Genomic DNA, 72,089 nt, shown 5'->3' on the forward strand with positions numbered 1-72,089 from the left:
TTAGAAAACATTCACATATCCCATTCAGATTCGGTATTTGGAAGGGATGCCCTAAACATGCACCTTCCAAATACCGAATTGCAAACTAATTGCTGAATCACAATTTGTGTTTCATTCATATGTAAAAGCACTTCAACAGTCAGAAATGGCACAATCGCTGTTTCTGACTGCAAAAATGCTTAATACATGTGGCCCAATATCTCTTGAGTTATTTTATTCAGAATTCAATTTTACAGTCTTCTCCTAATATTAGAGAACTGACAAGATTTTGACTATCAAAGCAGTTTCTAGGGCTTCGTGCACATGGGGGCTATTTAGATTTGCAGAATAATGGAGAGTAATCGAATTGCAAATGATACATCCTCCATGGAAGAATTCTGTGTTGGGGAACAATTTCCTAGCAGAGTTTTCTCTTTAACAGCTTTCCTTAAAGCAGTGATAATCTTCCAATCACATTCTTCAAAAGGGAAGAATTCTCCATTAGAGGTTTCTAGCACTTTCTCTCCAATCAGACAATTATTCTTTGCAATCCAACTCTAAATCATGCCCCTACTAGCAAACAACTGAAGGAAGTGTGCAAATTGGATAGAAATTACCCAAACGCTGAAAACCTTTCTCCACTATGGAAAATATGTTCCAGTCGGAGAGAAAAAGAAACACAAGTTACATGTTCAAATTTACTTGTTCAAAATACTCAGAGTACTCCTTCCTGCAAGCTATCCTCTGAGGGCAGGGGCGGCTCCTCTGCAATGGCTCCGCCATCAGCTGAAAAATAAAACTATATCGAGGAAGGGCAGGGCAATGGGAGGGGGGTGGAGTGATGTGCACGACGAACTGTGAGAGAGCGCAAACTGACCTAAATGTATGAGTGCATCACACTTATCTGTAGTAAGCACAAATCATGAGGAGAAATGCCATGAGTGCTAGTAGTATCTGCAATTATATTCTGAATGTATAGCTAATGTAGAGATTTAAGTAGAAGTGGAACTAATACAGAAATGTGTGACACTATATGATTTTATTAGATGTGATTATTCCTGAATTCATGTCGTGTAGCTGCTAAAATGTAAGATGGCATGTGGTTAAACGCAGAATGTGGTAGGCCTCAGGGCCAGAGCTAGAAGGGAAGGGGAAGGTGTTTCTTTTCACGACATAGATTGAAATAATGTTTTGGCTATTGCATTAATGGGCCATGATTTATAGATGTGTTTACTGAATAATAGAATAAGAGTATTAACATGCTTTAATTAATGAAGAAGTTGAATGCTATAATCATTATGAGAAATGCTGTAGGCCTGAAATGTTTTAACATTGATTTACACGTACATGTCTGGGCCGAGAAATGTTGCGAAACCTTTTTGGAAGTCTATGAGAGTTGGGTTCTTGGCTGCAGATGTCTGTCTGCAAGAGAAAGGGAGGATCCGATTATAAATAATATGAATAGAGGTCTGTTCAGTAGACGGCCCAGACATGGAGGAGGGTTCTGGAATGTTTAAGGGGTATCAGCGGGCCGGAGAAGAGTCTGAGAAGCAAGGTCAACTCCAACGTATGAGGCCCAATACAAAGCAGCATGGAAAAAGCCAGAAGCTACACCACGTGAGAGGCGTCTCATGAGGGGCGTCTCAAATGTTGTTGACTGTTTTGTATTAGGGACAGCACCCCTGGGTGGAGTTAGAGCAGATACCTGAGGACCCTTTAGAGAGCGGATGGGTAGGCAGAGAGGGGTCATGACTGGAGAACTATAGGTTTTCACCAAGAGACTTAGAGTGAGTGACTTCCCTTGGGGGTCATTCACTGCTGACACCTTTGTTAGGTTGGGATTTGGTTAAGTAGGGATACCATCTAGAGCAGGGTAGGGACAGCCTAACCTGTGTGTTTTCCTCCAACTTAAATGAAGGAGAGATATGCGTCAATGCTGATAGCTTTATTATTCTTAGAACTTGTGTTAGTAATTTCCGTTGCTCGTCTGAGGGCTTTCAGAGAGCACATGTATGTAGTTGGACCTGTGTATCTCGTGAATCTCATTCTGAGATGCCTGTATTTGCAGCTTATCATATCTTTACAATAAACTTTTGAAAGCTAGAAGTTGTTTGTGATCTTTTGGAGCGGGGTCCTTTATTGGGTGAACTAACTTGGGGAGAGAGGCACTTTCTTCCTCAAAGACAGGCAACAAAGGTTCAGTCGACCAGATCGGGGTTTAGATCAATAGTGATAAGGTATCGATCAAAATCTCGCCCTTCCAGTTGGTAGCAGAGGAGGGTTGCCTTCTTGAGGACGGTGACCTAGGCCAGGTTAGCTTACCCCAAGGCCCCTAGAAATCGATGATCGGAAGAACCGCCCGCTGAAGAAGATCCGGATGACGTGAGACAGAAAAAGCAGCAGTATCGGTCGAGAGTGAGTATAAAGGGTCATGCGTGTTAGATTGCGGTGTTTTTGTATTGTATCTATGTTGTAATGTCTGGCGGAGTTGAATGTCTGTAGAGTGACTGTGGAACAGGTTGTGAGCGCGCGCAACCGGTGGAAATCTTAAGTTCAAGGAGAGCTTAAGTGGTTCGGGTGTATCGGACACCCAGAGTAATTGTCAAATAGTGTGAAGGGGGTCATGAGGTACCATTGATCACCCGAAAGACCGAGATAGGGGGAACGTAAGAGTGAGTGCGTGAGTAACGGACGCTGGTCGGAGGTTACTGTGTGTGTAAGCAACCTATCAGAGAGACGATAGACATTTCGTCAGTTGTGTTGACAATTACATATAGATTGTGGACGTACAGTCGAGGGAAGTGACCGCTTGGTCGGAAGTAGTCATTTTTCGGTGTATGAATGGGACGCATGCATGACCGGGAGACGAGTTGAGAAAGGAGGGGTGCTGCTGCGAAGCGAAGAAAAGTGACGTCAGGAAGTGTCGCGACGTGATTGGCCGACAGGAGAAAGACCGCGCTGTGATAGGCCAGCTAGCAAAGACGTCAGAAAGTGTCGCGACGTGATTGGCCGACCGGAGAAAGACCGCGCTGCGATAGGCCAAGTTAGCAAAGCCGCGACAGGATTGGTGGATTGTCATCAGGAAGTAAACAGAGTAGCGAGGCTGGATATTGTGCGCATAATTATGAAGTGTTTTAAATGGCTGAGAGCGGTGTTTAAAAAAGAGAAGCGGGGATCGTATGAAGGGGAAGAAGCCCCGCCGGAGGGTACGCCAGCTCGTTACATGGCAGTGAATGTTGGGTTGCATACGATCCTTTGGATATCAGAGTGGAGTAAGATCACGGAAGGAAATGAGGAACTGACGTTCCCGAAGTACGGGACGTTCAGATTAGAGGTGTTACATCGATTAAAATCAGTCATGACCTCAATGAGACCCTTGCCTAGACCGACACAGTTTGAAGCCCTTGATGCATGGATTAGGGCAGCGCATGAAAAGAATATGAACAGACGACAAGAAAGGGTGAAACGATCGGTAAGGGCAGTGCAGGATGCCAGGTGGGATGCGGATGCTAAAAGATGGAGAGTGCATAACATGGAAGTAAATAAACTATACCCGGTGTTAGAGGTGCCCGTAAATAAAAGCCCCCTAGAAGAAGATGATGAGAGCGAAACAGAGGACAGCCTGATAAACAGATTATTGACAGACAGGCCACCCCCGTATAATAGAGCAGGGGGAGAGGTCGAGCATAGTGAAGGAGAAAAGGGGGGCAATGCAGGAGAGCATAGACCGCTTCCCAGTTCAGAGTGGGATCCTGAGGCAAAGAAAGAGCTGTCCCAGCCTAGTCAGGTGCAACAGGTAGTCGGGAGGTTTGTGGTACAAAGAGCGCCGGAAACGGAGTGCGCCACATCCTACGGATTACCAGATGCACTACAGGTACCTGTTACCATAGGTCCTATAATATCGATATATGACCAAGAGAAGCAAGAGGGGAAGAACGGGTACGGAAGGACAGAGAAAGAGCAGGGACGGCAAGGAGGAACGATACGATCAATTCCCCAAGTCAGATGCCGATACCAAGAGAGTGGAGCACCCCGATGCACACAGCAGGGGATCCAGGAGGGGACCCTGGGGGCCCTAGATGGCCAGTGGATCTGAGGGGATCTGGACGAAAATCCTTTCAAGAGCTAAATGAGTACATGAAGAAGTGGGATGAGGCAGTGGAGGCTCACAAGAGCATCATAGCTGCAGAAGCTGAAAGGGAAAGTCAGGACAGCCGAGCTCGGACTCACTGCGGGGCTGGGGAGAGCAGCCCGGAGTGGGACTGTAGAGAGAGAGATAGTAGGGGAGTCACCCATTGGGCCCGGAGTGGAGATAGAACAGACCTGGAAAACGGGGGCCCCGGGAGTGGAGGGGTGGCGCGCCCAATACTCAGTGAAGGGGAGAGGAGAGCGCAAGAGTACAGAAACAGCTTTAAGTGTCCACACTGTGTGCCCGGCACCAGAGAACAGAATGGGAGTTGTGAGAGGTCGCACCATAGTCCCTGTGATGACGGGAATGAGCGCAGCCCAGGGAATATGGGGAACCAGGAAGGATCGTATCGGATACTGAGCGATACTAGGCAAAGGGAGAGTAGCGACCAGAGGGAAAATAACAGAGAGGCGTACGGTGAAAGGAGAGAAGAAGAAGAGAGTGGGCAGAGAAAGAGTGGGGGTAACAGGCCCGTGTTCCATCACCTTCCAAGATCGGATGGCCGAGCATGGGACCTGGAGAGATGGGAGCAAGGGAGAGCACTCATTAACTCTCCCGAGCCCAAGCGTAGAGCTCGGAGTTGGGATGGTAGGGAGACCAGTGAGCCCCCTTCGAAAGACATATTGCGAGCTGAGATAAAAGCTAAGAGACTCGATGTCGCCAGCTTAAGGTCAGACCTGGATGACATGATAGATGGTACCCTGCCTTTAGAAAGAATAGAAATGTATGAGCAGGATGAAATATTGTATATGGCAAAGGACATCACTCGAAAAGCGAGAGCAATCCATGAGAAGTTAGTCGAACTAGCAGGCAAATATATGGTGGACCTGTCAAGAACCAAAGCATTACAGGGTAACCACAGGCTACATTACACAGATCGAGACCTAGATGAGAGGAGAACGATTGGGCTGAAAACACACATAAGGGAACTGATCACTGGAATAAGGACATGGAGGGCACTAGATAAGTGGGAAGAGAGGTGGTCCAAGAAAGGGACCGTCAGGAGAAGCACGCTTGGTACGACACCAGGAAGGCTGCAGGGAATAGAAGCATACCCTTTGCGTGAAGTCGCCAATGGGAACTATGTGCATGTCCCTTGGAGTAGGGGAGATTTAGCTGCTTTTACCACCTCCTTCCCCAAATTGCGGGAAAACCCAGTGGAGTGGTACAAGCAAGTCGAGAGATTTGTAAAAATCTCAAAGGTCCTATGGATAGATCTGAACACGCTGTTCGACATTGTAGTACCAGGAGATCTGTGGACAGCATGCAAGGTTAGCGCTGAGTGGCCCACAACGGAGCCGGAGAGAGATGCTAAGACTAATGGGCCGTCCGAGATTGTGATGGCAAAATTCGAGAGAGTGATGACTTGGCTGAAAGAGAAAGTGCCAATGCAAGACATAGATTGGGTCAGAATAGACCGAACCAGACAGGAACCCAAAGAGACCGTCCACGAATATTACGAGAGATTGCTGAAGGCGTTTAAACAGTATAGCGGTCTGGATGTAATGGATCCAAAAGACATAGGGCAATTTGTGTCCAAGTTCGTCCTGGGACTGAGACCGGATATTAGTTTAATGATTCAGCAACACTCGATTTGTTGGCAAAGTAAACCCCTAGACGAAATACTGAGGTATGCCAGGTACTGCTGTGATGAGATAGACTCCAAGGCTAAGAAACTAAAAGAAAAGTTGATGGTGGTACAGATGCAGGCAGCAGGAAAGGGGGGACAGCAGCAACAGCAGCAAGGAACAGGTACAGGAGGAAAGAAGCAGTACAGTCAGAACAAGGGCAATGAGGAGAGTTCCACCTTTAGACCCAGATTAGACATAGCTGCCTTGAAGAAAACGACTAGGTGCCACCAGTGTAACGAGGTGGGGCATTGGAAACGCGAGTGTCCCTACAATGTAGAGATAGGAGAACAAGAGATAGAGGAGGAAGAGGTCCAGAGCGCGCCTACAAGAGGGGTGACGCCATACCAGGGAAAGGTGCTCAAAGGGGGGGGGGCTCCTCCCCGAGCCCAGTTCCCGCAACCTCCTCGAGTAGGGACTATGGGTAAGACCTATAGACAGATGCCCCTGTTTGTAGAAGGAGAAGAGTGCTATTATGTGGACCCATTAACCGGACAGAGAGTGGAAAGAGAAGACTGCACCCTCGGGGCAGCCTTGGAGGTGGACCAGAGGGGACCCTATGTCGAAGCAGAAGTAGCAGGGTGCCCCACGACATTTCTGGTGGACACAGGAGCCACTAGATCCACGATCAGATCAGCTGCAGTTCCAGACCTGCCCATGTCTGGAGAGACCATACAAGTGGTGGGGGTCGCAAACAGGAGAATAACCAGCCAATTGACAGAACCAGTACAGGTGAAAATAGGGAAGTACAGCGATGAGCACCAGTTTGTGGTTTGCGATTCAAGTCCTGTGTGTCTGCTAGGCAGAGACCTGTTGTGTAAATTGAATTGTACAATATACTGTACACCTCAGGGAGTGGAGGTATTGACCAATGATGATGACGCAGATTTCAAAGTTGCAAACTCAAGAATATGCGTGGAGCTGTACCCTACTTTGACAGTAGATGAGCTCCCCTGGGACTTGAGAGAGACAGTGGCACCAGAAGTATGGGACTTCACTGGGGAAGAGATTGGATTGGTCAAAGGGGTGGACCCAGTGAAAATTGTAGTGAAACCGCATGCTGAGTTCCCAAGAACACCCCAATATAAATTGACTCCAGAAACGATTGCAGGCATAAAACCCGTGATCGAGTCCATGATTAAACAGGGAATACTGAAAGAAATCGTGGGTAGTCCATGCAACTCCCCGATTATGGGTCTGCAGAAACCAAATGGGAAATTTCGGATAGTACAGGACCTTCGAAAAATTAATAACATAGTCGTTTCGTGTTGTCCAGTGGTACCGAATCCATCAGTGATACTGTTTCAGATTCCATTCCAAGCTGAGTGGTTCACTGTGATTGATCTTTGTCAGGCTTTCTTTTCGATCCCTTTGGACGAAGAAAGCCATTTTCTTTTCGCATTTAAGCTGGAAAATCGCGTCCTAACATGGTGTCGTATTCCTCAGGGGTATACAGAGAGCCCATCGATCTTTAACCAGCTTTTGAAAAAAAATCTTGAAAGTCTAGTGCTGCCCCAGAAGTCAGTTCTGGTCCAGTACATAGACGACCTCCTCGTGGCGTCAGAAACAGAAGAAGCTTGCAGGGAGGACTCCATTGCTTTGTTAAATCACCTAGCTGCCAATGGGCACAAGGTGTCCCCGGGAAAGTTGCAGTACTGCCTGACAGAAGTGCAGTACTTGGGACACAGAATAGAGAAAGGCAAACGAAAGGTTTCACCAGACAGGATAGAGGCGATCATGAAAATGAATGCGCCTAAGACACAGAGAGAGGTCAGGATGTTCCTAGGGATGGTGGGTTATTGCCGACAGTGGATCGCGAACTTTTCACTGAAAGCAAAGCCCTTGCAAAAACTGACGCACAAGGAGGTGAGCGATCCGGTACCATGGGATAAAGACTGTTTGATGGCATTCTTACAGCTGCGAGAGGACCTGTGTCGTGCTCCGGCATTGGGAATGCCTGATTACAATAAACCATTTTTTCTTTACTGTTGTGAGAGAGAAGGTTGCGCGTTGTCTGTGTTAGTCCAAATCCATGGGAATGCCCGTAGACCAGTTGCTTATTTCTCGGCTACTTTAGACCCAGTAGCCGCAGCGTTGCCCGGATGTCTCAAATCCGTTGCTGCAACGGGTGTCAGCATTGAGAGATGTGAAAATATCGTCATGGGGCACCCGTTAGAGGTGTGCGTGCCCCATTCTGTTGAACTGTTGATGACCAGGACCAAAACACAGCATCTGACCAACAGCAGGCTCACACGCTATGAGCAAGTTATTCTTGCTGCAGAGAATGTGACCCTCAAGAGATGCTCTGTTTTGAACCCTGCCACCTTGATGCCACTCCCAAATGATATTGAGGATGATGATGAATGTACAGACCATGACTGCCTCGATGTGACTGAACTATGCACCAAACCCAGACCCGACATCGTAGATGAGCCACTGACCGACCCAGACGAAATTTTCTTTGTCGATGGCTCATGTGTAAGAGACGAAGTTGGGCAGTTAAGAGCAGCTTATGCTGTTTGTACAATTGCTGGAGTTGTAGAAGCTGGGTGCCTGGAAGGAGTACACTCCGCTCAGGTAGCCGAGATTATTGCCTTGACACGTGCTTGCTTGGCAAGCAATCAAATTCGAGTCACCATATACACCGACAGCCAATATGGTTATGGGGTGGTTCATGATTACGGGCAGTTATGGTCTCAAAGAGGGTTCATGACCTCTTCAGGCTCTCCCATTCGCAATGGAGAGTTTGTGCGCCTGTTGTTAGAGGCGTTGCAATGTCCAGCAGGTATCGCAGTTGTAAAGTGCACCGCACATACCAGAAATGAGGACTTCGTTTCGAAAGGCAATAGATATGCTGATGAAGTCGCGCGGTATTGCGCAGAACAAGGGTACTCTTTCACAGAGGTGGAAGTGGGTGGAATAAATGTAAGGACTGAATTAGCCATGATATGGGAAACTGTTGATACTTGGGATGAACTGGCAAACATGCAAGAAAATGCTCCTGATTTTGAAAAAGAAACATGGGAAAAGGCAGGATGTGTAGTGGGTGAGTCCCATTTTTGGGTCTCAGCAGATGGCAGAGCAGTGTTGCCAAATGAGATGGTGAGCCCAATGGCCAGACACATACATGGTCCCGTACACCTAGGGAGAGACGCTATGCTGAGAGTGTTTAGACAGACTTGGTACAATCCTAAGTTTAGAATAGCAGCAGAAGCAGTGTGCCAGCGTTGTGTGACCTGTCAGCAGCTGAACGTAGGGAAAAGAACACCAGTTGCACTGAGTCACATAGGAAGGTCTGGAGGTCCATTCAATCGAATGCAGATAGATTTCATCGAAATGCCGAGATGCAACCGCCTCCGCTATGTCCTGGTGGTTGTTTGTGTGTTCTCCAGATGGGTTGAGGCATACCCTACACGTAGGTGCGACACCCTCACAGTGGCCAAGTTACTGCTTAGGGAACTCATTCCGCGCTTCGGGGTGCCGGCCTCTTTGGAATCAGATAGGGGAACGCATTTCAATAGCGAGCTTGTGAAGATGATTTGTGCAGCTCTAAATATCGATCAAAAGTTGCATTGTAGTTACCGACCAGAAGCCTCAGGAATTGTGGAGCAGATCAATGGCACGATCAAAGCCCGAATTGCCAAAGTGTGCTCCTCAACGACCCTGAGTTGGCCTGACGCCCTGCCATTGGTCCTCATGAGCCTTCGTAGTACCCCAGACAGAAGAACGGGGTTGTCACCACATGAGGTGTTAATGGGGAGAGCAATGAGGCTGCCATCTGTCCCAACTACTGCACTGTTAAATATCACAGATGATATGATCCTGGACTATTGTAAGGGGCTGTCTGACGCCATTCGTTCTGTGTCCCTTCAGGTGCAGGCTGCCGAGGTTCCATCGTGCCAGGGCCCGTGCCATGACCTGTATCCTGGGGACTGGGTCCTGGTGAAAAAACATGTGAGAAGAAGCTGCTTGGATGTTCGTTGGCGTGGGCCCTTCCAGATCATCTTGATTGCGAATACGGCTGTGAAGGTGGGAGGCCTGCCCAATTGGATCCACGCGTCACATACGCGAAGGGTTCCAGCACCTCGGGAAGAAACAGCTCCTCTCTCGGATAGACGTCCAGCAGAGGACCGAGAAGCCATAGAGGGGGCTAGCCAAGCTGAAGAGGTGCCAGCGGAAGCAGGGAACGAGTCTGACCAAGCTGAGGACGGTCAGTACAACAGCGAAACAGACGACGCTACAGAAGGAGAAAGTAGCTGGGAGTACGAGTCAGACACTGACAGGTCTGACAGAGAGCGAGAACAGACAAGAAGGAGAAGGAGTAGAAGGGCACGTGGAGAAGCTAATTAGCCGCAAAGAAGGAGCTCTAGCCTGAGGTCAACTCCAGAGGTAACCCTTCCTCCGATATCAGAAGATTCAGACCCGGAAGAAGGTGCTCAGGGCGCTGAAGCACCGGACCGAAGAAGGTCAAGAAGAGTGCGTGTGCCTAACAGAAGATACTCCACCCCTGAGTGGACATATCTGGCGACAAATGTCTTTGAAACAGGAGACAGGGAGGATTCGAGCGGTGGTGGTGTCCAGTTCTGAGCCCATCGTCACCGTGGAAATACGACTGTTGGTACCCGGAGTTGAACAAGAAGGGTCACTAACATTCATGCTCCCCAGACCTCCCCGCCTCAGCAAGTTAAAACATATGTTTCTTTCAGAATTGCAATTCCCCGACTTTGGTACAACGATAACAGCCCATGAAGAGCACAATCTTCGTTTGGAAATACTGAACTTTGCTATCGAAGCTGCAGGTACAAACTTGATAGTAGATGCTTAAAGGACTTTGTAAATAAAGCGAGCAGAAAAAGAAGATTACCTAGCGCCCAGGAAGCAGAGAATATTAGGGAACTTCCCTTGAGTTGATGGAGAAGGGCTAGGGTTGTCTTTATTGAACTGTTAAAGGACTTTTGCGAAGAAGGTTGTCAGCTTCCAGTTGTGTGATTCTAAAGACAGAAGGAGTAAAAAGAGACTGTAAAGGAACGAGAAGAAAAGAACTTTTTGCTAAGATAAGAGAGAGCCATATTGTCTGACGAAATGGAAGCCGGCACCCAGAACCGCAGAGCTAAATGTATAATAGGTACACTAATAGTAGGAGTGATAATATTAATAGCTTTAGTGGTAACAATTTCTTATGTAAAGGGACATGAGGAAGAGGCGAAGGTAACTGATGTGAAATCTGTAGAAACGCTTACACCCACTGTTGCTGGGGAGAAAAGGGAAAACACTCAAGAGAAAGCGTTATTAGCTGCAGAAGCCCGCAGGTTACACGTAGATGAGTCCCAAGGAGACTTTAGGTCAAATGCTTATGCTAAACTCTTATATGAATACGTGGATGCCATGGAGGTTAAGGACTGTTACGTCTGCATGCAGTTGCCGGCGTCTGTAGATGAAGGCATTAGATATCATCACCTCCCGCTGACATATGGCATTACATGTAGCTTATTGCTTAGTATATTTTATGAGAGAGATAGTTTTGAATACTATTTCTCCAACTATGATTCAGTGTTGCCAGAAGTCCCAAATTATAAGCAGATGAACAAATGGGACTACTGGAAGAGTGAAGACAGATTGGCCAAGTTCTTCATTCCTTGGATTACCTTAGATACTTCACATGCCGGTAGAAATAACCTGACATGCAAGGTGTCAGAAGTCGAGAAGAAGTTCATAGGGCAGGTGGATGATCGTTACAGGAGACAAAAGATTTTGAAAAAATCAGGACAATGGAAAACAGATTGGACCGAGGAAGAGAAGGCACACAAGAGAAAGGGTAGTAGTGGTCCAATAGCTTTAGATAAGACGCAGAGAGGAAAGCTATGTCTTCACCGAGCCAAAACGTATTATGAAAATGTATACGTGGGAGAAGTCAGCTGTGAACATGCTTTCAATATAGAGTACTATACTAAGGATTTCCTGAAGGGAATGCAAGTGATTCCAAATGTGTATTTTGTATGTGGAAGAAATGCCTACGTGAGACTACCTGACAACTGGTATGGATCATGTTACCTAGCAATTGTCTTCCCCAAAATATATCATGCACAAGACTTAGTGATCATCGAGGGCAAGACATCATCGAGGGGAAGGAGAGATATAGGAGATGCAGAAATGGTTGGAGATGTCTTTGGAGCTATGTTCCCTCTTTTGGGAGTAATCCTTAATGATGTTAAAATTAGACGACTGGCAACAGTCGTCGACAGGTTGTCTGCCAGCACTGCTCAGTCCTTAATGCTGGTAGAGGGAGAGATGCAATCGATAAGGGCTATGGTTCTTCAGAACCGTCTTGCGTTAGATGTCCTACTAGCAAAAGAGGGCGGAGTCTGTAAGGCTTTGAAGGTCCAGGAATGTTGTACTTACATTCCAGACAATTCGAAGCCCCTTGAGAAAGTTATTAGGAACATAACTGATATTCACAAGGAGATCGAAGACTTGAGTAGAGAAAATGTCTGGGAAAAGGTGGGCCACGGAATGAGTGAAGTTGGAGGGTGGATCTCCACCTTAGGCAAAAGCTTTGTGTGGTATATACTAAAACCTATCATCATAATATTGATCTGTGGGATCATATTGTGGGGATTGGTGAGGGTATTCAAATGGTACAGAGCAAGAAGGTCAGAAAGGGCCCAAAGAGAGCAGCTGCAGAGATTGGCTGCCATACAAGATAATCAGTACAGGAGTCTGAGGGCTCTGGAAGCGCAGAGACAAGTTATGCCAGCAATAACTGCAGTTTAAATGTTAGTGATGACCCCGAGAGGTCATCAAAGGGGGGAACTGAGAGAGCGCAAACTGACCTAAATGTATGAGTGCATCACACTTATCTGTAGTAAGCACAAATCATGAGGAGAAATGCCATGAGTGCTAGTAGTATCTGCAATTATATTCTGAATGTATAGCTAATGTAGAGATTTAAGTAGAAGTGGAACTAATACAGAAATGTGTGACACTATATGATTTTATTAGATGTGATTATTCCTGAATTCATGTCGTGTAGCTGCTAAAATGTAAGATGGCATGTGGTTAAACGCAGAATGTGGTAGGCCTCAGGGCCAGAGCTAGAAGGGAAGGGGAAGGTGTTTCTTTTCACGACATAGATTGAAATAATGTTTTGGCTATTGCATTAATGGGCCATGATTTATAGATGTGTTTACTGAATAATAGAATAAGAGTATTAACATGCTTTAATTAATGAAGAAGTTGAATGCTATAATCATTATGAGAAATGCTGTAGGCCTGAAATGTTTTAACATTGATTTACACGTACATGTCTGGGCCGAGAAATGTTGCGAAACCTTTTTGGAAGTCTATGAGAGTTGGGTTCTTGGCTGCAGATGTCTGTCTGCAAGAGAAAGGGAGGATCCGATTATAAATAATATGAATAGAGGTCTGTTCAGTAGACGGCCCAGACATGGAGGAGGGTTCTGGAATGTTTAAGGGGTATCAGCGGGCCGGAGAAGAGTCTGAGAAGCAAGGTCAACTCCAACGTATGAGGCCCAATACAAAGCAGCATGGAAAAAGCCAGAAGCTACACCACGTGAGAGGCGTCTCATGAGGGGCGTCTCAAATGTTGTTGACTGTTTTGTATTAGGGACAGCACCCCTGGGTGGAGTTAGAGCAGATACCTGAGGACCCTTTAGAGAGCGGATGGGTAGGCAGAGAGGGGTCATGACTGGAGAACTATAGGTTTTCACCAAGAGACTTAGAGTGAGTGACTTCCCTTGGGGGTCATTCACTGCTGACACCTTTGTTAGGTTGGGATTTGGTTAAGTAGGGATACCATCTAGAGCAGGGTAGGGACAGCCTAACCTGTGTGTTTTCCTCCAACTTAAATGAAGGAGAGATATGCGTCAATGCTGATAGCTTTATTATTCTTAGAACTTGTGTTAGTAATTTCCGTTGCTCGTCTGAGGGCTTTCAGAGAGCACATGTATGTAGTTGGACCTGTGTATCTCGTGAATCTCATTCTGAGATGCCTGTATTTGCAGCTTATCATATCTTTACAATAAACTTTTGAAAGCTAGAAGTTGTTTGTGATCTTTTGGAGCGGGGTCCTTTATTGGGTGAACTAACTTGGGGAGAGAGGCACTTTCTTCCTCAAAGACAGGCAACAAAGGTTCAGTCGACCAGATCGGGGTTTAGATCAATAGTGATAAGGTATCGATCAAAATCTCGCCCTTCCAACTGTGCATGTCTGTATGGCCGGCTGGTTAAGGCTGCCAAACAGACATGCCCAGTTAGGTTTCTCCAACCTGTCTGTCTTGTACAGCCAGGTTGGAGAAACTGCACAGACTCCCTGACCTGAACATCAAAGCAGCCCACTCAGGCCAATCCCCGCACTGCTCTCATGCAGCATGTGAGCAGCGCAGGGATTGGATGAGCAGTCTGCTGCTGTTCCAGTGTCTTCTGGGACCAAAAAGCAGAGGAGCTCTGAGGCGCAAGACAGCAGAAGCAGCATGAAGTTTTATTTTCTTTTTTCTCCCTCTGTGCTCCTCCTTCCCCCGGCTCCCCCCTCCCACCCGCTCCCCCCTGCCCCTCAACTATCAGTATGTGTCAGCTGCCATTGTCTGAGGACAATTTGCAAGAATAAATATAGGACACTGAGATGATTGTACTACAAATAATTGACCCCCAGAATATTGTGGTAGAAAATTATCGAGGGACAAAACACCGAAAGATAAGTAGATATAGGAAAGTATTGATTACCAATTCTAAACTCCACATCTTTGTACCTTAAAGATATATATACTACAAACGATTATACAGGTAGTAAAGTATAGAAAATCTAGACTTATCTGTCAATATTTGTTTTATGTTTTGTCCTCGATCTTATGTCATATCAATATTCTAGGTAAGCCTGGGCAAAGCACTACGCTACGCTTGCGTAGTTTGCGAAGTTTGCGGTACTTCTCACTACGTGAATTGCACGTAGCACAGTGCAAACACGCGTAGCGTAGTGCAGCGGTAATTTTTTGCTTGCTCGAGGTCCTCAACGTCAAGTTGGCGACCATTAGCGAGCAAAATGACATCCCGGCAAGACTTTTTGCTCGTTCGCGATCAGCAACATCAAGTTACCGATCGCGAGCGTGGAAAATAAACCTTCCGCGAGCTTCTCAACGTGGGGAGGTCAGGTTTCTCATTGCAAGTGGTCGCGTATGCTCACGACCGCTCGCGATGAGAAACTACGAGTCCGCGTTAAGAAAGCTGCCGCTCGAGTAAAAATCTACTCGAATGGCAGTATAAGACAGTTCGCACTGTGCAAGATGCCGTTTTCAATGATTGCACAGTGCGGACAAGCATCCGGCACTGTGCAATCATCGCAAACAGCGCACTATGCAGTTTGGGTAGCGCTTCGCGTAGCTCGAGTACTGCGAAGTGCACTTTGCGTAGCTACGCGTAGCGCTACTTCGCAAACTACGCCCAGGTTTAATTCTGGGTTCGATATTCATGGTGCATATCCCATTAGGATTATCCATGGGATCCAATAATTGGTGCAGATTTCCATGAATGCTCCTGGTAGATTTTGAGATTTCCCTAAAAAAGGTGTTAATAGGAGGGTTACACCAGTAGATTTTTTCTGGAGGACTTGTACTTTTGTTCCTTTCATCCCTACTACCGGCCAATACACTCCCTACAGAGTCACCCGTACGACCATGTAGCGGGGTGCAATGTTAACCCCTTCCACTCGGGGCTAATTTCCCCGCGCTGCGGGGGGGCCTCGGTCCTCATGACGAGCCCAGCTCGTCATGCTGCATAGTGGAGCTGTGCTCATGACGAGCTGAGCTCGTCACGACTCCGCTCACAACAATAGAACCCCCGCACAGGAGGGGAATTAGCCCTGCGCGCCGTCCGCGGCTGTTATTACGAGCTCAGCTCGTCATGAGCACAGCTTCACTGTGCGTCGTGACAAGCTGAGCTCGTCATAAGTACGCAAGGGGTTAAAGGCACCAGACTGGAGCTATAATCCGGTGGGAGATAGACAAATGAAGGGGAAAACAAGAACACGCTTTTTCCCCACATTCTGTTCTCTTTACTAACCAATAGAGAGAGAGTGGAAAAGAAAGGCAGAGAATGTTTGAGAGCGATAGCGAGACAGTATGTGCGGACAAAAGGTGTGAATACATGCACATTTTCATGTGGTGCTAGCGTGCTCTCGGCTTCCTTTCACCAGTATATTTTTGTCATACACAGGTATACACATTGATTAATCTGCAATTGTAGCTAAGGCTGCTTTTTATTTTCTCTGATATATAAATCTACCTGTCTCACATTATTTCCATATCTTTCCCCATGGCAGTATTGTTCTCGAAGCGAAATCCAATGCTAAAAGACAAATAAAGGCCAACAAAGGACACGTATTGTATTTCTGTAAAAATCACTTTACTGAACCATGTTTTATTTCAAGGAGACGGCAGGAAAGTAAACAGCAGTGCCTCTAGTCAGTTGGAAGAACATTTTATGAAAAGAAACCTTGCTTATAAAATCAAGATTTAACATTTGGTAATATTTAACAATCTTTTTTGTTCTCATACAGAGCTCATGTAGATGTCGGAGATAGCGTAAAAAACATTCGCACTAGCACCATTTAGGCTTGGAGTGCACATTGCAGTCTTTGGGCTGTATCACATAAAGTGAGCTCTGGTGAAGGCCACAGTTTTGGGCGAGGTGAACTGATTGACAGCACTATTTTATTACCGTAAGCAGTGGTAAATGATTGCTTGTCACAAGAACTTTAAAGGAATGTGCTGGCTTTGGCATGTAATGACATAGCTTAAGTAAACAACAGAACTTAACACAATAAAATACAAAAAGAAACATAACAGAAATATAACAAGACAGGGCACATTGCAACAAAACAGATACAATAAAATGCAACACAACATTCACAAACAAGAAAATCATATTTAAATAATGCACCACAAAAAACGCAGCAGCACAAGAAACAAGAACACAATAAAATATCACACAAGAAATGTTTACAATCGTTTTTTTCCACAAATTGCCACCTTCATAATCCTGCATTCATAATTTAGTGGCAAAGAATGTTTGCAGCAAACAGTGCCTCCACTTAACACCAAGACCTGAAATGAGAGCAGTGAAAAATATTTTGTGATACCGCCACTCCTTCATTTACATGGACCATTTTATTTGGTGATAATAGCCAAGGCAAACCTGTACAGAAGAGGTAATATTGCATGCAAAACTGGTGCAATTGCTGGTCGCACATTGTATTCCCATTTTTGCACACAGGTGTTAAAGTTCTGCATATTTGTAACGCACATTATCACCCATCAGGGTATCCTGGCGCTGAGCTAATGAGGTGCAAAAACCCATCACAGCATATATAAATGTTAAATGACCCTGTACACCTGATAGTGTGTCCTATTCATTATATATGGATTTGCACATGCATTCATTATTTAAACAACTAATGTTCACACTTTGAGTTTGTAACAAAGTAGGCTCAATTCACAAAACAATGTAAGCATCTAATTGGGTCCTTTGGATGTAAGTGCAGGCATACACAAATGTGATGCACATGGTATTAGCTCCAATGTTTGCACTACACTTACTCTTGTGTCTGCACAGTTATTTATTGCCAGGTTCAAACTAGGAGTAATTACTTTTGGTGCACGAGTGGTAATAATATGTTAAAAAGTGCCACAAATACAATTATAATTTTACAAAACCTGTTTGTGAATGTCAGAGGTCACGCGTAGGAAGGCAACTTGGAATTATCCTAATGTTAGTACAAAAGAACCTATAGAACCGTCATATTGGATGCATTGCTTTACTGCTCTGATAATTTCAGGGGCAGAAGAGAGATATTGGAATGATATTAATTGTAGCTAGTTATTCTGCATAGTGGCATAATAAAAAAAGAAAGGAAATTTGAGAGAAAGAAATGGAGAATTGGTTTAACAACGCCTACAAGAAAAGTTACAATTGATTTACAGAATTTGAGGATGCTTCAGTTGAATTAAATTGCGTATGATCAGTTGAATTGATGAGAATGCCTAACTAGGGCGTTATCTTCATTATGTTTGTTGTGCCTTTTTTATGTCTGTTTTGAATTCCCGAGTGACCACCAGGTTTTGGATATGTGCTGGTGAGCACAAGCCCCTGTGTGAGCCCTGTCCAGGGTCCATGGGGCACTGCCTCTGTTGAAGTTCTTCAGACGCAATGAATGGCACAACCCCTCTCTTAGGGTCAACATTGTGATTTTGACACTAAAGCTTTTCTACGAGGACTCTGCCTTCAAGCGATGATATTACTGGGGATGTTTTTCCAGATGTTTTTGACATTCTGTCTCCTTCTCAGCATTCTCCTTCTGCTCATTCCTGTTCTCATAACCTAGATCTCCACGTCCAGACAATTCTTGATTCCTTGGGCTGCAACTTGGTAAAGTCCATGTCTGGGTTTCTTCCCAGCATGTAATAAGACTGGAGGAATGAGAGGACATTTTTCCCAAGCAAATCCAGTGCCATCTCTCTCACCCTATAGCACCTGACAAAAAAAGGCTTGGTTGCTCCTGTAGGGAAAGTAATCCACCCTACTTTAAAAGCCTAAGGGCTTAATCAAGTATATTTGCTCTGGATGATTGTTTTATATAAAAAAGGATGCAATCACTCACCCCACTAGGTGGCATGCTTTATCATGATTTATGCTCCTCCTTTACCAGCAAGTAATGTTTCATGGCTGGCTCTTTCAGAGCTTTTCTGATTTTTGTTTTGTTTTCGAGAAGGGTTATCATCAAACTGTATTAGATAAAGGAGAAGTTTTGCTTTATTGGGCATGTCTCCCTAGTTATACATGATTTAAAAACATTTGAATGGGGAATGGGTGAATAGGACACCTCAATCATCCATCTTGTGGTTGACATGTTACTTCCCTATCATGTCGTTCCCAACTAACAGAGCCTTCATCAGGACATACGAAATGTGAACAGATAATAGGGAACGTGCCCCTCTCCCTACTTATACTCACTAATTATAGGTGGTCTGAGTAAACGAATAAGAGTCCATTCCACCTCCTGGGGAAAAGGTCACTTTTGGAACCTATCCTGCAAAATAAGTAAGTGAAAAACAATGTGAAGGCCCGGAATATTCACCCACAATTGTGTGTTGTTATTTAAACGATAAAAGCATGAAAGGAGCAATTAGCCCAAATGTACATCCCAAATGCACAGATCACACCACACTCTTTCTTGATCATTATTATGTATTTAGAAACGACACATAAAAGCAGATTACAGATGGAAAAGCACCGAGAGCACTGATGAAACTCTAAATTGTGCTAGGGTGTTTCTGCTCCTGATTTTACCTGGGTGCTTTTGGTTTTCCCAAAAGCACCCATTTTCCCCTCTAGAAATGGATGGGTAGGGAAAGGAAATGATTACTCTAATAAGTAGCTGGGTGTAAAGAAAGGTAGTTCTGTACAAAGACTCATGGTTTCTTCGTAAACAAATGAAAGCTGTATTTCCAGATACACATTTACACTTTGTTTACACTTGTGCATTGTCGGACTAGTGGACTTGGCAGGATCAAATCAATGGCAATCTCTCCACATGTGCTCGAGGTAAAACATCTAAAGCTGCTGACAAGGTCTTTTAACCAGCAGACTGTTAATAAAATACTAAAAAATAGAGGCCTCACAGCAATTGGATGCCTCAGGAAACTGTTGCAAAAATAGTGCTGGATCTGCAAACTCACCTTCTCATCGGATTGGAAATCCATTTCATTATCCTGCTTGGCTGAGCAGGATAGGCAGCAGTATTGACAAGCTTGATGGAGCTCTGCCTCTCAGTATGACAGAGGGCCATGTGTCCTGAGAAAGGTGCAGCTGCTGGGGAAGTTGATTTAATAATGCAGTTTGGAGTGAAGAGGAGGAAAGTACCCATCAGATATATCTATCAGCTTTTGGGAGGATATTTAGGGACAGATTCACGTTTCCAAATAATGATTGCCATTTTGCATTGTTGTTTACTGATGGTGCAGAAGTTAGACATTTTGCATAGGGAGCAGACAAGTTAGCTCTCCGTATATATATATAAAATAGATTAAAGCAATATGTACGCTGGGCAAAGAAACAGCTCTGGTAAAATACGAAATTAATAATATCTAACCTAAATGAAAACTTCGAATCCACAAAAGAATATGCAGCGAGTTTTGATGTGAGGCTGTGAGAAAGCACTAACCTCCCACTCTGGATCCAGCAGGAGTGATGTATGCTTCGACCTTCACCATGTCCACCACTAACCCAAGAACATTTCAATGTGCTAGCTATCAGAAGCCCTGGGGAAAGAGGACAGTAGAAGAGAGGAAGCACAAATACTGCAGATTGCCACTCTGAATCAACAATCCTGCTGGGCATGGATTTCAACTGGCCATACCAGTTATCTAATAGAGACAGGAGTATTACTGCCTATGAACATACTCTTCCAAAGCTAGAGACATGGATGCGTGAAATATGCAGGCTGACGTTCAAAACAGTAACTTCCGTGTTTTTCACAGATCTCTGCAATGAGCTTGCAGCCCACTCGGCCATCTTATCAGCCTAGCAGAGCTCTTCTGAGTGTTAGAAGTAACAGCCAGATTCATCAAGCCAAAATCGGCTCGCAAAGGGCGAGCGCTATTTTTGCATTTGGGATTCATCATCCCAAATGCAAAAATCGCAATTCTAGAAATCGCTAAATTGCGAATAATTGCATTTAAGGAATCTCAATTTGAGATTCCTTAAATGCAATTCATGAACAATTTGAAAATTGTGAATTCGCAATCTGGGGCCGCTATTTACCACGAAGTCTAACTACGTGGTAAATAGCGAAAACTTAGAAAAATGCACTAAAGTTGTATGTTACACACACACGTGCAACACCAGTGTACATTACCATTTCATGGGTGCTACAGGGTGTCGTTTGCACACCCTGGCACCCTTGAAATCGCTTCCTTATTTGCGGTTCGCTATTTGCTAATCGCAAATAAGGAATGACTCCCCATTCATTCCTATGGGCCTTTAGGCCCATAGGAATGAATGGGACAGCCATTCCTTATTTGCGATTAGCAATTAGCGAATAAGGAAGCAGTAGAAATCGCAAAAAATATTGCGATTTCTACATGCATCCCGTTTTGCGAGTCAATAGCGATTCCTTAAAAATCGCTATTAGGGAATCGCAAAAGAGGACTTTGATGAATCTGGGGGTAAGACACATACGTCTCCGCAAATGCTCACACATTACCCCCTAGCTGGCTGGGTTTGTACTATATATGAATTGCACACTTTAGTAATGGTGCAATAGCTCAGTACAGGAAATTGAGGGCTGGCACTTGCACAGTAAGATATCACAGCTTACGGGAAGTTAGTTTAGAATTCAATTTTTGACAATGTCAGGAGTGAATGTCATCTATATGATGTCATTTGTGGGGTTAATTTCCATGGCCTTCGTTTATGCTTGAACTAGAGAGCTGGTGCGTGATAGGATGCTCAACATTGTACGCTTTAAATGATTGTTAATGATACCTTGGTTTTACCACTCTCCTTTATTTTGTGCACCTAATTATGGAAATTTACATCATGTGAGTCTGTGTTGAATTGAAAATGACAATAAAATTGTGTTAAAATGTATTTTCTTTTTTTAAACATTACAGCATATCATTTAAAAATGCTTTAAGGATGTCTGGAATAAACAGTACTGCAACCAGTGGCGGCTGGCATCTACGGGGAGGGAGATGGAGACAGGCACACTCAAAATAATATATATATATTTTAAAAAGATACCTGAAATCGTCGACGTCTTCACTACGGACCTCTTCTACACAGGAACTGGAAGCAGCAACTCCCTTGGCCAATCCTAGGGCTGCTCTCACCAGCATGAGAGCAGCCATAGCAGTGGTGGGAACGGCTTCACTCGGCTCAGCACTGCGCTTTAGAGGCTTTGGCTTGCTCTAACCTAGCGGTTTTAAAACAGCTGGGTTAGAGCTGTTTAAAGTGTGAATGTGTGGCCTGGCCGTCTCCATATGGCCGGCCAAAAAGACATGCACACTTTAAACAGTGTCATGACAACCCACCCTCTTCCCTGCTGAGTGACATGCTTCTGTCACTCAGCCGCGGCTCTGCCACCGTCCTGGCGCTCGCTCCGGACGGAATATGAAAAATAAAACAGTAATTAATTACCGTTTTATTTTTCAACTCTAGGGATTTTTAAGTGGGGCGACGCTCCTCTGCTCAAACGGAGAAGCCGGCCCGAGTGAGATAGTATGGGGAATGTTTACTAGGAAACTGCGGGAGCACGGCGTTAATCCAAGAAGGCTAACGCTCTGACAGTTTCCAAATGCAGGGATGCACCATATTCACAAGAATACTGTACCCCTACCTTTTCCTCAGCACTGTCGCTAAATGTAGCTGCCTAGTGCCAACGCAGGCACTCTTGCACCATTGTGCAAGGGTGCCTCCATTGCAGGGAAAGATTGCTTATGTGCAGGAAGGTGTCCCTCCCTGCACATAAACAATCAGTAATGGCGTTCTGTAATTTCTATGTGTGCTACAGAATGCTGAACCTTCCTGCACATAAACAATCATTCATGGCGTTTTGCTCTTTGTATGTGTGCTGCAGGATGCATCACATTTAGAAACAGCAAAAAAGAGCAGGCATTTTTCCTCGTTTCGCCTTGTTAAGACCAGGTTTTCCCTGGTCTTAATTTTGGCGCTGCCTCCTGTTTATACCAGCCTCGTAGATAGGAAGCAGCATCAAAGTCAACGGGTGTTGCTGCAATACCCATTGCCCACCCCTTTCATGCTAAGTGTAGCATGAAAGAGGTCCATATTCACAAGGCGGCGATATGCCAAGTTAAGTGGCTTAACGCTGCCTTGTGAATAAGGTGAAGCCCCTATCGCCACAGGACTGTCGGAAAAAGTGACATTCCTGTGGCGATAGGGGCTTATAAATATGCCCCTATGTGTGGAGAGAAAGTGTGAATTAATGCACATATGTATGTGTGGTGCTGGTGTGCTCTTTTATTTCCTTCACAAGCTTATTTTTTTTCATACACAGGTGTACACTTTGATTAATCTGTAATTGTAGCTAAAGCTGCTTTTTATTCTCTAAGGTATATAAATCTTCCTGTCTCGGAATTTTTTTTTAATTTTTGCAGGTGGCAGAATTGTTCTCGAAGTGAAATCCAGTGCTGAAAGTCAAACAAAGACTTACAAAGGGCTCGTATTGTATTTCTGTATAAATCACTTTACTAAACCATGTTTTATTTCAAGGAAACGTCGGCAAAGTTCCATAGCGGTGCCTCATGATAATCTATGAAAAGATACCTTGCTTATAAAACTAAGATTAAACACTTGGTAAGATTTTACATTCTTCTTTTGTTCTCATTCAGGGACATGTAGAGGTAGACTTAAAAACAATTTGCACTCGTTTTTGCACTAGCACCAATACGTTGTGTAGTGGACATTGCACGCCTCAGGCTGTAACGGAGGGCTCAATTTGAGCAGGTGGGTTACAGCGGGGCAGCAGCGGCCTGTCCCTACAGCTGAGGAGCTAAACTTCCCAGATTTTTTATGAAAAGGAGAGTGTCAGTCAGGCTGATAAAAGGTCAGCCTGGCAGACATTCTTCTTGTTCAGGTCAGCAGCCATGAGTTAGACATGCGCTAAATGCGCAGATTCCTGTCTGGCTGAGCTGAACTTTATCAGGCTGAGGATTTCACAGCGCTGTGGAGATGACCTCCTCAGTCTGGCAAAAGTGCCTTGAGGCCCTCCCCCATGTGGCATGGGGAGCTGTCACGGATTGCCTTAAACCTGGGCTCTTCAGTTTTAACCTATGAGGTGCCCAGGATCGAATGTCAATCAGTGATACCTCGTCACACAGTGGGATGAGGTTAGCAGTCTCAGGGGCACCTTCTCACTCTGTGACCAGTGAGGGACTGCTGCCTTCTCTCATTGGCTGACCTCACGTGAGGCTTTATCTTAATTATATTTGATCTTTGTGGTGACCACCGGGTCTGAGAAATTTGCTTGTCAGCATAAGCACCTGTATGAGCTCTGCCAAGGGTCCATGGGGTGCCTGCCTCTTAGGAAGTTCTTCAGACTCAATAAATTGCAGAAGCCCCCTCTTGGGGTTTACATTGTGACGTTGACAGGAAAGCCTTTGTATTGAGACTGTACCTTCAAACAATTAAATTATTGGAGATAGTTTTTTCCAGATATATTTGACCCTCTATTTCCTTCGCATCTTCTCATTTCTGACCATTCCTGTTCTCACTTCCTAGATCTCCAAGATGAACCAATAGTTGACCCTTTTGGGATGCAACATCCTAGCTTTCATGTCTGGGGTTCTTCATAACGTGCCATAAGGATGGATGAATGAGAAGATGTTTTTACTGAGCATATCCAGTGCCACCTTTCGCAACCTATAGCACCTGACTAAAAAAATATGGGCACTCATGTAGGGAATGACTTCAAAAGCCCAAGGGCTCAATCAAGTTTGTTTGCTCTGGATGAATGTTTTTTTTTATATAAAAAATGACACAATCCCTCATCCATTTGTGCTGGCTTGCTTTATCATTGGGCTTCTACTATGTCAGCAACTGATGCTTCAAGGCTGTCTGTTTGAAACCTTTTGTGTTTTTTTTTCTTTTTTAAAGGTTCCCATCAAATTGTATTATGTGAAGTAGAAATGCTTTATTTGGTATGTCTCCCTACTTATACAAGATTATAAACACTGAGAATGGGCAACAGGAGGATAGCAGCATATAACAAGTACACTGACTTGGATGTGATGTGCACTGTTCACTTTAAACCAAATTCATATATTAGTGTATCACAATATAAAACACAATCTGCTTGTTACTGTATTTGCATACATTTATATATTTTTTCATTGTATGTTGTTATTTCATTATGTTTGGTACCATGTTTCGAGTACCTCATATTCATGTCTTACAACAAAACTCTTATATCATGGATTAATTGATACAAGATGTCAACATAAACATGAAATCATAACATTGTATGCATTACATAAAATGTTTATATTCTGTTCAGTTCCATGACTGTTGCATTTCGGGACTGCCAGGTCCCTTCCTCAGGGGACATATCTGAAACTATGTGTTCCACGCAAAGACATCCAGAAAATATCCATATGTTGATGCCAGACTTTATTAGCTTCAATCTGGTATCCTGGAAACCTTATAGATTGATCGGGGACCACTAGGGGTGTCTAATTGATATTGCTGTCTAATTGATATTGTTGTCACTCTGCTGATGCTTGGTGGTGCATATAAATGTTACAAATTGTGCCCTATCCCCATCATAAATCGAAAACTAGCAACTATTGATGCTTGGTGGTTTTTGGGACGGTGGCAAATCGTGCTCTATCCCCATTGTAGATCTGAAGCTAATAACTTAATACATCACCAATACGTTTATATAGGGTATTTGTATCAGTAACAAATGCCTAGACAATATAAAATAAGAAGACCATGGATACTGACATTTGTATTGCCATTCAGTACATCGAGCATGCGCAGGTTGCTGTTGGAGGCGCTGCTCTCCCGCGCATGCCCATAGATATTGGTGTGGGTATACCCGTCGGGTAAATACGGCAGGGTAATGATTGAGATTCTCGTCTAATTCTTTGTACATATATTGAGGACCTGGAAACTGACACCGTTAGCACTCCGGATTTTGATAAAAGCCTTGCACATCAATCCCATGAGTGCGAATGCGCTCGAGGGCAATGGTAGTGTCTTTACACAGCGCAGGTTGTCAATCCTGCCCGTACTTGCTACTGCACATGCGCAGTAGTTTACAAACGTTACAGGTGTTTTTCCAGGCCACCTAAACCCCCGTAGGCCCGTTTTCGCGCCAACGCGATTTGAGACCATATAAAAAAGCAAGCGACCGTCTTGTCGGTACCTCCCGGGGCAAGCTCTTACTGCATAGAGGTACCGACGGACAGGTAAGCGAGAGGGTCTTAAAAGGAATATATGACGTTTTTCTGCATACAAATACCCCGCATACCATCACTATGCAAAAATGATCCCGCAAATACTAACACTCCGCAAATTAACACAACGCAAACTTTTACAACGAAAATGCCTTAACCACGCATGCCTTTACAACGCAAAGGCATGCATGTTAAAGGGATACTCATTGTACTCGGCCATTAGTCTGCACCATTTTTGCAGGCGCTCTAGTGGTTGGGCAGGGCTCTCAGGCCAGCATACTTTAACAGGGAAATGCAAGCGCGCGCCGGTGGCGCGCCAGAGGCAAGCCCGTCTGCTCCCGACCGCGCCAGAACGGGGCTAGGAGCTGGAACCCCTGGTCGAATTCTCCCGGGTAGCATCTGTTATAGCAGGGACCTACTATTGGGGGTCAGAGATGAACTGAGGGATGTCTGTACGCATGTCATTTCGCTGGAGGATGAAGGTCATTACTGTCCTCTTTGCACTTTTACATTTACGCCTTCTGAGCCTCCCCCCCTTTGAAACTAGAGAAGTCAAATCCTTTTCCCTTCTACATCTCAACTGTCGATCCCTGCCCAAGCATGCAAGTGAAATCCACCTGCTGCTAGAAGAGAGATGTCCTGACGCTCTCTTTCTTACGGAGACATGGACCAATATGGCCTCCGATGCAGATGTGGTCCAGGCTCTTCCATCTAACCATACCATGGTCAGACAAGACCGTGACTGTGGTCGGGGAGGGGAAATTGTCATCATATTTAAAACAATCTATAGTTGCAGATCGACTAAGTGCCCTTTACTGGATTGTGAGAGCTTTTCCTTTGCCATTGGCTTCTCTCCCACCTGCACCTTCTCAGGAATCCTTTTATATCGCCCTCCAGGAGGACACAGTAGTTTCTGTAATAATCTTCCAGGTATTGCTATAAATATTGCTAGCCTTGCCCCCAATATTTCGATTCTTGTTGATTTTAATATTCACCTGGATTAACCAGATTCCTCCCCTTCGCGAGATCTCGTAGCAGGCCTCGAAGCCTTTCAATTCAGACAAATTGTAACTGGCCCCACCCACAAATTTGGTCACTTGCTCGATCCTTTCTTTACTAATCTGGATAATATTACTTTGAATGAGACTATTTTAGTACCCTGGTCAGACCATTCATTATTATCTTTTGTTTGGAATCTCCGGGATCTGCCACAACCCTCTACAAAGTCTAAAAAATTGGGTCGGACCTGGTCAAACTTTTCAGTGGAGAAATGGGCAATTAATCTTAATAACTCCACCCCCGTACCCTGCCCTAATCCTATTAAGTCCAATGACGATTTCAATAGCTGGCTGGAGTCCTCATTGGATCTTACCCTCCCTAAGAAAGAATTTTGTCATCAAGCTGGCTCCAACAAAAAAGCTTGCTATACTCTCAAACTTAGAATGCTCAAACAATCTTGCAAGCAATCCGAACGGAAATGGAGGAAGGATTTCTCTGAATCCAGTAGGGCGAGCTATAGAGCTGCACTCAGGCTGTACAAAGGCAAAATAAAGGCTGCTAAATCAAGCTACTATCAGGAAAAGATTGTGTCGGCCTCTAACTCCCCTAGGGAAATTTGTAAAATCTTTAAATCTCTTATCACCCCCCCCTAGCTCTCTTCCTGATCCTACGAATGCACAAAAACGCTATGACGAGATCGCACATTTTTTTGCCATCAAGGTTTCCAACATCTACTCTCTGTTTCCACAAACTAATGTTGATCTACAACTTTCCCCTCCCCTCCTACAATCCAGGCTAGAGGATTTCGCCCGCCTCTCTCTATTTGACTCACAGCGTCTCCTAGAGAATCTTAAGTCTGGATCTCCGGCCAATGTCGTGCCCCCTTCCATTCTTAAATCAGTCCCAGAGATTGTTTCCCCAGTTATCCGTGGATGTAATTAACTCCTCCCTTGCAGCCGGAGTGGTTCCCCCGCTATGGGAGCAAGCCAGAATTAAAGCCCTTTGGAAAAAGACGTATTTAGACCCTGGGAATTGGGCTAGTTATCGCCCAATCTCTTTACTACCACGGATTAGCAAACTGGACGAAAAACATGTAAATTCTATATTGGCAGCTTATGTGGAGAATAATAATGCTCACACCCTACTCAGACTGGATTTAGAAGTAGGCAGGGCACGGAGACAGCCCTTCTTGCTGTGGAGGAAGAAGCGAGGAAAATTGTGGATACCAGAGGCTGCGCTGCTATTATTTTGTTAGATCTCAGTGCAGCCTTCGACACGGTAAATCACCACATCTTGATTCAAAGATTGTGGGAGGTGGGGATAGCGGGGACTGCCCTTAAGTGGCTGCAATCCTTTCTCCCCGATAGATCTTTCATGGTCTTTGAAGAAGAGGTTCTTTCAAAGCAGACCCCTCTGCAGTATGGTGTCCCCAGGGATCTTCTTTAAGCCCCATCATGTTTAACATCTACATGCGGCCCCTTGCGGACATTGTGCTTCCCTAGGGGGTCGAGTTAGTCACATAAGCTGACGACACCCAGTTGGTGGTGTCTCTCAGCCGACATGATATGAATGATAAGAACCTGACCTCTTGCCTGGTCAAAGTAGCTGAGTGGATGGATTTGTCCTTCCTTAAACTTAATGTTTCCAAGACAGAAATCATGATACTAGGACATGCAGCTCCCCCTAACTTAGACCTTTGGTGGCCTAGTTGTCTGGGCCCCTCCCCTTTACCAAAGAAACAAATTAAGAGTCTGGGTGTATGGTTGGACTCCAATCTGAGTTTCTCTGTACAACCGCGCAAAGTGGCTGCTACCTGTTATGGCCTGATCAGATTGATGAGGAAGATCCTGCCACTCCTTTCCTTTGACACTAGACATCTGCTGGTGCAAGCCCTTATTTTAGTACGGCTTGATTATGCCAATGCGGTCTACTTGGGTGCTCCACCGGGGACTATCAAGATCTTACAGGTTGTCCAGAACTGTGCTGCTCGACTTTTAATGGATGTACTGAGGCGCACTTCTGCTAAGTCAGCACTTTGTCAGTTGCACTGGCTTCCAGTGCAGCAAAGAATTTGGTTTAAGGCCATGTGTACCATGCATAAGTCCATCACCGGCAACGGACCTTCGGTGATCTAGCCGATGCTGCAACTATATCAGGTTTCTCGGACACTCATATCCAACAACAAAAACTTCTGACAGTTCCTAGGATTCATCGGGCACGTATGGGTGGCCGGCGTTTTTCTCTTCATGCGGCAAAATTATGGAACTGGCTCCCCAATCCCGTTTGCTTTGAACCTAATTATCTCCTCTTCAGGAAACTGCTAAAAACCTTTCTCTTTCCATGAGTAGCGGAAATGTCTAGCTGTCTTAAATGCGCTGGGATGCCCTAGGGTAGCCATGCGCTATAGAAATGCGTATTCATTCATTCATTCATTAAAAGGTAAGTAAGAGTACCTTGCAAAAAAAAACTAACCTACACTACACATACACTACCCTACACTACACAAACACGACCCTAATACCTAAAACACTACCCTACACTACACATACACTACCCTACACTACACAAACACGACCCTAAAACCTAAAACACTACCCTACACTACACATACACTACCCTACACGACACAAACACTACCCTACGCTACACCAACACCACAACACTACCCTAACCCCTAAAACACTACCCTACACTACACATACACTACCCTACTGTAGAAAGGAAGCGGCCCTTACCTCGGCAGGACGGCACGCCATCCCCACATCCTTAGGTCACGAACCCAGCCATGGCGCGTCCCTGTCATCCCGGACTCCTCCCCTCTCTCTCCCTCTGCAGGAACCCGTGACGGAGTGCGCAGGACCGGAAGCAGTTCCCCTTGACCCCGGAAGCTCACCGCTGGAAGACAGAAAAGACGGCGAACAGGAAGAGAAGACGTTCCGAGCAGCAGACCCGTGGCAGGAGGACGCAAGCGAAGAACCCGAGACCGAGAGCGAAGGAAAGGAGAAGACCAGTGACCAGGACGAGGAAGACGACATCTGGTCGGAAGACTGGTGGAGTCCTCAGGAGGTGGCTGGAGAGCGGCCGTAACTCACAGGAGAGTTACGGCGGGGCACGTGAGTACAGCGTCTCCGTGTCCCCTCTGTTTATAGTTGTAAATAGTGTTGTAGTTAAAACACCTGTAATATCACCGCCTCATTGTATATATATAAGTGCACCATTAGCTGTAGAAAGACCCCTGTGCCCATCCTCACATGGTCACCCTCTTCCCTCCCCCTTTCTGATTCTCTCCCGCACGGCCCTCCCCTCCGTCCTACCCTCACTGTCCGTCTTCAGGTCCTACACATCCCCGGTGTCGGTGGCAGAGCGCTATCCGTCCAAAGCTCCACGACTAACGGCCCTGTCCTTTCTCTCTCTTTTCATACCTCCGAGGGACACCAGGACTACACAGGACCTGAGCACCCGCATCCTACTGGGAACTCCTTCAGACGACGTCCCTCCAGGGGAAGACGGCAAACCAACTCCTGGCATTCGTACTCTGTGTTGTGATGTATTCCTATAGGTTCTGTATAGATCCCCCTATTCCTGACCCTATTCTGGTTAACAAATTAACTAGCAGCCATCCCATGATGCAGAAACCGTTATCTGATTAAGCCAGACCACGGCACAGGAGCGCGTTATCTGATTAGGTCATAACGCTTGCCATCTAATTAGGCAAGCAATATTCCTCCAGCCCCTGATAAGGCATACGGAGTTCTCAAAACAAATCAAACCTATGACAACCTGGGAAAATCCCTGCGGCCATTGTTTTGATTTCTCAAAGAACTTCAGTAAAAGAATGTGCTAACGACCAGCTCGTATGACATCCTTATTGACGTATCTATGTCCATCCTTACGTCAATCTCGGCACCTTACAGGTATAAATATTACCGACATTGCCTTAAGCAAACACACGCGGTGGTGACGAGATCGGAGCAGCGAGACTTGCCGAAGCCCAGCAGAGAGCGAAGCCCACTGGCGCTGCCCCGCCTTCCTGACGCGCTGAGAACGAGACGCTGTCTTTCTCCTGCCGAGAAATCCAGCTCCGGCGCTTCCGAGCAGCCCTCGCAGGCAGCTTGGAATATCGAGACCACAGACGAGAGATACCATCCCTCAACCATCCTAGATCTCAGGTACAGAACTGAATAACCCCTTGCAGAGAATTCTTGAGTCAGTCACTTGGCAAAACAAACTTAACTCAAACTGCTACTTTCTACTCCAGCCCACGTATTAGGCTTAGGTCAGGTACACCGGGGTAGGCGTGGTTAGAAGCACCAGTTGAGTACGATTAGTTAAATGTATATATGTATGTATATATTCTATCCATTTTAAATAGCATATGGCTTAGAAACCATATCAATGCTTTTACAGTATTATTTCATAATTCTGCTTTTATTGTATGCACTTTACTTAACCATAAGTATTGCAATAATATCGATTCATTTCTCTTGTACGAGAAAAGAGACTGATCAATAAATAACATCTTTTATTGAACACGCCGTCTCTTCCTTTTCTCTACAATCTGGTGAAACTAAGAATGCACGTACTGACTGAGTAAAATAAGTTGTCTTTTGTTTTCACACGACTCTAGAGATATACTCTTGATTAGGGGAGAGCAAAGTTGTCATGTTCTATGGTTGTCAGAAACTAAATCCCTTCTTGTCTATCCAGGGAGGTTCAACTCCTCCTTGCCTATTCGAGAAAGTTTCTAGTGAACTCTGAGCTAGCTGGCAAACCCAAAATTAAGTCTAATATCGACAGTAGAAGACCTAGTTAACGTCTGGTCTAGGTCTATACTATTGGAGGTATTATTCCAATGCGCATAGCCTATTGGGATAATAGGAACTACACTACATGGCGCCCAACGTGTTTGGAAAGGCGATAAAACTAACGCAAGACTTTAGAGTAACTCAGTCGTGCTCTTTCACTCAGACCCCTTTTTTCCCATAATACTCCAAAGACGTCTGGAGTGGGTAAGAGGTAAAATCCGCCAAACCTCGCAGGAGGGAACTCCTATGTATGGTTCTTGGTTCAATCAACGTTGAAGGATACACTGTTCCAAAATATTGTGCATCTAATCTTTGTTTCCATAAGGAACCTGATCTGCAAACAAACAGAATAACCTTCCTGACAGTAAAATGTCAGAAAGTGATGATGAAAGAGAGAGAGTTAGATTAGCAGCTGAACTAATAGAAGCTGATAATACTATGCAAGAAGCAGACCCGGATATAAAACTCATCCCGGTCAACATAAGAAGATCTATAACGTTAAAACTTATAGACAATGGACTGACACCAAGAGGTGGTACAGTCATATTCGTAATTGAGGCACACGAATATCGGCAGACAGAGGTATTCTATTCATGGATAAACTTTCCAGCAGCAAATGCTGTAACAAAGGAGTTCCACTATTATAAAATAGAGGAACCTCCTAATGAGTACACTCCTTTCGAGGAAGTGGAAGTACCACTCAAATTCCAAGAGCACCTGCTCTTGTTTAATGGCGCCCTAAAACATAATAATCACATCACCAGGCTCGGTCCACTAGGTAGACCAGGAGCAACGTGGCCGGTCCTAGCCGGATACACACCACATTATTATTATTATTATTATTATTATTAAAAGAGATTTGGTACCGCGCACATACACCAATTGGTTTCTTGGCGCTCGAGACCGGGTGGAGAAAAACAGTCGGGATCGGGCAGCTAACCATGCGCAAGACGGAACAGGTGGGTCTTCAATAAAGTGCGAAAGCAGCGATAGTCGGTGGACAGACGAATAAAAAGAGGAAGGGAATTCCAGGTAGCGGGAGCAAGAAAAGAGAAACAGGCACCCCCGTCTTTCTTGCGGTTGAACCTGGGAGTGATCAGAAGATTGTGGGCCAAAGATCTGAAGTGACGGGAAGGAACATAAGCGTGCAAACAAGAGGAGATAAAGGCAGGGGCACAGGTAAACAGGGATTTAAAAATGGTACAGGCCATCTTAAAGACACACCGTTGCGCAACTGGGAGCCAGTGTAAGGTCTTCAGCAGAGGGGTGACATGCTGATGTTTAGGCTGCTGAAAGATTAATCTGGCTGCCTGGTTCTGAACCAGTTGAAGTCAGGAGAGGTGACAGGCAGGAACCCCCACGTATAGACAGTTGGCATAGTCTAGACGTGAGGTGATGAGGGCCAGGATAACAAGAATAAGGGCCTCTTGGGATAAAAACCTGCGGATCTTCCCGATTCGGCGAAGATGATAAAAACATGCCGAGGTGACGGTGTTAATATGTGGCCGCATCGAGAGGTCACTAGAGATGGTAACCCCCAAGCTCTTCACAGTATTCACAGGACAAGGAGGGGAACCCAGAGCGGTGGGCCAAAAGTTGGGAGACCAGGGAGTGAGGGGGCCGCCGGTCACCACCAGCTCCGTTTTACTTGGATTGAGCTTTAATTGGCTAAGGTTCATCCACTCATAAATAAAAAGCATGGCATTTTGAAAATTGGAACAGGAGGAAGGGGAAGGATTAATAGGAAAAATAAGCTGCAGATCATCTGCGTAGTTGAAAGCAGTAACTGAAAACTGACGAAGAGAAACAAGGAGGGGCTGCATATAAAGGTTGAACAAAAGCGGGGACAGAGCAGAACCCTGGGGAACACCACAGGAGAGTGAAGATAGGGGGGCAGAGAAGGAGGAAAGGCGAACAGATTGAGAACGGGATTGGAGAAAGGATACCACCCATGACAGGGCCAGCCCAGAGATGCCAGCATTTCTGACACGGTCGACCAGGATTCCATGGTCGACCGTGTCAAATGCGGCTGAAAGATCTAGAAGTACAAGGGCCTGGGCCAAGTTCTTATCAGCTCCCTGTTTCAGCGTGTCCATGACTGCCACCACCACTGCCTCAGTGGAGTGAGCAGGTCTAAAACCAGCCTGTCGATCATCGAGGAAGTGTGTTTCCTCGATAAAAGCACTGAGGCAGCGGGTGACATAAGTCTCCAAGACCTTTCCCAGGTAAGGGAGAAGGGAAATGGGACGATAGTTTGCCAGCGTGGTAGGGTCAAGCCCAGGTTTTTTTAAAATGGGGACCACCACAGCGCTTTTGAAAGCATTGGGGACAGAGCCTGACAAGAGAGATTGGTTAAGGAGATCAAGAGGGGGGCCGGGGCAGGCCACAAAGGCAGCTCTTAAAATAGATGTAGGACAGCAATCCTTAGGAGAGCCGGAGCTCACAGTCTGAAGTAGTGAAAGAAAAGTATCCAAAGAGATAGGGGGAAATTCAGAGAAGGAACAAGGGTTCAAGGGAGGGATAACAGAATCATGAGACAAAGTAGTAGGGGGAATGTTGTTTTTGATCGTAGAGATCTTATCAGAAAAAAAAGAATTGAGAGAATTGCACAGGGCTTGTGAAGGTAGAGGCTGAGGAGTGACCCGGTCAGGGAGAGAAAGTTCAGCAACAATAGAAAAAATTTCTTTGGTCTTGGATGCCGAGGTCAGGACTTTCTGAGAGAAATAGGAAAGTTTGGCCGAAATGATCGATTTTTTATAAGTTCTCAATAGATCAGTGTAACTGGTTTTGGATGAAGGGTCATAATTACGCCGCCAGCGGCGCTCAGCCTGTCTAAGGTGAAGTTTATCCGCCTTCAGAGTAGAAGTGAACCAGCGCTGAGCGTCGTGGGGACGTTTAGACTTGACAATTTTAATGGGGGCAACGATATCACAGGCCGAGGACAGCCACTGATCAAAGGAAGTTGCTTGTGAATTGAGATCAAAATGGTCAGGGAGAGGTGTGGAAGCAAGGATCGAATGAAAATAGGGAATATCGGCGTGTTTCCAGTTCCGAGCCCTAAGATTATGAGGGACCGGATGGCAAGTAGGCAAAAATAGGTGTAGGGAAAAAGAAATAAAGAAATGATCGGACCAGGGACAGGGATAAACCAAGGGAGGGGAAATGTCAGAGTTGGTAGACCAGATCTGGTCTAAAGTGTGACCTTTATTGTGTGTGGCAACCGAGATATGTTTGGAGAAGTTTAAACCAAGCAGTGAGTCAGTGAACTCACGGGAGAGAGAGGATTCTTGGGGGTCTAATGGCCAATAATTAAAATCACCTACCACTAAGACCCTAGCAGAGTTGATGGCTATTTGCGAAATCAAATTACTAAATAGGGATGGAAAGAGGGGCATATTGACAGGAGGGCGATAGACTAGTATACAGATAAAAGAAGAACTGGAAGAGGTAAATTTCAATGTAAGAATGTCCGTATTGGCTATGGGTGGAGTGGTAAGAGTGGTGAATTGTAAATGAGAGCGGATAATGGCGGCGACTCCGCCGCCAGATCTGCCGGAGTTTCTATTAGAGTGGAGAATATAGTAACCCGCAGGAATGGCGGCCAAGATATCTGGATAAGAGTCAGCGTTCAACCAAGTTTCCGTGAGGAGCAAGATGTCAATGAGGCCTCCTTCTAGAAGTTGGAATATGTCTAGTTGATGTTTCGGAAGGGAACGAGTATTGAGATATAGTAATGAAAGGGGGTTTCTGCCGCTAGGACTAGACTGAATCAGCAGAGGTGCAGCGGGTGAAGGGGGGGGGATGGGAAAGGAAGGGGAGGAAGGAATTGTGGACGAGGGAGAGGATAGGATATTATTTTCTAGAATGGTGGCTATGACACGGGGGCAAGGGAGATGTGATGGGAAAAGACACGAAGTGCCTGAGAGGAGTAGACCAAACGTTGCACAGCATGCACGGCCCCGGGCCTCGGTCGGCCGCGGACGGGCGCAGACGGGCTTGACTTGAGCGTGACTTCGGCGCGAAGTCGGCGCTCCCGCTGCGCTCGTCCGCGGCGCTTCCTCCAGATGGCCATTTATGCTGTCCGACGTGAGACACTAGACCGCTCACCTGCGCGGTCTGGAGGCAGGGCGGAAGTGCCGCGAAGCGGAAGTGGCGCTCTTGCAGGGACCCTCCGCAACAAACGGCACACAGCCGGGGCGGACCGGGGTCAGGAGCGGGTAAGTGGCAAATGAGAAATAAGCGTCACAGCATGAGTGCAAGCGCTGTCAGCCTTCGCGCAAAACAACAGTGCAGGGATAAGTACACGTGCGCTGAAGCTAGTATTCAGCTTCAGTGCACCGAAAATATTAAAATGCAGAGAGCTACAGCTCCAGGTCAGCTGGAGAAATTAAAAGCACTTGTCGGCCGCGCTGATGCACGCGAGTGGTCTTCAGGCCACCAAGTCAACCAGCGGGGCCGGCAGGGCACGTTATAAGCCCTAGTACAGCAGACACTAGACCGCTCACCTGCGCGGTCTGGAGGCAGGGCGGAAGTGCCGCGAAGCGGAAGTGGCGCTCTTGCAGGGACCCTCCGCAACAAACGGCACACAGCCGGGGCGGACCGGGGTCAGGAGCGGGTAAGTGGCAAATGAGAAATAAGCGTCACAGCATGAGTGCAAGCGCTGTCAGCCTTCGCGCAAAACAACAGTGCAGGGATAAGTACACATGCGCTGAAGCTAGTATTCAGCTTCAGTGCACCGAAAATATTAAAATGCAGAGAGCTACAGCTCCAGGTCAGCTGGAGAAATTAAAAGCACTTGTCGGCCGCGCTGATGCACGCGAGTGGTCTTCAGGCCACCAAGTCAACCAGCGGGGCCGGCAGGGCACGTTATAAGCCCTAGTACAGCAGACACTAGACCGCTCACCTGCGCGGTCTGGAGGCAGGGCGGAAGTGCCGCGAAGCGGAAGTGGCGCTCTTGCAGGGACCCTCCGCAACAAACGGCACACAGCCGGGGCGGACCGGGGTCAGGAGCGGGTAAGTGGCAAATGAGAAATAAGCGTCACAGCATGAGTGCAAGCGCTGTCAGCCTTCGCGCAAAACAATAGTGCAGGGATAAGTACACGTGCGCTGAAGCTAGTATTCAGCTTCAGTGCACCGAAAATATTAAAATGCAGAGAGCTACAGCTCCAGGTCAGCTGGAGAAATTAAAAGCACTTGTCGGCCGCGCTGATGCACGCGAGTGGTCTTCAGGCCAACCACATCCAGACATCGAAAGAATGTCTGCAGCAGATGTTTTAGTACAACTAAAACAATTAATTAAAATATATAGACAACTAGTCCAATATGTAATGCGGACTTCAACTATCCAACCAGTAATTAAAATTCCACAGCTGACCCCACATCAGGGGAACACAAATAAAATTACACCACAGAACATACAGTCCTGCCTAGGTAAAGTACCAGCTAAACGGGAACAAATACCATTCTGGTTAGCATAAAAAATCACCCAAATAGAGGCGGTGTTTCCAGACACCACCCCTGTGGATAAACACAGGATTCTGACTATCTGTCTTCCAATGGGAATCGCACCACACGTGGAGGACTGTGACACTTGGGGTACAGTCTTTGCTTCCATTTACACAAAAACACATGGAGTTCCATCCATGTCAGTAATACCAGATGTGCTAAAACAAATTCAAGACAAATACGGTCCAGAACCCGCTTTAACTCTCGGTATGAAATTACTAAAAGACTTCAAGCAGGTCTCGGCAATATTACTAGCCAACATAAAAGGAGAAGCAGCGAATGTGGCGATCCTCCAGAGGTTAAAAGAGACAGATATAGCAGACCAACCAGCTGAAATTGCCAGAATTATAGAAAAATCCTATGAAGAACTAGGTAGAGATAGTTTGGGTGGAATACCAGTGAAGCCCCAACTAATTGAAAGTCCTGAAAAAATATTTATTAAAAATAATCTAAACAGTCAAAAGAAGAGCTGGGATGGAAACAAACAATCCAATCCAAAAGAAAAGAGATTCCAGTCCAGAGGAAGTTCTCCTCGGCGGAGAGAAAGATCTCCGGACCAAGGACCCAAGTCTCCCCAAAGGGAGCCCTCTGTGAAAAGATACAACCTTAGAAATAGGGATAACATAAAGAAACCTGATAGATATCAAGATTTTGATACACGTCCCTCTCAATCTTTTCAGACTTCCTCGCAGAAATCGGAAAGAAGAGGACGATCGGAACCCAGGGAAGGGCACGTCAAGTCCAAAGACAAGGAACCTGCTCATCCAAATAAAAAATTACAGTTTCCAAAGAAGAAGGTAGCCAGTATTAAAGTATTCAACAATGCCGAGAATACTGAGGACACAGCTGAAAAACGGAGAGTGGGCTCAGACAATGCTAGACAGCGCAGCAGAAGTGAGCATAGCACGCAAAGTCCTTATGAATCATCTGGAGACAGTGGACACGAATGAATACATTCAAGTGGAAACTGCAGACACCAGAGTTAGCAAACCTCACAAAATATATGAAATAACTTTACGTATAGAAGGGGATAAGACTAGAAAAAGAAGGGGCCTTTTTTGGGATAATCTCTCCAAGGGCTATGACATCCTTCTAGCTGAAAAAGATTGGCCACCAGAGTTTGTCAGGGAGTGCCCACATGGCGAAGAAATAATTATGCCTGCCTTCTCAAATCATATTCCAATTCATAAAAAATATACACTTGCAAGAAAGTGGGCAGTAGCTCAAGCTCCTGCTTTATATAAAAATCATGTGGGATGGGATGAGGAATCTCCTCCACACAAAATCCAGTTAAAATCACAACCTACTGCCCAAAGGCAGTCTCCAATCAAGCAAGAAGCTAAAAAACAGGTAAAAGAAATTCTAGATCAACTAGAATACCAGGGGGTGATTGAAACTTGCACCTCACAAATGAACAACCCTTTGTTTCCTGTCTCCAAACCAGACAATTCATATCGTCTAGTTTTGGATTACAGACACCTTAACTCATGTTGCAAAACTTTTGCAGTACAAAACTCGCATAGTGCTGCACTAATGAATAACATAGTGCGCAAAAAATATAAAACAACATTAGACATCTCTAATGGATTCTTTTGTCAAAATATAGCACCAGAGAGCAGATACTTATCAGCGTTCTCAATAAATGGCGCTCAAAAAGAATTCTGTCGGTTACCCCAGGGATACAAGAACAGCCCAGGATTATTCTCAGCGAGAGTAACAGAGTTACTACAAACATATGATGACGAAGCATTATCTTATGTCGATGACATATACCTAACAGATGATGACTTGGATACTCACTTGAAGAGAGTGAACACCATAATACTTGGGTTCGCAGCAGAGGGTTACAAATTCAACTTTAAAAAATCTAGAATTGCCCATCTAACAGTCCTGTTCTTAGGATATGAATTATCAAGTGAAGGCAAAAGCCTGGCTGACAATTTCCTAGAGAAATGTGCCGTACTCCAAGCACCTAGAACACTAAAAAACCTACAGTCAATTCTAGGTTTCCTAAATTTCGGAAGAACATACATTGCAAATTACGCAGAAAGGGTCAAACCCCTTTATGATCTAATAAAACCAGATTTTAAAAAAACCAATTGGACTCAAAAACACACAGAAATTCTGAGATCCTTACAAACAGATATGTTAATTAAAACAAAATTAGAAACACGTGATAACACACGCAACCTTGTGATTCGAGTCATCCCAGGAAGATGCGGATTCACATACCTGACCTCTAACGAGGGAGAAAAGGTACCAATTGCATTCAAATCACACTTGTACACAGAAGCTGAAAAGAAATTCAGCATTAAAGAAAACATTGTTCATGCAGTTCAAACAGCAATAGCTAGAGAAAGAGATAAAGCTGACGGTAGACACATCACAGTCAGAACAGCAGAATCAGCCTTTGAGGCATTAACAACCCCGTGTAATTTACCAACAACAGCATTGAATCCGGAATGGATACAATGGGTGAATTCCATTACAATGGACAAAGTAAAATACTACTTTGATCCAGAACTAGAGGAACTAAAATATCTTGAATATGAAAGAATATTCCCTCTGCCAATCGACATTCTGCCATTACGACAGTACGCTTGTGTAATCTATACAGACGGACATGCTCAACCATCCGTTTGGGGAGAACAAGCATACAACCCCACATGTGAGATTACAAAAGAAGTGTGGCGCGGAGGTATACTAAGACCTCTATTAACAAAAACACACTCAGTAGAAACTAATTCAGAACAACAGACTGAAATAATAGCATTGAAAATGGCGCAGATCGCGAATTCCCGACACTCATAGTGTCCGATTCGTATTACTGCGTCAAATCATATAACAGCGATTTACAGAAATGGATTCAAAACGGTTACAAAGATGACACAGGTGCAACAATAAAGCAAAAACTGCTTTGGGAACAAATGGTTCTGTTAAAAAAAGAACTACCAAAGACTCACGTGATACACTCACTGAGTCATCAGCGTGATGGCGTACATGTTGCAGGGAATTCATTGGCTGAGAAAGCCACAGCGGTAGCAACTGAATCGGCTTCCGTAGCTAGAAAAAAGCGTGCAGTAAAATACAGACGGTGAAACAATGCTGGCGGTGAAAACGTCATCAAAAGGCGACTGCTCAGCGTTACCGATCAGTTACCCACTCAAATATACATACAAATATACATACATAATCGATGCGAACTCCGTTCCTTTTGCTCGAATCCCTGGAGTGGGGGATAGAGTGATTCCAAACATGGACAGGAGAGGCTTGTTAATAGCAGACGCACATATGGGCGAGGGTCTCAGACACCTCAAACTAAAAGATTCTCTGGAAGAATTACAATCAGTGTACTGGTGGCCAGGCATGAGCCTGCATTATACCATTTTTGTAAAAAACTGCCCAAACTGTAACAGAAATCGCAGTGGTGAAAGAAACGGTATATTACCTTGGAGTTTCACACCAGAAAGGATCAACAATAAAAAATAAATCCCAATATGAAAAATGCGTCGTATTAACATACAGAGACTGGTTTTCACTTATAATGTAGACCCCAACTTTCGGCTGACGCCAGAACTGTTATAATCAAGATTTGCAAGTCTATAATGGCATATACGCTAGAAGCATGCTACGTACTGACCAATATCTTTCCATTTGCCTCTTGGGTATGTGAGGAGTGCTTGGCCAGAATGAGCATTGCATTTGCGGAAATCTTCTCACTTCCTTCCTGAGGGATACGGGATGGTGTAAAGAAAAAACCAAAGGCATAGAGCGATCTATAACAGCTAAGGTATTAGGTTCGGGAGCTGGGTGGGTCAAACATCTAATAAGTGTCCAACGTAGTCTAAACAACTTGCCAAGAAATTCTCTGAAGGGATTCAGTCCGTACGAATTATTGTTTGGGACTAGGATGTTAGTCTTAGATCTTGACAGTCAGACTTCAGTGGTGAAAGAAAAAAGCTTTGATATCAAAGATCGTTTGGCTATTTTGCAGGACTTAAACGAAACAAGAAAAGACCTGAGCAACATAAAGTTGAAACAACAGCCAATAACCACTGAAGAAACACCGCCTGTCCCAGCAAGACCTGTCTGGATTCCAAAAATCGGGGATCTAGTCAGAGAAAAGATCACGGTAAAGAAGGAATTTGGGCCTTCTTACAGAAAAGCAGTTCCTGTCTTGTCCATCAACGGGACAAGATCAGTTGTACTACCGCCGCTTGCTGGTAAAAAGGAGAACCGAGTTGTATCCATCGACCTGGTAAAACCACAATCATGTGGCCGATAACAAACAGTAGGCCAAGTGGACTCCCGATAAGTAGTAGAACACCGAGGTTTGCTACAAGTACAGAGGTGCTAACTAAAAGGCTAATCACATTCAAAACACCTACAGAACAACAACAAGGACTATGCAACAATGCAATGGAACTCACACCTCTGAAAACCCAAATAAAAACGTTTAGTAGAGACACACCAACCTACAATGAAGTAACAAATGAATATGCAAGAAACAGTAATCCTGAAACAATTGGAACAATTGATAGAACAGCATCCGGCTACTTCATAAACTTCAATGATTCCTCTGAAGACCTCAGTGAATCAAAGACACAGCCATCAACAAAAACCCTTAAAGACAAAGCTAAGGAGCTTTTGAAACAGCTGAAAGAAACCTATCTGATTTCTCCATGGATTGAATTTTGGGTGTCCTTTGGTGTATTTATCCTCATACTTTGGCTCATCATGGTACTATGTTTGGGACGCTTCATTGAGGGAAAATATGCAAAAATGGACACAGCAAGCCAGAAAATCAACTTGATCCTCAAGCCACACACGTCTTCACACGTCAAGAAAAGAGAACTTTCTTCAGTCAACTTCACAGCCAATCCTATACCGGGTGGGGTAGCATGGGACAATACTGACTATGAAATTTATGGTCCGGTTGAAATCCTCAAATATCCACACCAAATCAAGATCTCGTTGAGTGACTTTGTAAAACCAAACTCATTTGCTGATGATTGGGACTTTGAAAGTATTAATGACATGATGTCTGACCTAGTGATGTCTGCTAAATTTACCAAACATGATTATTTGCAGGGTTCGTCTAATTATGATAGTATGTACTGCTACAACCACTATGGTAACCATTTTCTACATAAATCTGCACAACCTAGAAATGTTTTAAATTATAATCAATGGGAACATTGTGCAACCCCTCCAAAAGGAAGCTCAAGAACCGTTTATGACAAATATTCATATTTTTCAGGGTTCAATACAAGTAAAGCTGAAACATTTTATTTTAAATTGTCAAATAAGACAGGAACAAAAACCATGCTTACAAACACAAAATTGATATATTCGGACTCATTTTTTGAACAGATGAATACATTTGGTTTTGATTATTGGGACAAAAATGTGGAAGTTAAAAGTGTTTGGGGTACAAGAGAATGGCAAGTTCAGGGTATAGAATCATTGTTTAGAGCCTGCATGATCCCAGAACAAATTATATTCTTGAATGACACTATTCAACAAACTACCTGTCTTGGATTAGCCAAAATCAAAGACTTAAATAAACCGTCTATTCCAAAACCAACAATGAACAGCAATAACTCTGCAGATGAAGAGATAGACGTAAACTATGTATTAAACCAAAACAGCACAAATCCTGATTAGAAACATTGGTTAATCTGGCCCACAGATACTAATAACTGTCAAGACAGATTCCTGAACAAAACACAGGGGTTCACATTGACCAGGCCAGACCCTGATATTCCCAAAGACAACACCCAGGGATAATCACCACCTACAGTGTGGGCAAACTCTGCCTTCAATGGCTACAAACTTCCACACTGACAGAAATTAAGCAACACCTAACTTTACTTACTGATGGTGCTGACTTGCGTGATTTCATTATGGGACCGCGCAAACAGCGTCAAAAACGCTTCATAGCAGCCTCTATATATGCAGCTTACAACGAGGCCTGGAAGATAACTCAAATTGAGACAGCAGAAAATATACGGGAAATTGACCGTATTAATTTGGAAAAATCGCTTTCTGTAGTGGACAATGGGCTAATGACTCTGTCCTCCAGAATTTTTTCATTGGACAGTATTGTGTCTTCAGCAATCGACATAATATCGCAAGACTTACTGTTGTTACAACACGGTCAGTCGTAATTGCGTTCTATTATACAGCTTGGATGGACGTTACAAAATCTGCGTTCAGGCTATGTGCCTTGGCGTTTAATCAACACAACGTCACTATTCAATATCTTTAACCTTACTGATAAACAAATCAGTATGGCACAAAAGGGTGCTGATTATACAATCCTGAGCATTGAGAAACTCGAGAGATTACCATTGACAATGTCAGAACGACCTGTCATTGAATGGATAATACATGTGATAATTAATATTCCGATATCTACTTTCAGTTTTCAATACTGCCAAAATATATACAGGCTGGCATGTACGAAAAATTGGGAAAAGGGTACATTAAGTCAACATGAAACTTGCCCTATTCACATGCATGTGTCAGTAATAAAGGACAGAAAGTGTTCCTTAGTGGCAATAATTGTGCAATGTCACTAAGCGGTACACTTCTGTGTAATGGAATTAGTTTGCATGGAGCCTGTGAAGGGAACTCAAATAACCTTTCATGTCACCAGCTAGGCACACCTGCAACACAGATAGAACCATTCTTTAAAAGACTCTATAACGGGAGTTACATCCTAATTGTGGATCGCAGATGTTGTAGTCTACTGCCCGGGGTTCCTTATCTCGTAAGTACGACTGCGAAGGTCATGTGCTGTGGACGCTTATTGTTCCCCAGCTCCTTTCCAGACAGAGAGGCAAGGACATGGCCTAACTTGAAAATTACTTCTATTCGAATTGATACTTTAAGCAGAATGAAAACAGTGCTTCTTCAGACGCCGACCAGGCTCACGTCATCAAAAGAAACGTATGATCTCCTAGTCGCAAGGATGACTGCAGAGATTCATTCATTGTTATCAACTAATTCCCCCATACATTTCGCAGAAATCCTGAATGAAATCTTAAATATTTCTGATACCAGTGGAGTCTCAAATGTATTTAAGACATTATTTTCAGGAGCATTAACACCATTCAAAGCCATACTGGGTATTTTTCCAGACCTCGTCCATTCGATTTTTGGAGGAGTTCCCCTCATTTTGGGACTAATTGCAGGAATCCTATTCTTAGTCCTTATATTTCGTTATGGCAAACCATGTCACAGACAAAACACCTGCGACAAGGGAAGAAACAATCCGAGCCATTGGATACCGGGACCGGATATCAAAAATCCTGGGACTAACCCAGCTTAGAGACCTGAACATGACTTGGTTTCTTTCATTTCGGCCGATATGGCAAAGATGTGTTTTACCTGTATTAAGGTGCATGCTGTGCGGAGAAGAATGCGTGTTGGACACATGTCTGACGCTACAATCGGATGCGCCAATGGATGCAGAAACATTGTTGGGTCCGGTAACGGCTCATGCATTGTGCTGCCCTCAACGGCTGCCAATCCTGATGACGGCATTCGTGGAAACTTCACCACTACGATTAAGGGGTAGTGAAGATCAAGATGAAAGCAGCATCGATCAGGTACAACCTTCTGTCAGCAATACTACTCAAAACGTCAATGGAGACAATCATGCACATGAATGCATGGTTACATCTTTTTCCGAGTTAGTGGAACTCTCACAGGAAGCTGTTGACAGCTTTTTCAGCAGTCTCAATGATATGATGTTCTCACCAGAGCAGAAATAACGACTCTTGAACAAGCTAGCACACGGCGTTCCCGACACCTTGAATTTGGCCTTCCACTTTAATAATAAAGTAGCAAGATCAACTTTTCCTCCAGTCCACGGACAGCAATTTTTTTTAGCAGCCCCAAAATATTTTTATAATTTTTCGAGACACTTATCTTCTGCTTAAAGTAAGAACTATTCTTAGAGAACTAATTTCTGTTTTTAGAAACTTCATAGACATTAGCTGCCCGCTGGTATGTTCATAAATATTTTTTGAACTGTGATGAAGTGGTCTCGAACTTTTTCTTCTGTATTAAGAGCCATTTCATGTGTAATTCTCATATTCGATTACTAATAATGTATACATATGCGTGATTAATTTAGCATTATTCTACTGCTTGAGTGCATATAGTACATGTGACTATTTTTTTTTCCCGTATATTACATAATTTCGAAATGCATTATGTGTATTTTGGGGTGGTAAGGTATACACGATACTCTACAGTGTGTTTTACTATGCCTAGATTTGTTAATATGGCCATAGTTAGCGTGGAGTGGGTGTGATGTATTCCTATAGGTTCTGTATAGATCCCCCTATTCCTGACCCTATTCTGGTTAACAAATTAACTAGCAGCCATTCCATGATGCAGAAACCGTTATCTGATTAAGCCAGACCACGGCACAGGAGCGCGTTATCTGATTAGGTCATAACGCTTGCCATCTAATTAGGCAAGCAATATTCCTCCAGCCCCTGATAAGGCATACGGAGTTCTCAAAACAAATCAAACCTATGACAACCTGGGAAAATCCCTGCGGCCATTGTTTTGATTTCTCAAAGAACTTCAGTAAAAGAATGTGCTAACGACCAGCTCGTATGACATCCTTATTGACGTATCTATGTCCATCCTTACGTCAATCTCGACACCTTACAGGTATAAATATTACCGACATTGCCTTAAGCAAACACACGCGGTGGTGACGAGATCGGAGCAGCGAGACTTGCCGAAGCCCAGCAGAGAGCGAAGCCCACTGGCGCTGCCCCGCCTTCCTGACGCGCTGAGAACGAGACGCTGTCTTTCTCCTGCCGAGAAATCCAGCTCCGGCGCTTCCGAGCAGCCCTCGCAGGCAGCTTGGAATATCGAGACCACAGACAAGAGATACCATCCCTCAACCATCCTAGATCTCAGGTACAGAACTGAATAACCCTTTGCAGAGAATTCTTGAGTCAGTCACTTGGCAAAACAAACTTAACTCAAACTGCTACTTTCTACTCCAGCCCACGTATTAGGCTTAGGTCAGGTACACCGGGGTAGGCGTGGTTAGAAGCACCAGTTGAGTACGATTAGTTAAATGTATATATGTATGTATATATTCTATCCATTTTAAATAGCATATGGCTTAGAAACCATATCAATGCTTTTACAGTATTATTTCATAATTCTGCTTTTATTGTATGCACTTTACTTAACCATAAGTATTGCAATAATATCGATTCATTTCTCTTGTACGAGAAAAGAGACTGATCAATAAATAACATCTTTTATTGAACACGCCCGTCTCTTCCTTTTCTCTACAATCTGGTGAAACTAAGAATGCACGTACTGACTGAGTAAAATAAGTTGTCTTTTGTTTTCACACGACTCTAGAGATATACTCTTGATTAGGGGAGAGCAAAGTTGTCATGTTCTATGGTTGTCAGAAACTAAATCCCTTCTTGTCTATCCAGGGAGGTTCAACTCCTCCTTGCCTATTCGAGAAAGTTTCTAGTGAACTCTGAGCTAGCTGGCAAACCCAAAATTAAGTCTAATATCGACAGTAGAAGACCTAGTTAACGTCTGGTCTAGGTCTATACTATTGGAGGTATTATTCCAATGCGCAGAGCCTATTGGGATAATAGGAACTACACTACAGTGTGTCCCTGACAATAAATACTTTGAATCATTGCACACTTCATCCGGCCTCCTCGCCTGTTATTCCGGTCCGCCCGAACCCCTTCCCCACACTTGGTGTCAGAAGTGGGATTCTCCGGAGGAATGGAGGAGGCTGTTAAGAAACTGGCGGAAAGCCAAGAGGTCCTGGGTAAAATGATGGAGCAGTTCCTGAAGACAGCTGAGGATGATCGCGGACAGCTACACGACGTCCTAAAGGGTCAGGGCACAGCTCAGGATCAAGCCATCGGACGTCTCACAGATGTCATGGGACAACAGAGACCGGTCACTTCGCTGCCGTCCGTCGTACTACAGAAGTACGTGCCGGGCGAAGACCCAGATTTCTTTTTTACAAACTTCGAACGCCTAGCCCAAGCTGCCGCATGGCCTGCAGATTGTTGGGGCCATTATCTGGGTCCGCTGTTAACCGGGGAACTACAAGCAGCCTATCAACAGGCGAAGGTACAGGGGCAAACCCCTTATCAGGACATAAAAACATGCATCCTGGAGCGTCTGGGGATAGACGACGAAGCATACAGCAGGGTTCGTCTAAGACAAGTACGGGAAGGACCCCAGGAGACACCCCGGGCGTTGTCGTTCAATATTCAGGACTTAACAAATCGGTGGCTGAAGCCTGCAACGGCCTCGAAGGAGGATATCCTCTCAAAGATCTACCTAGAGCAGTTCTTAGCCTCTCTTCACCCGGCTACCCAAAAATGGGTACGACAGCACGCCCGTCTAACGCTAGAGAGTGCCGTCGAGATCGCCAGCGCCTACAGCAGGGCACAGGACTTCAACAGAAGTAAGGAGGAACACCCTTCCCGGGCCCCATCTGGTAGTCACCTCCGGCCCCAAAGACCTTCCGTACCCAAGAAGCCCGATCCTGTTCCCTTGGTACATTACCCAGTACCCCATCGACCGATACATCCAGGACCTCAGTGCTACCATTGTGGTGGGTACGGACATATAGCCCGCACATGCCCGCAGAAGGAGGAACCCATGGACATTGGATATGTTCGGAACTATGTATGTCTCACCAACGAAGCAGCTCCTCCCCCATACAGGTGTCCGGTGAGAATAGACGGACACCAAGTGATGGCCCTGGCTGATTCTGGATGTAGACAGAGCGTCCTACGGCCCCAGGAATTACCCACCCCTGTCGGCCCCGTGACCGGCACGGTGGCTATCAAATGTGTGCATGGGGATACAAAGAGTTATCCAACAGCCAGAGTTTGAGAACAATGAAGGAAGTTTGCTAACAGTTGACCTGGTGCCCAATTTGCCAGAACAAGTCATCCTGGGCAGTGACTATAGTGGTCTTCCCCGCCTTCTTCAGGAAACCACTGACTCCCTAGAAAAGTGGTGGGCCAAGCCCCGTTTTCCCAAAACCCTGCCTCGTTGGGGCCACCTCCTAAAGCCCCCAAAACCAAGAGCCAAAGGAGGAAAGAAAGAAGGAACTACGCCATGGCCTATCCTGTTCAAGTGGACAACCATCCTTGGGAAACCGATAGAGAGTTCCGCGCAGCCCAGCAAGAGGACCCTATTTTACAGGACGCCTGGGGGCGCGCTTTGGATAAAGAGGACCCTCTACAAGTAGGTCCTTATTTCTACAAAAAGAATGGGCTCCTATACAGGAAGGGAGGGCCCCAGCAAAACCCCCAATTGATCATTCCCAACCTTTTCCGGGACAAGGTATTGTTTCTTGCTCACAGTCACTTACTGGGTGGTCATTTCAGTGACGAAAAAACGGGACAAACAATCCTGGAGAGGTTCTATTGGCCTGGGGTGTACGGACAAATAAAACGGTATTGCCGGGAGTGCCCGGTGTGCCTGAAGAACACTCGCTATAGGCCTCCTAAAGTTCCGTTACAACCGCTCCCTCTTATTGACATACCCTTTAGTAGAGTAGGGATGTACCTCATAGGACCCCTGCTTCCCTCTAGAGGTGGTCATAGGTATGCTCTGGTCTTGGTGGACTACGCCACCCGCTTCCCCGAAGCAGTCCCACTACGCCAACCCACCACGCAGAACATCGCGAAGGCCCTCATTTCCATTTTTTCCTGGGTTGGATTTCCCCGGGAGATTCTACCGGATCAGGGGACCCCTTTTGTTTCCTCCCTTATGCGGCAAGTCTGTTCCCGTCTAGGTATTAAACAAATAAGAACCTCAGCCTACCACCCCCAAATCGACGGGCTAGTGGAACGCTACAACGCCACCCTGAAAACCACCCTCAAGAAACTGTTGGGTCTAGAGAGTAAGAGATGGGAAGAGATGCTTCCCCTGACGCTTTTTGCGATCCGGTGTAAAGTCCAAAGCAGCACCGGGTACTCCCCTTGTGAGCTCCTGTATGGGCGGGCACCACGCACACTGTTGGACATGGCTCGGGAGGCGTGAGAAGCAGAACCAGACCGTACCAGACCCTTGCCCGAATACGTGGACAACCTGAAGACCCACTTAGGGCAGATACGGGAGATAGTGAGGGAGAATATGGTAATCGCCCAAACCACCCAAAAACTCCAGTATGACAAAAGAACCAAACCCCGTTCCTTTCTCCCCGGGGACCTAGTACTGCTACTTATACCATCTTCCTACCACAAGCTATTAGGACAGTGGCAGGGCCCTTTAACCGTCTTACGACAAGTGACCCCTATCACGTATGAGATCGAAACCGACGTTACTCGAGGTCTAACCCAGATATACCACGTGAACCTCCTAAAAAAATGGGAGGGACCCCGTCCCGTCCTCACGGCAACGCGAACCCGAAAACCCCTCTCATTTGATGTTTGCATCGACTCGGATTTACCGGAACAAAACAAAGAGGACCTCAGACGATCCTTAAGCACCCTACAAACGAGTTTCTCCTCTCTCCCGGGTCACGCCACCATCGTTGAACATGCCATACCCACGGAGCTAGGCAAAACAGTGAGACAAAGGCCCTATCGGATCCCTGAAGCTCGCCGACTTGTCATCAACGAAGAGACGGATGTGATGTTAAGGATGGGCATCATAGAACCGTCCATCAGCAGCTGGAATTCGCCAATCGTCCTGGTTCCCAAACCCGATGGCTCGACCCGGTTCTGTATAGACTTCAGGGAAGTGAATAAGGTCTCTAGCTTCAACACCTATCCCCTACCTCGAGTGGACGAGATGGTCGAGCGCATAGGCAAGGCCACATACATAAGCACCCTTGACTTGTGCAAGGGTTATTGGCAAATCCCACTTAAAGAAGAAGATAAAAAGAAAACCGCGTTTTCAACCCCTGAAGGCCTGTTCCAGTTCAAGGTTATGCCTTTGGGCTCCACTGAGCCCCGGCTACCTTTCAAAGGGCTATGAACCTGGTACTACAGCCCCATTTCCAGTATGCCGATGCCTACCTAGATGACATCGTCATCTACAGTGATAACTGGGGACAGCACCTTGACCACTTGTGGGCTGTCATAACGTCGCTTAGGAATCATGGTTTCACCATTAACCCTGCTAAGACCACCCTAGCTGCCCAAAGCGTGAAATATCTGGGATACCTGTTGGGGGAAGGGGTTATCAGACCCCAGGACAACAAGATAAAAGCCATCCAGGCCATAGCCTTCCCTCGCACAAAGAAAGAACTCCGTGCCTTCCTCGGCCTGTTGGGCTATTATAGGAGATTTATCCCCAATTTTTCCCAGACTGCAGCCCCGTTGACTGACCTGTTGAAAAAAGCCACCAGAACCGAAGAGTCTCTACAACATCCCTCTTCCCTGTTGATAAAGGCATTTCACCAGCTCAAACACTCTTTAATCTCCGAACCTGTACTCCTGCGCCCTGACGTCACACAGCCCTTCATCCTACAAACGGATGCCTCAGATCAGGGTTTGGGTGCAGTCCTTTCACAGAAGGACCCAAAAGGGGCGGAACGACCCATCCTCTACCTTAGCCGAAGCTCTTTCCTCGTGAGATGAATTACGCAGTTGTTGAGAAAGAGGCCCTAGCAATCAAGTGGGCAGTTGAGAGTCTTAGGTATTATCTTGAAGGGCGGGAATTCATCCTGTACACTGACCATGCCCCACTAGAGTGGATGGCCCGCAACAGGGGCCACAACGACCGGGTACTCCATTGGTTCCTGTCCCTGCAACCCTATCGATTCAAGACACTCCATCGGAAAGGGACAGAACAGGGTAACACGGACTACCTCTCCCGTTATCCACATCCCTCCACCCCTACAAGAAAGACTGCTAGGGAAAGGGGATGTAGAAAGGAAGCGGCCCTTACCTCGGCAGGACGGCGTGCCATCCCCACATCCTTAGGTCACGAACCCAGCCATGGCGCGTCCCTGTCATCCCGGACTCCTCCCCTCTCTCTCCCTCTGCAGGAACCCGTGACAGAGTGCGCAGGAAGGGAAGCAGTTCCCCTTGACCCCGGAAGCTCACCGCTGGAAGACAGAACAGGAAGAGAAGATGTTCCGAGCAGCAGACCCGTGGCAGGAGGACGCAAGTGAAGAACCCGAGACCGAGAGCGAAGGAAAGGAGAAGACCAGTGGCGAGGACGAGGAAGACGACGTCTGGTCAGAAGACTGGTGGAGTCCTCAGGAGGTGGCTGGAGAGCGGCCGTAACTCACAGGAGAGTTACGGCGGGGCACGTGAGTACAGCGTCTCCGTGTCCCCTCTGTTTATAGTTGTAAATAGTGTTGTAGTTAAAACACCTGTAATATCACCGCCTCACTGTATATATATAAGTGCACCGTTAGCTGTAGAAAGACCCCTGTGCCCATCCTCACATGGTCAACCTCTTCCCTCCCCCTTTCTGATTCTCTCCCTCACGGCCCTCCCCTCCGTCCTACCCTCACTGTCCGTCTTCAGGTCCTACACATCCCCGGTGTCGGTGGCAGAGCGCTAACCGTCCAAAGCTCCAGGACTAACGGCCCTGTCCTTTCTCTCTCTTTTCATACCTCCGAGGGACACCAGGACTACACAGGACCTGAGCACCCGCATCCTACTGGGAACTCCTTCAGACGACGTCCCTCCAGGGGAAGACGGCAAACCAACTCCTGGCATTCGTACTCTTTGTGTCCCTGACAATAAATACTTTGAATCATTGCACACTTCATCCGGCCTCCTCGCCTGTTATTCCGGTCCGCCCGAACCCCTTCCCCACACCTACACTACACAAACACGACCCTAAAACCTAAAATACTACCCTACACTACACATTCACTACCCTACACTACACAAACAGGACCCTAAAACCTAAAACACTACCCTACACTACACATACACTACCCTACACTACACAAACACTACCCTACACTACACCCACACCACAACACTACCCTAACCCCTAAGACACTACCCTACACTACACATACACTACCCTACACTGCACAAACACGACCCTAAAACCTAAAACACTATGTAATGACCTAGAGTCATCGCTCTAGTGTTCGCATGTTACCACACACTGTACACCCACCCACCACAGGCGTCATCGGTCAGATGACCCTGCTCAATAAATAGGGCTGAGCACATGTGCTCAGGGCCAGTGGTACCCAGTAACCAGTGTGTCCGTGTCACCAGTCATTTCCTAGCATGTGGGCCCAGGGCCCAACTGTACACCCTACACTACACATGCACTACCCTACACTACACAAACACTACCCTACACTACACCCATACCACAACACTACCCTAACCCCTAAAACACTACACTACACATACACTACACAACACTAATACTACCCTAACCCCTAAAACACTACCCTACACTACACATACACTACCCTAATCCCTTAAAAATTAACGCCCACCCCAGACCCATTCCCCCTTACCTCTCTCTCTTCGTGGTTTCTCTCTTTTTCTTCTCGTATTTTCTCTCTGCTTCTGCTTCCTCAATCACGTCCTCTCTCTGTCAGGGGCGGTGCACGTTGATGTGAGGAAACAGAAAAGCCTGATTCCTCACAACGACGTGGATTGGCCAAATTCATTTTTTTTACATCGTATGTGCATTTACCATACATACCTTTAAACGCATGCCTTTACCTTTTTGTTGTAAAGGCATGCGTGATAAATGCACATGCGATGTAAAAAAAATGCGGAGTAATGGTATGCGGGGTAGGGGACAATGCGGAGAAAAGGTATGCGGAGTGAAAGTCTGCGTGATAAAAAAATCGTTATAAAGGATATTTACCCTTAAAAGTACTTTGGACTATGATGGCAGACAGTTTTATCTCACTTTAAGATCACTGATTGGGCAAAGTTACTGCTCCAGTTTCTCTTATTTGTATGTATAACTTTTAAGACTATTGAAATAATGACTCTACGTAATGGTTACTCCGGGATATACCATTAATAATGGGTCAAGCACTGGTTTCCCTGTTATGCAGATTTCACTGCAGAGGTTCACAAACTAGATAATATTCATAGTGAACTGAGCACTAATAAATACCGTTTTCCTTTCTTACTGGGTTCCCAAAAAAATGTGGGCTGCATTTTGTGAGAGCATATAATAGAAGTTGTAGAAAATCAAAGACAATAATAAGCTTTTCTGCTGAAACAACTTCAAATAGAGATGTTTTGATATGACGCTCAATGTATTCTATGATGTGATAATTTGGCACTTTTGAAATGCGCAGGAGCATACAAGTCACTCATATTGAATGGTTCAAAGTTCTTGAAATGGAGTAGTGACTGGTTTGATATATATAATCTATTCCCCACAGCGCGGGGCCTCCTTTCCTGAGCGGCCTTCCAGGTTGAGGTGAGGTTTGAATATCCTACTATGGAGGGTAAGTGTACTATTACTGCCTATTGAAAAGTAAGGCTATTGATATTTTTGAAAATGACAAATTCAGTAGCTAGCACCAAAAATGACTGGCCAATTTTCTGTTTGTCTCTCTCTTTTTTGACTTTTTCAGATACTTCATGTATTACCTGATAAGGACGCAGGAATACTGGTTTTGTATTTTACTATTTCTTTATTCACATTACAACAGCAGCAGCAAATAATATTTAGTCATCTCAGTTGGTCCTGAAGAAAGCCACCGATACAGGAAACTGGTCATTTGGCTGAAACATGTCGACCCTGGCCTAACAGTAGTTTTAAATCAATACTACTGATTTGCATTGCTTTTTAATCCTGTCAGATAGAGCACGAGAATAAATCAAAGGTTGTGCATCTTTCCTAGACAGTTTTAACTCTTTCACATTTTTTGCTTATATATTTTCCTCACCATTTTGTGCTGCACCCTTACTACCCCTTAAGACTCACATATGGGATTTAGCATCCATCCTTTAAGATCAAAAGCATCTCTTAGCTCCTTCATCACAGCAAAGAAGTCCTAGCTTCCAGTAGGGACTAGGTTTTCCCTACTGGTAAGGAGGAACCTATATGATGAAGCATGTCACCCTCGGGTGAGTGAGGGTTCTAATCCTTAAGGGATGAATTTTCCTTATTGCTTTTTCATTTGTTCATCAGTATCTGTTTGACATTTGTTGAGAGAGGCAGAAAAAAGGCTGGATATATAGCCTATAGGCTGTAGGTGCATTGATAAGACCCGAGGTGATATTGTGTTGTTCAGCATATCTGAAAAGCCAAACAAAAAATGTAAGTGTTTAAACACTTATAAAATATATGGAGTATCATATACTGCCAACAATCCTGCGTGTATTGAAGGTTTAAATGAACCACTGTTGTTTTCATCCGATTCCTTGTTGCATGCGTAACCTTATCAATTCAAAACTGCTGGTGTGCACAATCAGTTTTGTTTTGAGGTATCCATGCAAAATACCAATCATGCTGTATTGAACTTCAATGAGCTGGCACTATTTTAAATTACCCGGTGTGTGTCACTCACATACTCACGATATAACTCATGATGTTAGACAATCTTACCTCATGTAGTGCTACTCAGTGGAAGATAAATGCCAGTCACAGAGCTAATCGGTCTAAAAACAATCTATAATCACAATATGCCCATGTGCCAAGGCCTATGTACGTAAAACAGAAAGTAACATCAAAGTGAGGCTCACAGAGAACAAGAGCACAATAAGGACCAAGAATAAAACATCCAGTCTTGCAGTACATTGGCAGGAAGCGGATCATTCCGTCTCACAATTAAGATATCAAATAATTGAGGCAGTAACTTTGGTACCTGGAGTTAACAACAAGAAGCTGCTCTAACTCGAGATCTATTGGATCAATCGTATGAACAACAGGATTGACATGTTATTTTTTATGATTGTGCAGTTATTTCCGCACTCAATCCTCAACAGGATTTTGAACTGATAGACATAAGCCAGATGAGCTGCAACCCTCATGTTGGACGTCTATCACATAGAGGGCTTTCATCAGGAAATAAGGAATACCAATAGAGAATAAAGAATACCCCTTTCTCACTACTTATAATCACTAATTATAGGTAATGTGAATAATAGTACAAGCATCTAACCTACACTTCTTGGTGCTCAAGTTACACTGGGAAACTATCCTGGCATAAACAATGTATTGGCCCAAAAACAATCACCCACAATTATGTTTTGTTATTTAATCTTGAAGGCATGAAAGAAGCAATTGCTCCAAGTGTACATCCCAATGTGTCATATGTGAGTTAACAGGGACCCCCTGGTGCTAATAGCGATCCTGGGTCAGGGTGAGAAGTGTATGTGAACTAAAATACCCGGGCATGCACAAAAAGTACTAGTATATTTCGGTGCAAGACATGATGTCTAGAAAATCATTATACAAATATTTTTGAATTAAAAATTGATTTTAATATCTCAGGATCTATACACAAAATGTACTATGATAAAACTGTATATTCAATGTTGGAGGTTAGAACAACCTTAATACATGATTAACACTTAAAAAGAGATTTTTGAACTTTAAACAATATAAAAATTATGAAAAAGGGATGGTTTCCTGTCGACGCGTTTCGACGCGTGGGGCTGTGTCTTCTTCAGGACTGTACCATCAAAGTTCTGTAAATGACAGTTGTAGACATATTGTTACTGTTTATCATTTTAGTAGAAAACAGTACATATCTTGGTTCACCTATTCATTGCTTGATTAGTTGCGCTAGTACATAATTCATTAGTTTAGATAGACCGCCATTCCTTATTTTTTGTGCTCAAAACTAGACAAATATCATATATATACATATAGAAAAACATTGAGGATATCCTAGTACTAAATGTTTAAAGGCATTGTGTTGACTTCTAAACCATTGGTCATTTTTCCCACCCCCATTATTTTTTCCCCTTCCCTGACAGAGTTTCATAAAGACAGATTTTGTTCATGCATTTATAATCAGAGGGGAAACCTTTTGAAACAGATTGTTATTTCTAAAGAAATACATGAATAATATAATATAAAAGCAGACCAAAGATGCAAAAGTACCATGAAACTGTAAATTTTGCTAGTGTGTTTTTTTGCCTGATTTTAGTCAGATGTTTTTTGTATTCACAAAAGCACCCATTTCCCACTCTAGAAATGGATGGGATGGAAACTGTGTGATTACTCTAATGCGTAACTTGGTGTAAAGAAAGGTGGTTCCGTACTCATATTTTCTTTGTGAAAAAATGAAAGTTGTATGTCTAAATACACATTTATGCTTTGTTTACATTTGTTGATTGTCAGACTAGTGGACATATCATGATCACTTTAATGGTAATATCACTACATGTGCTCAAGGTAATTAACCTGAAACTGTTGGCAACGTCTTTTAACTACCAGGGTGTTTATAAATAATCAAAAATAGAGGCCTCTCAATAATTGGATGCCTCAAGAAACTGTTGCAAACTTAGGGGCCCATTAGGATGACGGGCGGAAGGGACCGTACGCCATAAGGGCGGGGGTCCCATGCGTGGAATTAGGATGCACCCGCCACAGTGGTGGGTGCATACCGTTTTTTTAACATTGCGCCGGGCGGTGCTGAAAGCATCGCACGCTGCCATGCTAAAAATGCATGTTGTGCGTTTCAAAGCACAACATGACAGGCACCGCCCAGTGCCTGCCATGTTGTACTTTGAAACGCAGGGGGGTACCATATGGTACCCCCCATGTGCACCCCCCACCCCCCTTCACCATGGGGGCCCGCAACGGGCCCCCAAAGCAAAGACCGTATTCCTAAGGCATAGGACCGCATTGTAATATGGTAGGCGGTGTCTCGCAGACACCGCCACCCTGGGAAAGTACTTTTCCGCCGGTCGACTTCGCGACCGGCAGAAATGCGCCGGACGGACTTTTTGTCCGCCGTGGACCCCCCAGCCATCATAATGTGGCGGGGGGTCAATTTGTTGAGGATGGCGGGCGGATTGCCCCCACCGGGCCAGTGGTAGCTACCGCCGGCCCGGCGGGGGCAATCCGCCCGCCATCCTATTGGGACCCTTAGTGTTGGATCTGTAAACTCACCTCATTGAATTGGAAATCCATTTCATTATCCTGCTTGTTTGAGCAGGACAGAGAGCAGTATTGATAAGCTTCATGGAGCTCTGCTTATCAGTATGACAGAGAGTCTATGTGTCCTGAGAAAGGTGCAGCTGCAGAGAAAGTTAATTTAAAAGTGCAGTTTGGAGTGAAGAGTAAAGTGCCTATCAGAAGTTATCTATCAGCTTTCGGGGGTATATTTATGGAAAACTTACTTTTAAACATAACCCAAGCCAATTTGGATTCTTGGCTGATGGTGCACAAGTTATAACTTTTGCATAGGGAGCAGATATCTAAGATCTCCATCACTCACTGTTAGACCTGGCATCCTCGGCTAACCAGTGCTAAATTGATTGTACTCTCTCCTTCAAACAGATTGAATTGGCTTATATCCAATTGGCATATTTAATTTACTTGTAAGTCCATTGTGAAGTGGCCTGTCTCAGCCCAAGGCCTTTAATTGAAATGCGACTAGTGGACCTGAAGCACATATTGTGCCACCCACTTAAGCAGCACTTTAACCATGTCTGAACTGCCATTGCAGCCTGTGTATGTGCAGTTTTAAACCACCATTTCGACCTGGCAAAATAAACCTTTTGCCAGGCCCAAACCTTCCTTTTTAATATCTATAAGTCCCTAGATAGCCCCAAATGCAGGTTGCAGTGTTTTAAAAATGTGGACATGCATATAAGAAAATATAACAAAGAACATATCTAGAACAAATATATAGAAAGTTCATGTTAGAAAAGTGTGGTAAGAAACAAAACCCTTGGTAGTTTTTGATAGAATGTTGTAACATTCTAACAAAGTATAAGGAAACAAATTCCATATGCCTATATAAAGTAACATTTTGATGTTTTGTGAAATTTTGGAGAAAGGGAGAGCAGAAAGAAAAGGAAACAATAGAAATGGGGAAAAGGACAGGAAAATTGTCATTGAAATACCTTGCCTGAAGAAGAGCAAAAATGTATATGGAAAATGCAAATAGGAAATATAAATGTCAGTTGAAAAAATGTGTAAAGAGACCAATATTAATGGATGCTGGAAAGAATGGCTGCATCAGTTGTTTGTGCATGTGGATGAAATAAATACGATGACAATGGTAACCAAAATAGGTCTTTTTTTAATTCGTTGCTGAGTAGAGAGTGCATTTGCTCTATCAAGCCTATGGTGATGGCACAACAGATTCCACCATCTTGAATAAGTGACTGCAATGGCGTCTTTCCAACTGGATGTGATGATTTGCAGGGCAATAACAATAAGTAAGTTAACACACTTCCAAACACATGCCTCTTATCCCATATCTGTAAAGAGTTACCTAGAAAAACATGCATGATATCAAAATGGCAAATGATGGAAATTTTTGCTGAGAACTGCAACCAAAAGGTTTTAGCAGATGAACAATAAAAAAACAAATTATATAAGATCACCAGTCTCATTATGCATAGTAGAAATATATTTAGGAAGGGAGGAAGGTGTTATAAATAGTGTTTTATAGAAGTAGTACAATGATTGTGTGGAGCTAGCTGTACATAAGGTTAAATGTATTTTAGACCAAATCTTGTCCCAATGTTGAAAGTGAAAAGGTATGATTTAAAACTAATTCCCACTGTAACACCAATTTAGACTCGATTCAGTTTGTAGGGCGATAATCAATATGTTTATATATGTAAGGAGCTTTGACATCATGGGAACAATTGAAAACATCAGGAAAAATGTTAGGAGAAAAAGCTTCTGCATTTTGACCATAGAAATATTGTGAAATAATCTCTCGCAATTTATCATATTTGAGCGTCGGAAGGAAGGTAATGCAAAAATGTTGCACTGGAGCTCAGTAAGGGAAAGAAAAACATTATCCAATAATAACTGTTTGAGGTAAAAAATACCATTCACAGTCCAACCCCACTAAAAGATTGATAGATTTGATAATTTTATATTTTTATTTTACTATATAGGAGATTTTCAAAAACCTATGTGAGGGAGACAGTGACGAAGTGAGAATAGGGTATGCCAGATAAATCAAGTTTATTTTAGTAGGAAAGAGAAACATTTTGGAGCTGTGAAAGATAATGCGCAGTTTGAAAATATAAAGGAGATATTATTGAATCTTTCAATTTATGCCATAAATTAATTTGAACACCATCTGCACTGGATGATAGTGGCCACATTTGCTTTCTATGTACACGTTGTAAGGCATTTTTGAAAATCTGGAAAGTTTACCCCACCCAAAACTTTGGCTTTGCTTAATTTGTGTAGCAAAATGTGTGCTTTCTTTTCCCTCCATAAAAAGTTCCCCATTAAAATGTTTAGGGTTTTAAAAACCCTTGAGGGTGTTTTACAGGAAGTATTGAAAAATAAAAAGTAACCACTGTCAGCATAAACATTTTGACAGTGTGTAATCTGCCCCATCATGATAAGTGCAAAGGAGACCGTTTTTCTGACATTTTGTTTGTTTAAATCTGTTTTTTTAGGTGTCTAGTCCCTCATTTCACTCTAATTGAGGCTGAAATGCGAGGCCCTGTCAGCTCTTTCACCGTCGGTTCATTATATAACAGTTTGATCATACTGGGAAAGGTATCCCCAAGTCCATAATGCAGTAGCACAGCTGTAGCACAGCAAACAGGTATTTCCACTCTAGGGTGTCAAAGGTCTTCTCTAGGTCTAGTATTAGACAGCTGGAGTAGGGCTGTTGGCTCACTGAGTGCTTGGCTAACCTGAAGAAGCATTGCAAGTTCGATGAGGTACTGCCGGCTGGCACAAACACGTTTTGGTCAGCGCCAACAAGCCAGTGGAGATCACTCTGGGTTCAAGGCAGAGTCCAGCTCCCCCTCAGCAGGGTTATAGAGCAATAAGCAGCAATGCAGCACAACAGAAAAGCAATCCTTCCAGGGCAGTAGCCAAGCAGAGTGACAGTCCTTGGAGCAGTACAGCAGTCCTTCTTACATAGGTTCTTTACAGGTCCAAGTGTCTGATTTGGAGGGGTCAGAGGCCCAGTACTTATGCACAGTTGTGCCTTTGAAGTGGGGGTGATTTCAAAGAAGGGTCTTTGAAGTGCATAGAAGTCCTTTCGTACCAGCTTTGGCTCCAGACAATATGTAGTGGGTAATCAGCCCTTTGTGTGGGGACTGGACACTGTCTATTCAGATTCAAGTGTCAGCTTCATCCTCCCATACTGCCCAGAATGAGTCATCAGAATGCAGATGGGCACTCAGACGCACCTAACGTTCCTGTGTTTGTGGCTGTATAGAGGGAATGCACAAAGTGACGCTGTCACTCACCCCAGACATATATTGAAGACAGGCTGCAGGCACACAGAGCTTTAAGAACTTTCTAAAAGTGGCATTTTTTAAAACAGTAATGTTAAATCCAACTTTACCAGTAAAAATAATGTATCATTTCCATTCCAAAGATATAACACATGACAAAGCTACTTCTTTCTAATCAGGAATTGTAGATTAAACATGTAATAATGAATTACCAATGTTAAAGTATGAGAGGAGTTAGCCTTATAGTAGTTTAAAACAAATGTAGGGACTTTTCGCTACCAGGACATGCAAAACTTAAAAGTACTTGTCCTTCCTTTTACTTACACATCACTCTGCCCTATGGGCTACCTAGAGCCTACCTTAGGAGTAACTGATGTGTGATAAAAGGGAAGTCTGAGGTGTGGCAAAGGGTTTTAAATGCACAAAGGTGTTGCAGTGCCACGCCTGAGACATGTTTAAAGAGTACTTGTGTGTGTGTGGCACAATCAGAGCTGCAGGCCTACTAGAAGCATTTCATTTGCATATTCTGGGCACAGGTAGTGCACTCTACTAGGGACGTACAAATAAATTTAATATTCCAAATTCTGGATAAATCAATGTAACCATTTTTAGGGGAGTAGCACATGAACTTATCACTGGTTAGCAGAGGTAAAGTGCTCAGAATCCTAAGGCCAACATTAAGAAGGTCAGAAAATAGGGTGAGGAAGGCAAAAAGTTTGTGTTGAGCCTTCAGAGAGGGCCATTTTTCCAAAAGGATAAAATAAACAATGATGGTGGCAGTAGACAGCCCTGTTGCATGCCCCTATATAAGGAATAATATGGAGATTGAAGCCTATTAATGTAGATAGAGGTTTTTGGGAGCAGTGTATAATAGGTGGGTGTATTTGTCACACCCTAGGGCTAAAACCATGCCATTTTAAAGCATGCATCATAAAATTCCAGACAAGGTCAAAGGCCTTTTTTGCATCTACTTTTATGGCTGTAATAGAAACATTGCTTTTCGATGCAAGATGTATGTCTAAGTATTTCCAGGAGTTATCCGTCATGTATCTTCCTTTCACAAAACCCAATTTTTCTATTCCAATCAAATTTGTGAGAAAGCCATTAGTTTGTAGGGCTTGCATTTTTGCAAAAATCTTGAAATCTGAATTAGTGTGAGATATGGGCCATTAGTTCGCGAATTGGATTAATCTTTATTTTTCTTATGAATTAAGCAAAGCCAGGCTTACAAAAATGAACCCAATGCCTCGTTTATAGAAAGAAAAAAATGAAATAAAGTCTATTAGCGTGGGACCAAAATGCCTGAATATTGGGTGTAAAACTCAGCAGAAAAACTGTCAGGGCTAGGAGCTTTGTCTTTAGGTAATTTAGCAAGAGCTGCTTTGATCTCTGGGGTGGAAACCTTATCATCTAAGGAAGAGAGATCCTCTAACTTATGTTGATGTGTAGGAAGAGAATGACAAAAGAAATCCAAATCTACTTCTGATGGACTATGTTCTGGAGTATATATTGTTTCATAATAATCTATAAATCAAAACAATTCATAATTACAGGATCTTTGAAATGTTTGTTGCCCTCCTCATCAGTGATGCAGTAAATCTTAGACTTTTGTTTATTTACTTTTAACTAGTTGGCTAACATTTCACCACCTTTATTGCTGCCTCCAAAGATTTTGCATTAATCATTAATAACAAATCGGAAGCACTTTCAACTGACTTTTATTGAAATTAAATTTGGCCTGGATAAAACTTTTTACAGTGGATTCTTTATCAGAGGCTTAATATTTATATTCAAGTTTTGTGATAGAAGCTAATAGAGGAGAAGAGTCTTTAATGACTGTTAGAAATGGGGATTCCCGGTTGGCTAGGGCATACACCAAAGCCAGGCAGAAACCCCCGTTCTAGTCAGGGCGAGGGAGTTACACACTGAAGATAACCCCTGCTCACCCCCTTGATAGCTTGGCACGAGCAGTCAGGCTTATCCCAGAGGCAATGTGAAGCGTTAGAGCAACACACACACAGTGGGGACACACTAGGCACACCACAAAAGAGACTCCACACCAAGTTATGTAAAAATAGCCTTTGTATATCTAAAAACACATTAGAATCACAATCACTGATATATACAGTGCGCCTTCAGGCACCAAGACATTATTTACAGGGGATTATGTACAAGGCAGCACCAATCGGGTAGCTGCCAGAAACATCACAAACGTACAAGTGATCAATGTAAAACAACCAGTACCTACTGGCAAAAGCATACAATTAACATTATCACATGAGCATGAGGCATAAACACATTAGCTTGTCGTGTATTTCTATAGGTTCTGAATCAGTCCCCCTATTCCTGACCCTATTCTGGTTAAACTAACTATCAAGTTAACTAACAGTCAGCCCATGAGGCAAGAAATCCCCCATGATGCAGATACCGTTATCTGACGCAGTCACACTACGGCACAGGAACGTGTTATCTGATTAGGTCATAACGCTTGAGATCTAATTAGACAAGCGACATTCCTCCAGCCCCTGATAAGGCATACGACGTTCTCATAACAAATCAAACCTATGACAACCTGGAAAATCCGTGCGGCCATTGTTTTGATTTCACAGAGAACTTTTGCAAAAGAATGTGCTAACGAGCAAGTCGTATGACATCTTTATTGACGTATCTATGTCCATCCTTACGTCAATCTCGGCACCTTTAAGGTATAAATATTGCCGACCTTGCCCTATGCAAACACACGCGTGGTGACAAGACGGAGCAGCCACACTTGCCGAAGCCGAGAGCAGAAGCAGACCCCGCTGGCAGCAGCCCCGCCTTCCTGACGCGCTGAGAGACGCGCTGCTATCTCAAGCCGAGAGACCCAGCACCGGCGCTTCTGGGCAGCCCTCGCAGGCAGCCTGGAATATCGAGAGCAGAGAAAGAGATACCATTCCTCATTCATCCTAAATTCCAGGTACAGAACTGAATAACCCCTCACAGAGAATTCTTTAGTTATTCACTTGGCAAAAACAAACTTAACTTAAACTGTAACTTTCTATTCCCGCCCACGCATTAGACTTAGGTCAGGTACACGGGGTAGGCGTATTTAGAAACACCAGTTGAGTACGTTTAGTCAAATGTATATGTGTATGTAAATATATTTTAATCATTTTAAACATCATATGGCTCAGAAACCATATCAATGTTTTTACAGTATTATTTTATACTATTGCTTTTAATGTATGCACTTTACTTAACTATAAGTATCGCAATAATATCGATCCATTTCTCATGTATGAGAAAAGAGACTGATCAATAAATAACACCTTTTTATTGAACACGCCCGTCTCTTCCTTTTCTCTACATTCTGATGAGACTAAGAATGCACGTACTGACTGAGTAAAATAATTGCCTTGTGCTCACACGACTCTTGAGATTGACTCTTGATTAGGGGAGAGCAAAGTTGTCATGTTCTATGGTTGTCAGAAACTAAATCCCTTCTTGTCTAATCAAGGGAGTTAATTCCTTCCTTGAACATTCGAGAAAGTTTCTAGCGAACTCTGAGCTTAGCTGGCAAACCCAAAAATTAAGTCTAGCATCGACAGTAGTAGACCTAGTTAACGTCTGGCCTAGGCCTTTACTGCTGTAGGTACTATTCCAATGCGCAGAGCCTATTGGGAAAATAGGAGCTACACTACATGGCGCCCAACGCGTTTGGAAAGGGCGATAAAACTAACGTAAGACATTTAGAGTAACTCAGTCGTGCTTTCTCACTCAGACCCCTTTTCCCGAATACTCCAAAGACGTCTGGAGTGGGTGAAAGGTTATATCCTCCAAAACCTCGCAGGAGGGAACTCCTATGTATGGTTCTTGGTCAAGTCAACGTTGAAGGATAAAACAGTTCCGAAATATTGTGCATCTTATCTTTGTTCCATAAGAAACCTGATCTGCAAATAAACATAATACCATCCTGTCAGTAAAATGGGAGACAGTGATGAAGAAAGAGAAGCAGTTAGATTAGCAACTGAACTCGCAGATGCTGATGCTACCATGCAAGCAGCAGACGCGGATATAATACTCATTCCGGTCATTAAAAGGAGATCTATAACCTTAAAACTTATAGAAAATGGACTGACACCTAGAGGTGGCACAGTCATATTCGTAATCGAGGCACACGAATATCGGCAGACAGAGGTATACTATTCATGGATACATTTTCCAGCAGCAAATGCTGTAACAAAGTACTTCCACTATTACAAAGTAGAGGAACCTCCTGAAACGTACACTCCTTTCGAGGAGGTGGAAGTATCACTCAAATTCCAAGAGCATTTGCTCTTATTTGATGGCGCCCTAAAACATAACAATCACATTACAAGGCTCGGTCCTTTAGGAAGACCAGGAGCAACGTGGCCGGTCTTAGCCGGATACACACCACATCCAGACATCGAAAGAATGCCTGCAGCAGAGCTGTTAATACAGCTAAAACAACTACTAAAAATTCACAGACAATTAGTTCAGTATGTAATGCGGACTTCAACAATTCAGCCAGCGATTAAACTTCCACAGCTGACCCCTCACCAGGGGAACACAAATAAAATTACACCACAGAACATCCAATCCTGCCTAGGTAAAGTTCCAGCTAAACGGGAACAGATACCATTCTGGTTGGCACAGAAAATTACCCAAATAGAGGCGGTGTTTCCTGACACCACCCCATTAGAAAAACACAGGATTCTGACTATATGTCTCCCAATGGGAATCGCACCACACATTGAGGACTGTGACATTTGGGGTACAGTCTTTGCTTCCATCTACACAAAAACGCACGGTGTTCCATCCATTTCGGTAATACCAGATGTGCTAAAACAAATTCAAGATGAATACGGTCCAGAACCTGCTTTAACTCTTGGTATGAAATTACTAAAAGACTTCAAACAGGTCTCGGCTATATTACTAGCCAACATAAAAGGTGAAGCAGCAAACGTGGCGATCCGCCAGAGGTTAAAAGAGACAGATATAGCAGACCAACCAGCTGAAATTGCCAGAATCATAGAAAAATCCTATGAAGAACTAGGCAGAGATAGTCTAGGTGGAATACCAGTAAAACCGCAACTGACTACAAGTCCAGAAAAAATATTTTTTAATAATAATAATTCACCAAAAAAGAACTGGGATGGAAATAAACAATCCAATCCTAAAGAAAAGAAATTCCAGTCCAGAGGAAGGTCTCCGAGGCGAAGAGAGAAATCTCCAAACCAAAGACAGAGGTCACCACAGAGTGACCCCTCTGGGAATAGATATAACCTTAGAAATAGGGATAATATTAAAAAACCTGATAGATATCAAGACATTGATACACGTCCCTCTCAATCTTTTCAGACTTCCTCGCAGAAATCGGAAAGAAGAGGACGATCAGAAGAGCACGCCAAGTCCAAAGACAAGGAACCTGCTCAACTAAAAAAGAAATTACAATTTCCAAAAAAGAAGGTAGCCAGTATCAAGGTAGTTAACAATGCCGAGAATACTGAGGACACAACTGAAAAACGGAGAGTGGGCTCAGACAATGCTAGACAGCGCAGCAGAGGTGAGCATAGCTCGCAAAGTCCTTATGAATCATCTGGAGACAGTGGACACGAATGAATACCTTCAAGTGGAAACTGCAGACACCAGAGTTAGCAAGCCCCACAAGATATACGAGATAACATTACGTATAGAGGGAGATAAGACTAGGAAAATAAGGGGACTATTTTGGGATAACCTCTCCAAGGGCTATGACATCCTTCTAGCTGAAAAAGACTGGCCACCAGAGTTTGTCAGGGAGTGCCCTCATGGCGAAGAAGTAATTATGCCTGCCTTCTCGAATCAAATCCCGATTCATAAAAAATACACACTTGCTAGAAAGTGGGCAGTGGCCTTAGCACCTGCTTTATATAAAAATCATGTAGGATGGGATGAGGATTCTCCTCCTCACAAAATCCAGTTAAAATCACAACCTACTGCACAAAGGCAGTACCCAATTAAGCAAGAAGCTAAAAAACAGGTAAATGAAATACTAGATCAGCTAGAATACCAGGGGGTGATTGAAACTTGCACCTCACAAATGAACAATCCTTTGTTTCCGGTCTCCAAACCAGACAATTCGTACCGTCTAGTTTTGGATTACCGACACCTTAACACATGTTGCAAAACCTTTGCAGTGCAAAACTCACACAGTGCTGCACTAATGAATAACATAGTGCGCAAAAAATACAAAACTACCTTGGACATTTCCAATGGATTCTTTTGTCAAAACATAGCACCAGAGAGCAGATCTTTAACTGCATTCTCAGTAAATGGCACTCAAAAACAATTCTGTCGGTTAGCCCAGGGGTACAAGAACAGCCCAGGGGTATTCTCAGCGAGAGTAACAGAATTACTACAACTATATGATGATGAAGCATTATCTTATGTCGATGACATTTACTTAACAGATGATGACTTGGATACTCACTTGAAAAGAGTGAACACCATAATACTTGGGTTCGCTGCAGAGGGTTACAAATTCAACTTCAAAAAGTCCAGAATTGCCCATCTGACAGTCCTATTCTTAGGATATGAGTTATCAAGTGAAGGTAAAAGCCTGGCAGACAATTTTCTAGAGAAATGTGCCGTTATCCAAGCTCCTAAAACACTAAAAAACTTACAGTCAATTCTAGGCTTCCTAAATTTCGGAAGAACATACATTGCAAATTACGCAGAAAGGGTCAAACCCCTTTATGATCTAATTAAACCAGACTTTAAAAGATCCAGTTGGACTCAAACACACACAGAAATTTTGAGATCCTTACAAACAGACATGCTAATTAAAACAAAATTAGAAACCCGTGATAATACACGCAACCTTGTGATCCGAATCATCCCAGGGAGATGCGGATTCACATACCTAACCTCTAATGAGGGAGATAAGGTACCAATTGCATTCAAATCACACATGTACACAGAAGCTGAACAGAAATTCAGTAATACAGAAAAAATAATTCGTGCAGTTCAAACCGCAATAGCTAGAGAAAAAGACATAGCTGACGGTAGACATATCACAGTCAGAACAGCAGAATCAGCCTTTAAGGCACTAACAACACCGTGTAATTTACCAACAACAATATTGAATCCTGAATGGATACAATGGGTGAATTCAATCACAATGGACAAAGTATACTACTGCTTTGATCCAGAACTAGAAGAATTAAAAAATCTAAAATATGAAAAGACGTATCCTCTGCCAATCGACATTTTGCCTCTACGACATTACGCCTGTGTAATCTATACAGACGGACATGCTCAACCCTCCGTTTGGGGAGAACATGCATACAATCCCACATGTGAGATTACAAAAGAAGTGTGGCGCGGAGGTAAACTAAGACCTCTATTAACAAAATCACACTCAGTAGAAACTAATTCAGAACTACAAACTGAAATAATAGCTTTGAAAATGGCGCTAGATAATGCGGATCGCGAATTCCCGACACTTATAGTGTCAGATTCATATTACTGCGTCAAAGCATATAACAAGGATTTGCAGACATGGATTCAGAACGGTGACAAAGATGACACAGATGCACCAATAAAGCATAAAATGCTCTGGGAACAAGTAGCTCTTTTACAAAAAGAACTACCAAAGACTCACGTGATACATACACTGAGTCATCAACGTGATGGCGTTCACGTTGCAGGGAATTCATTGGCTGATGAGGCCGCGAAAGCAGCTGTGCAAACGGCTTCCGTAGCTGCCGTCACCCGGTCAAAAACAAAAATAGACAGCGAAATATTACAAGCTGTCAGCGCTTCAGAAAAGGATTCGATAGAACCACTCCCTAAAGGCTTTCCAGTAAAATACTCATACATAACTGATGCAAACAATGTTCCTTTTGCTCGAATCCCTGGAGTGGGGGATAGGGCAATTCCAAACATGGAACATAGGTTAGGACTAATAATAGCGGCACACGAAGGGCTTGCTTCTATTCATGCTGGCGTCTCAGCCACAGTATCATTATTAAAACAGAGATACTGGTGGCCACAGATGAGAAGACAAACAAGGAACTATGTTCTAGCATGTGAAATATGTCAAAAAATGAAAGTATCAACTGTGAGACGTCCAGCACAGACGCCCCTTCTAATCTCGGATAAACCATTAGCCTGTGTTTATCTAGACCACTGCGGTCCCTTACAAAGGGATGGTAACTATAAATATATCTTGGTCGCAGTGGACTCATGCACGAGATTCATATGGATGTGGCCCCAGCGAACGGCTGACGCCAGAACTGTTATAAAAGATTTGCGGGTCTTTATCGGCACATACGCAATTGGCATTCTGCATTCGGACAATGGTCCTGCTTTTAGCTCTCGGGCTTATAAGGAGGCCGTGGTCAGCATAGGCGTGCAATTGCGGTACTCTTGTCCATTTCACCCTGAGGGGAACGGAATTGTTGAAAGAAAAAACCGTGACATAAAGCAATCTATAACGGCAAAGGTATTAGGTTCGGGAGCTGGGTGGGTCAAACATCTAATAAGTGTCCAACGTAGTCTAAATAACTTGCCAAGAAATTCTCTGAAGGGATTCAGTCCGTACGAATTATTATTCGGAACTAGGATGTTGATCTCTGACCTTGATAGTCAGACTTCAGTGGTAATAGAAAAAACCTTGGATGTCAAAGACCGTTTGGCTATTTTGCAGGACTTAAACAAAACAAGAAAAGACCTGAGCAACATACAGTTGAAACAACAGCCAACGACCACTGAAGAATCACCACCTGTCCCAGCAAGACCTGTCTGGATTCCAAAAGTCGGGGATCTAGTCAGGGAAAAGATCGCGGTAAAGAAGGAATTTGGGCCTTCTTACAGAAAAGCAGTTCCTGTCTTGTCTGTCAACGGGACAAGATCAGTTGTACTACCGCCACTTGCTGGTAAAAAGGAGAACCGAGTTGTATCCATCGACCTGGTAAAACCACAACATGTGGCCAATAACAAACAGTAGGCCAAGTGGACTCCCAATAAGTAGCAGAACACCAAGGTTTGCTACCAGCACAGAGGTCCTAACAAAAAGGCTCATCACATTCGAAACGCCTAAAGAAGAACAAGAAGGACTATGCAACAATGCAATAGAACTCAGACCTCTGAAAACCCAAATAAAGACATTTAGCAGAGACACACCAATCTATACTGAAGTACCAAGTGAAAATGCAAAAAACAGAAATCCTGAACCAATTGGAACAATTGACAGAACTGTATCCGGTTACTTCATCAACTTCGATGATTCCTCTGAAAGCCTCAGTGAATCAAAGACACAGCCATCATCAAAATCCTTTAAAGACAAAGCGAAGGAACTTTTGAAACAACTGAAAGAAACATATCTGGTTTCTCCATGGATTGAATTTTGGGTGGGTTTTGGTGCATTTATCCTCATACTTTGGCTCATCATGGTATTTACTTTGGGGCGCTTCATTGAGGGAAAATATGCTAAAATGGACACAGCAAGTCAGAACATCAACTTGATCCTCAAACCACACACATCTTCACACGTCGAGAAAAGAGAACTTTCTCCAGAACTTTCTTCAGCCAACTTCACAGCCAATCCGATACCTGGTGGGGTAGCCTGGGACAACACTGACTATGAAATTTATGGTCCGGTCGAGATCCTGAAATATCCACACCAAATCAAGATCTCTTTGAGTGACTTTGCAAAACCAAACTCATTTGCTGATGATTGGGACTTCGAGAGTATTAACAACATGATGTCTGACTTAGTAATGTCTGCTAAATTTACAAAACATGATTATTTGCAAGGTTCTACAAATTATGATAGTATGTATTGCTATAACCATTATGGTAACCATTTTTTGCATAAATCTGCACAACCTAGAAATGTTTTAAATTATAATCAATGGGAACATTGTGCTACGCCTCCAAAAGGAAGCTCTAGAACCGTTTACGACAAATATTCATATTTTTCAGGTTTTAACACAAGTAATGCTGAAACATTTTATTTTAAATTGTCAAACAAGACAGGGATGAAAACCATGATAACCAACACAAAATTGATATATTCAGATTCATTCTTTGAAAAAATGAATACTTTTGGATTTGATTATTGTGACAAAAATGTTGATTTGAAAAGTGTTTGGGGTACAAAAGAATGGCAAGTACAGGGTTTAGAAGCTTTGTTTAGAGCCTGCATGATCCCAGAACAAATGATATTTTTAAATGACACTGTTCAACAAACCACCTGTCTTGGCTTAGCCAAAATCAAAGATTTAAATAACCCGTCTATTCCAAAGCCAACAATGTTTAGCAATAGCTCTGATACAGATGAAGAGATAGACGTAAACCATATACTTAACCAAAACAGAACACATCCTGATTGGAAACAATGGTTGATCTGGCCCACAGATACAAATAACTGTCAAGATAGATTCCTGAATAAAACACAGGGTTTCAAAATGACCAGGCCAGACCCTAGATATCCCCAAAGACATCACCCAGGGATAATAACAACCTACAGTGTGGGCAAATTATGCCTTCAATGGCTACAGACTTCCACACTGCCTGAAATTAAGCAACACCTAACTTTACTTACTGATGGTGCTGACTTGCGTGATTTCATACTGGGACCACGCAAACAGCGTCAAAAGCGTTTCATAGCAGCCTCTGTATATGCAGCATACAATGAGGCCTGGAAGGTTACTCAAATTGAGACAGCAGAAAGAATACGGGAAATTGACCGTATCAATTTGGAAAAATCACTTTCTGTAGTGGACAATGGGTTAATGACTCTGTCCTCCATAATTTTTTCATTGGACAGCATTGTGTCTTCAGCAATCGATATATTATCGCAAGACTTACTGTTATTACAACATGGACAGTTACAATTGCGTTCCATTGTACAGCTTGGCTGGACGTTACAAAATCTGCGTTCAGGCTATGTGCCTTGGCGTTTAAACAACACAACGTCACTATTCTAAATCTTTAACCTTACTGATAGACAAATCGGTATGGCGCAAAAGGGTGCTGATTATACAATCTTGAGCATTGAAAAACTAGAAAGATTACCAATGACAATGTCAGAACGACCTGTCAGTGAATGGATAATCCACGGAATCATAAATATTCCAATCTCAACCTTCAGGTTTCAATACTGCCAAAAATATATACAGGCTGGCATGTACGAGAAATTGGGAAAGGGGTACCTTAAAACAACTTGGAACCTGCCCTATTCACATGCATGTATCAGTAATAAAGGACAGAAAGTGTTTCTTAGTGGCAACAATTGTGATATGTCACTAAGCGGCACGCTTCTGTGTAACGGAATTAGTTTGCATGGAGCCTGTGAAGGGAATTCATACAACCTTTCATGTCACCAGCAAGGCGCACCTGCAACTGAAATAGAACCATTCTTTCAAAGACTCTATAATGGGAGTTACATTCTTATTGTAGACCGCAGATGTTGCAGTCTTATGCCCGGGACTCCTTATCTAGTAACTACAACAGCGAAGGTCAAGTGCTGTGGACGTTCTTTGTTCCCCAGCTCCTTTCCAGACAGGGAGGCAAGGGCATGGCCCAGTTTGAAAATTACTTCTATTCGAATAGACACTTTAAGCAGAATGAAAACAGTGCTTCTTCAAACGCCTACAAGG

Source organism: Lissotriton helveticus, chromosome 6 (assembly GCF_964261635.1).
Source record: "Lissotriton helveticus chromosome 6, aLisHel1.1, whole genome shotgun sequence".
Taxonomy (NCBI): Eukaryota; Metazoa; Chordata; class Amphibia; order Caudata; family Salamandridae; genus Lissotriton; species Lissotriton helveticus.